We start from the raw sequence: 71815 nt of genomic DNA, 5'->3' as shown, positions 1-71815 counted from the left end.
GGAACGACTCAGACCGGGTGGGAGAGCTGGTTGCCTGCCTGAAAGGACCAGCTCTTGAGGTATTCACTCACCTATCGCCTGAGGATCAGATGCAGTATGGTCGTTTGGTGAGTGCTCTCGACCAGAGATTCGGGCAGACGAGCCAGCATCTGTGGTTCCGTTCTCAGTTTCGAAGGAGAGCCCGGAATCCAGGAGAATCGCTACCGTCGCTGGCCCAGGATATGGAGCGGTTAGCGGCCCTGGCGTATCCGGCGGCAGAGCAATCCTTGAAGGACTCTCTGGCATGTGAGCAGTTCTTGGATGGCCTGACTGACGTGGAATTGCAGATTGCCGTTCGTCAGTCGCGCCCCGTAAACTTACAGGAGGCGCTTACCACTGCCATTGAAATCGAGGCGATCCGAAAGTCTGCTGAGGCTGGTGCCGTTGGTGGATCGGGTTTCACAGCTCGGCAGGCTCGCACTGATGAGAAAGTTCTGAGTGATAACTCTGTTCCAAAGGCCAACAACACGGATGAGCTGCTGCAGGCCATCCTGCAGAGAATTCAAGCTCTAGAGGCATCGGTTGCCTCTCCCAATCCAGGACGGCGGCTCGGAGGACAGCGACGAACCTGGAGGAACTCAAATCAGTCAGATCCCGAGGGTTGCTGGCACTGTGGCAAAACGGGTCACATCCGGAGGTTCTGTCAGGAACGACGGACTCGAACACCAGGCAACTCGTACCAGAATCAGGGAAACTGAAAATGGCTGCCCGTGAGGGACAACGGTCAGCCGAACCGCAAAGCGAGTCCCCTCGTATTGTGTCCAGAGGAACAAGAGGCGCGGACAGCATCCAGGTAAATGGTTTTATCAATGGCAAGCCACAAGCTCTGGTAGTTGACTCTGGATCTAACTGCACACTCCTACGAGCTGATGTGTTGGAGAAGCCTGATCTGCCGGTGGTGAAAGAAGGCCTCTGTGACGTCACTGGTCGGCGCTCGCCACTCCGAGGTCCCACCACAATAGAGTTGGACATTGGTGGGCATCGCTTGCAGCAAGTGGTGTATGTAGCGGATGCAATTGAAGAACCCTGCATTCTCGGATTGGACTACCTGATAGAAAATCGATGCGAGCTCGACTTCAACAGCCGGACGCTGAAAGTCAGAAACACATTGGTGCCGCTTATCGTGGGTCCTCTGACGGCTGGCGGGCCACGAGCGTTCAGGGTCAGAGTAAAGGAGCCGTTGACACTCAACCCCAGTACGGAGATGATGGTGCCCTGCAAGCCGGAAGGCGAAGTGTTCGGTGCTCTTGGAATGGTGGACACACACGCCTCTCTTCCGAACGGAGTAATGACTGGCCGAACACTGATAGACACCACGCGGCCCTCATTCCACGTTTTGATGGCGAACCTGTCGGACAAGCCTGTGAAGCTTCACAGTGACACGTTAGTTGGGATGTGTGAGCCGGTGGAGGTTATTGAGGCTGATGTAGATGTGGTGAAAACGGAAACACCATCTCAGACTCGCCTTCCGGAACATCTCCAACCACTGCTGGATGGTGTCAGTCCTGACGTAACAGAAAGTGATCGAGAGCAAGTGCGAAAACTGCTCGAGGAATTCTCGGACGTATTCTCATCCAATGACGACGACCTGGGAAGGACAAACCTTGCAGTTCATCACATCAACACTGGCTCCCATCCCCCCATCAGAGTATCACCACGTCGCATCCCTGTGAACAAGCGGGAGGAGGCCACGAAGATGATTGAGGACATGGACAGACAGGGTCTCATCGAACGGTCAAACAGTCCATGGTCGTCCGCTCTCGTTCTCGTCAAAAAGAAGGACGGCACTCTGCGTTGTTGCGTGGATTATCGTGCACTGAATGAGGTCACAGTCAAAGACTCGTACCCACTGCCTCGTATCGATGACACATTGGATGCGTTAACTGGAGCCAGATGGTTTTCAACATTGGACTTGAAGTCAGGGTACCACCAAATAGGCATGGCAGAGGAAGACAAGGAAAAAACGGCGTTCTCCTGTGGAGGACTTTGGCAATGGAGGGTGATGCCGTTTGGATTATGCAACTCTCCTGCAACCTTCGAGCGGCTCATGGAAAAGGTCCTTTCGGGACTTCACTGGAAAACTCTGCTGGTCTATCTCGATGATGTGATCGTCTTCGGGAAGACACTGGACGAGGAGCTGCAACGCCTCCGCGAAGTCTTTCTGCGCATGCGTAAGGCAAATCTGAAGCTGAACGCAAAGAAGTGTCGATTGTTCAGGAAGGAGGTCGAATACCTCGGACACATTGTATCGCAGCATGGAGTCCAGACGGATCCAGAGAAGACTTCATCAGTTGCGAGCTGGCCCACACCGAGGAACAAGAAAGAACTTCGCAGTTTTCTGGGGCTCTGTTCATACTACAGGAAGTTTGTGCGGGACTTCGCTACCATCGCAGCCCCGCTACACGCTCTCACAAAGGAGAAGCAGATCTTCATGTGGGATGAGTCATGTGATCAGGCCTTCGAGAAGATGAAACAGGCACTCACAAGTACCCCCGTCTTGAGGTACCCAGATCCAGAGAGGGACTTCCTGCTGGATGCTGATGCCAGCAATCAAGGAATCGGAGCCGTCCTCTCGCAAGTCGAGGGGGGTCGAGAGCAGGTGGTAGCATATTACAGCAGAGCGTTAACTGCTTCGGAGAAAAACTACTGTGCAACCCGGAAAGAGCTCCTGGCTGTGGTGGATGCAGTACGTCATTTCCATCACTTTTTGTACGGCACCTCGTTCATCATCCGAACAGATCATTCTGCACTCCAGTGGCTGAAGAACCTGAAAGATCCTGAAGGTCAACTGGCCCGCTGGCTGGCAAGGATCGGCCAGTATGACTTCAAAATTCAGCACAGACCAGGCGCGAAACACCTGAATGCCGACAGCCTCAGCCGCCGACCATGCAGTCCTGACTGCACACACTATCGAAAAAGGGAGCCTGATCAGGTGGTCTGCCGAGTTGTGGGAGCTGCCGGGACGAAGGAGGCTTCTGACAAGGCGTCTGAAGACGACCTCATGACTAGGCAGCGGGCAGACCAGGACCTCGCCCCTATCATCAACTACAAGGAACAGGGACTGGATAAGCCCAACTGGGAGGAGATGTCGTCAGTGAGCAGTTGAGCACTGTTGCCAAGCGGCTCTGGGCTCAATGGGAAATGTTGCGTGTTCAGGATGGAGTTTTTCAGAGATACTGGGAATCAACAGATGGGAAACACAGGAAGTGGCTGGTAGTGGTACCCGCCAGCATGAGGGAAGGCGTGATGCAGGAGGCGCATGGATCTGTCACGGGTGGGCATTTCGGGAGCAAGAAAACACTGCAGCGCCTGAGAACCAGGTTCTACTGGGTTGGAATGAGGCGGGATGTTCAGGAGTGGTGCAGGGTCTGTGAAACGTGCACAGCAAAGAAGGGACCACAAAACGCACCACAGGCCCCGCTGCAAGTTCGAAATACAGGGGCCCCCATGGAAAGGATCGCTATCGACGTTGCCGGGCCACTGCCGACGTCGGCGTCTGGAAACCGCTACATTGTAGTAGTCATGGATTATTTCACCAAATGGCCAGAAGCATTTGCAGTACCAAATCAGGAGGCAACAACTGTGGCTCAGGTGCTCGTAGATGAGTTCTTTTGTCGATTCGGTATTCCATATGAACTTCATTCCGATCAGGGAAGAAATTTTGAAAGCAGAGTCTTCCAAGAATGCTGCAACCTGCTCGGTATACGAAAAACGAGAACAACGCCGCTGCATCCGGAGTCGGATGGAATGGTTGAAAGGTTCAACCGCACCATGGGCCAAGAGCTCGCCAAAAGGTGCAGAAATGGTCAGGAAGACTGGGACAAGCATCTGCCGACCATTTTGATGTCGTATCGCTCAGCGGAACATGAGAGTACCGGCTATACACCTGCGCAGCTGATGCTGGGAAGGGACCTGCGTCTCCCAATGGATCGACTCAGGGAGGCTCATGCCCGTGCACGATGTCAGCTAAGAATGACTTCTGAATCGATGAAGCTCCGAAAAGATATCAGAGCGACGACAGAGGCACTGGCTCCAGGTGACAAGGTGTGGCTGTTCAACCCGAAGCGCAAGAAAGGCCAAAGTCCTAAACTGATGTCTCCATGGGACGGTCCCTACGAGGTCGTTCAGAAGTTGTCTGCAGTGACATATCGGATCCAAAGGAAGAAGGGATCGGCCCTGAAGGTAGTACACCACAATCGGTTGTGGAAGGTACGAGGACCACCACATTTCAGCTGGCAGAACAGTGAGAAGACCAAGAGAACAGCGAGTGCTCCCCAGATGCCAAAGGAGCAGGAAGACCAGAGGCCTAAGACTGAAACCACGCAAAGCCCGCTGACGGCTTCAACGGCCCCAAGCAGCGTTTCTTCTGATAGACAGCAGGAGCACCAGGCCAGGGATCTGTTGAGAAGTGTGACTTCAGAGGATGTGGTTGAGCGGCCCGTTCATCGTCGAGAGCTTCGACGAGACCGTCGCCCTCCCGAACGGTTTGGGGATTACGTATGCCACATGGGTTTGGTGTAGATCTGGAGTTCAGTGGGAAAGTGGGAATGCCATTTAAAGTGATAGAGTTTCGGCAAAGCATAGCCCATGGGAATCCCCTGTTCGCGTAGGGGCTGGTGGTGCTGCACTGGGTGATATCTAGTCAGCCTAACTTTGGGAGCAGTTTTTTATCTTCGGTCGGTTTTCTCTATTGATGTTTTGCATAGTGAGTGCTGCGTCGGGTATGTTCTGACCAGCAGGTCACACCTCAGTGTGGTTCTGTCTCACTTCAGCTATTACTAGGCATGTCTGTCTCACCTGTTAAGAAGTGCTAGCCACGACGGGTAGTATCTGTCTGGCATTCCCACATATGTCCCCACACGAAGAGTACAGGTGTTTTTCCTTTCTGCCGCTCTCATTTTGTTCCAGGAGCTACAATGGGGGACGAAGGCGGTGAAGTTCTCAGCATCCTGAATGAGGAGGTCGAGGACTGGCGGGAGGAGCAAGGAGTCCGAGATGGGGAAATGCACGTCTTCCTCGGAGACTCTAACGGGCCCGGACTGGTGGACGCGGGTCTTGATGTTTCGCCCCCGGACATCATCATCAACCGCACTGAGTCAGGAAAGAAATGGACATCTCTGTCCATTATCGTTCGACGAGACATCAACTGGTGGCAGCTGGCGGCCCAGTCGTTCGGTTGCACGATGGGAGTGGCTGTCATCTGGCTGTCAGGTAACGACAGCTACCCGCACCCCAAGCGACCGCTGGAACCGCTTATCGGCTTGGATGCGCTGGAGGCCCACATTCTGCTGGTGTTGCGCACCCTGCGGGATGTCGCTAGACGCGTAATAATCGTGGGCCCCATCCCGCGTTTCCGCTTCGATCGCGGGCTCCCGTGGGAGCGCACCCCTGCGTATCAGGCGGAGCGGCTGATCGTGAAAATGTTACAGAGAGAAAATCTGACTCCGTCCTTCGCGGAAGTGTGCTGCGTGGGACGCTACTTCTCGGTGAGGGTGAGGTCCCGCCGCGTCGTTGGGGACAAATGTGCCCAACTGTTTGCAGATGACGGGATCCACCTCTCGTCGGCGGGCTATCGGCTCGTCCTGAGCAAGCTGCCCCGGTGGCTGCAGCCGGACGCTGGTGCCTAGACACACACACACAGTGATACTGATGTGAACGGACGCGATAGTGTGCTGGTCGTGAGGTTGTGTTTCGCATATGTTGCCGTCTGTTCCGAGGGCGGAACTTTTTGGGGGGAAGGGGGGTAGTGTAATGGACACTGAATGGGTGTCATACTGAAGTTTGGTGATTGGAGTGCGGCTACGTCCCATATATCCCCGATAGCCGAGTGGGTAGGGTGTCTGGACGTTTGGCCGGCGTGATCAGTCGGTGGTTGCCGGTTCGAATCCGGCCCGGTCCTTTGCTTTTGTACCGTGCGCCGAGTTTGTGTCCGTGCCGCGCTGTGATTGGTCGTGACATCTGACCCGAGGTCACGACCGGTGCGTGCCGGCGGTGGCGGTCAGTTTTGTGCGTGGCGGTGGCCGGGTAAGTGCGGGGACTCCTGTGAGGGGGACTGTTTGGGGAGGGCTCCTGTCCCGTCCGCTGACCGGTGCTGCTGCCTGGGTTGCTCCAGAGGTGCTGCCGGGCCCAGCCATCTTGCCGCTCTGCTGCCCGTGTGCTGTGCGACCTGGGGTAGCGGCTCAGACGTACATCGCCCGGGCTGTGGGGAGCGAGATTTGTGCCGCGGGTTGGGTTGTCGGAGGTGCCTCGGGTGTGGTCCGAGAGCCACCGGCGACTGATTCCGCCGTTCACCGTTCTTGCGTCGGCCGGCCTCGGGTAATTCCGGGACGTCCGACGTGGGAAATCCACGGCGGCTCTGTTTGGTGGGAACCAGTGGGTTTGGGGGGACTCGGGTTTATTCCGGGCCCCGGGTTAAGCGAAGGGACTGTCGGCCTGACTGGCATTAACGGGGCACAAATACAGGCACAAAGAGCGACACACTTTTTACTGCTGAGGCTGGACGGCGGGGTCGTCGGATTCTCCGACAAAGCGGAGCGACCGAGCACAACAATATTATTCTGAAAACATGTAAGATACTGGCCTAAATCCATCAGCAGGGGTAGGGGAGGATGGGAAAAGATGCCCAGGGGTTTTTATGTCATATATTTTTCGAAAATGACGCCCGGAAAGCAAAAACTTAGAATTTCAACGAAAGCCGACATCATTTTTCTCCACAAAATATCACACTTTCGTGCTTCAAACATGATAACGTCTTTGCTATTAATCGTTTTTCTGAAGTAGTGCAAGTGGGCATCCTACCCCAGAGGGTGGGAAAGACGGGTCCACGTCAAAACAGCTAGTGACTATTGAGCTAGTGACTTTTGAGCTAGTACAAAAGAGCTAGTGCTTCAAAACAGCTAGTGACAACACAGCTAGCGCCAAAATAGCTAGTAATGCAAAATAGCTAGTGCATTAAATCAGCTAGTGTCTAAACAGCTAGCGTCAATATAGCTAGTAGAGCAAAATAGCTAGTGCTTCATTATAGCTAGTCATAAGCGTAGGAACCATGGGTGCAGTGGGTGCAGTTGCACCCACAATAATTCTCCAGTGGGTGCAGACAATGTATTCTGCACCCACAATAATCTGGAACAAAAACCCCTTTTCTCATCAACACTACTTCCCATGCAGCACAACAAATTCAGGATATTTTGCCCACTTTCCACCTTTAGAAGCGTTTGCTACTGTGATGGTCTTCAAAACTTACATTTGCGCTCAAGTAAAAAAGGAAGCAACGGAACACATGTGATTGAACACATACCGATGACCCACTGTCAAAAGTTTTAGCCCGATACCTATCTTCGAAAATGGCTAAGTTAGCCGCATTTAGGTACTTTTTGCGGCAGTCAATATTGACATTATCAACGCTTCTAAATACACTTATCATCGGTAGGTACCTTTTCGACATGGTACACCCTCAACTCAAAGCTCACAAGGAGCCTCCGCTCGGGTGCCGCTCCCTACCCCCCCCCCCCCCGGCTTCACCGGCCATGGCTGGATTTCTGTACCCATGCACCCACAATGTTCCAGCCGTTCCTACGCCCATGTAGCTATAGAAATCGCTAGCGTCGACTAATAGCTAATAAGCAAAATAGCTTATTCGTAGAGCAGCTATTATAGATTCTTTCCCGACGAAGAGTCCCCACGGGTAGAAGGAGCAGAAGAGCACCGTAGTTTGACAAAATTATTTGGAATGCTAGGAGGGCAGAGGACGGGATCCCTAGGACAAACAACAAATTAGAAGCGGGGCACCGGGGAATTAAAAAGATGGCATATCGCGGGAAATACATATTTACAGTCATAGATATCGTGCATTTTTGAAGCGAAGTGAATGGGAAGGGAACAGAGGTCCAACGAAATTGCTATTTTGACGATAGCTATTTCGTCACTAGCTGTCTTGAGGCACTAGCTCTTTACGCTTCACTAGCTACTTTGACGCTAGCTGTTTTGTCACTAGCTGTTTCTAAGCACTAGCTATTTTGCTTCACTAGCTATTTTGACGCTAGCTGTTTTGTCACTAGCTGTTTTGAGGCACTAGCTGTTTTGTACTAGTTCAAAAGTCACTAGCTCAAATGTCACTAGCTATTCTGACGCCCCCTGGCGTTGGGGAAGATACCCCTCCTTAGTTTAACCCGCGCCCTGCTGGGGGTGTTTGAACACCCCCCCCCCTTGTGGTTTTTCGCGAATATCTCAAAAACGGCGGCGCGGAGCGCCGCCGTTTTTGGTACACCTTATCATACATCAATTCTACACATGTTGTAAGAATTTCAGACCAAGGTCATTCAAGATCAGGTCACCAGGTCACTTGAAGTGACCTCACCTCATAAAAACTTTCAATGTCTGTCATAGCTACACCGAGTGACCGATCGCTTTGAAATTTTCAGCGATTGCTAAGAGCAATAGCATGTACAAAATGTATATCTCAGAATTATGATATCGATGACCTAAGGTCAGGTCAATTTTGCGACCTCCCCATTAGGTATAAGTCAATGGGAGAAAATTGAAATTCGCCTCTTTGGATGAAAGACATTATAAACACTCCCAAACACTGAATTACAAGTGGTTTAGACACACTGAACATGAAAATGGTGTCCGTGACCCTTGTTTATGCCCTGAGGTCATCTTAGGTCACGAATGGTATCTAACAGTTTTTCGCAAATAACTTTTGATAGAGGCATGCTAGAGCGATGAAAACGCCTTAGATGTGTTCAGCTCGACGATACGGATCGACTGATATGCAACATGACCCTTTCCGGTCAGGTCATGACCTTGACCTGAGGTCAAATTTTCAAGTTGACCTTTCAAGGTCAAGTTATAGTTCATTCGATGCGTCTTGACGAGAGGAACACGATTCCGGTTAAAGTAAGCTCGTACAAGGCTTGGGTCAAAAGTTATTGCAGAAAAACTGTTTTCGAAAAAAAAATCGGCTATTTTTGCAGTATTTGCCCCCTGCAGGCAAAACCGTTGACGTTAGGTCAAATCTGAGAGAATTACCCAGAAAGGGCGTTAATAGGGCTATCGAATGCGCTTTTCCGCGGCGCTGTAGCTCTATTGGTTCCCGATTTATGCGTTGGCTTCTTGGAAATTTTCGACATTCGACCTGGAAATCGGCGAAATTTTGCCTTCAATGACCTCTGGTGACCTGACCTTTGACCTGACCAAAAAATTGACCGAAATGATTTCGTCATTATTTTTGACGCTCTTTCGAACGCCGCCTTCCGCGTATCGCTACGTGGCTCAGGAGCCGAGTTACAAGGGGGGGGGGGGTGTTCAAACACCCCCCCCCCCCCAGCAGGGCGTGGAAATCCAAGACCCCCAGCCGGGCGCGGGTTAAGTGACATAAATGGGCACGTGAATTGCCTGAACGAATCAATTTCCTTCTAGACTGTGGTAGACACTTCAACGCCATCGTAAGGGCCCTCCAAAGCCGTGAGGGGCTTCAGAGGTCATCGTGAGGGTCATCATAGTCTAGCGCGGCCAAACAAGTCTCCGTGGTGGCGTTCAAAGACCGTTGCGGGGCCCTTATAGGTCTTCATGAGGCTTGAGGGCCCTCAAGACCATCGTGGGGACATCAGATGCCAGCGCGGTCCGTGGAGCCAGCGTGGGAGCCCCCAAAGAATATATTGTGAGGGGTCTCGGAGCCAGTAGCCAGGAGCCTGCCACTAATAGGGTTAATGGGGCCCACAGAGGCCGTCGTGAGGGCTTTCAGGGTCAGATGCCGCACAAAAAGTCGCTGTGCCTGGGCCGAAAGACCGGCATGGCGAGCACCTGACCATATTGCGTTCTCGATAGTTCCAAATCGCCTTTAGTCTCTCACCTCAAGGATGTACGAAATGATTCGACAGTTTTTTTGAAGGGCAGGCTACGGATTTAGGGGGGCGTCTTTTTTCCATCGGGTCAGGGGACATCTTTCCCCAAGGTATCGAATTGACAATTAATCAGTACCTACAATTTGTTAGTACTAAAACTAAATCCTGAACCAAACTGGTTGGGACACAGTACTCGTACACGCATGTGAATGCATCACGACAATAGCAAAGTGCATAAAAATTATTTACCTTCTTTGATATTCATAATGTTTTGACACCAAAATATTTATCAGCAAATATCAAACATGCAGCCACCAGCCCACCGTTGCCCAACTGAGCTTTTCAATTTTGTGTGCAATAAACAATCAGTGGTTTCCGCATGCGATAGGATGAGCGATAAACGATAAACGATAATTATCGCTGTTAAGTAAATCGGTTATCGTTATCGTTTATCGCTAAATTTTCAAAATTATCGCTCATCCACTTATCGCAAGTTACAAAAATTATGAACGATAAACGATAAAGTGTAAAACGGGATGATGGAAAAATGGAAGACGATCGACAGTGTATGCCGCGCGACAGTATGTGTGCGCAACCTGTTGCCATCTGCTAAGTGTATAGATCTGCAAATAAACTTTAAGTACACTTATTTAAGCTGTATTTCTTATCGCTTTTGTTATCGCTGTTAAAAAACAATTATCGTTATCGTTGTATCGTTTATCGTTTCGTTATCGCTGTTAACAAAACCATTACCGTTATCGTTTTATCGTTTTATCGCTATCGCTGTTAATTTTTTGCAATTTTTTATCGTTTATCGTTTATCGTTATCGCAAGCCTTACTTATCGTTTTATCGTTATCGCAGGTCCGAAAATTAGTTATCGCGGAAAGCACTGTAAACAATGAAGGCTTCCGCTTTACGCTTTTCCAGGTTTTATTCTTTGTTTCGCCATTAGAGGGGATGGGGCGTCTTTCCCACCCTGGGTATCTTACCCCACTCTCCCCTACTGACCTAGTACCTACTACCTAGTACCTACTGATAGTTGATACCCAACCCAATACCCATGCACCGCGCTCCTACCACCTGCTCAGACGGCAGCGACTACTGCGTCATCTATAATAAATAGTAAGAACAGGTGGCGCTGTCTACGTCAGCTGGCCAGATATTAGGTTTTTTATTAGGTTTTATATTAGGATATGTTTTTTTTTTTGGCACTTCTGAACATCACATGTGAAAATAGATGGCAGCATCAGATTCCTGGGACAAAGCTCGTCTAGAAAAGTGCATTTTTATGTCAAAAACAAAAAAAATCGAAAAAGTAACCTTTTTAGCCCTGGCTTGGTGATGTATGGTATACACGATTTGTTATGCTTTAACACACACTGATGACCCGGACAGTGACATTGGGTCACATATAACCATGACCATCGGAGTCCGCGTGAAAAATACTCCATAAGACATGTGTCGCATGCCCACGTAGCAGAAAGTGACCTACCGTGACCTTTTGTGACCTGACCTGACCTTGACCCGTGCTTAGTATCACCCCTATACGCTGATGGTACCTTCATTTAGTCTTTGAAGTCATTTTCGGTGAGTTTCGAGCAGGAGCTATCGATTCCGCTGTCCGTAAGCGTCATCATGAAGAAGCCCCAAAATTTTACATTTGACCTGACCTTGACCCGAAAGTTGACCTCAATCTTAAACTATTAAGGTTGCTTTGGTAAGGTCTCACAGAGACCTTTCGAACGCCGCCTCACGGGGCTCGATACGACCATTGATTCTCGAGATAGCAGGGTCGGATCCGACCCCCCCCCCCCCAGGCTGTCGTGGGTACGGAAATAGCCCAGGCGGTGTCGGGTTAATTTGAAGCTATACCAAGTGTCAATTTCCTAGCTTATCAGACTTCAGATGTAGGGGATAGTGGGGTAAGGCGGTCAACGATATAACTTGAGACGTTAGAGTCATTCTTTCGAGGCTCTTCAAAAGTCACAGCGAGCGGTAACGTACTTTTTTAGACAGCTCACTTCTTATTGTCAGACGATGAGATTTGGAGCTGATGTAACAAGTTCATTGTAGCTTTTTTCTAAAACCATTGCAAAAAAAAAACGTGTTATCCCACACCAAAAGCCCATATTGTACAAGGCTGGTAATAAATGTCCCAGGCTGGCCGCATTGATGCATAATTTGGTGGTCTCAAGTGCTTCGGAAAGAGTTTATTCGTGCTTCGTGCAGTATACGTTTATTCGTTTATAGACGTTTTTTAGAAGCCTTGTATTTGTCTTTCTCTTTCATTTTTCTAGAACAAATTATACTTAGTAAATATTCGTAATATATTGAGATCCTCCAAAAAGAACACAGCTAAACAAAAATTGTTCCTTTTTTCCTATAAGGCATTTTAATATTTATGCCAAACAAAGACCCAGTGGATCATAATTGGCGTCCTACCCCAAACTCACCACCTGAAGTTCAGCTCCATTTTCTCCAAGGATCATTGGATGCAAGCAGACAAAGTACGGCAAATGAACACTGGTGGCATTTGTGTACACTGTAACCCACAGGGAATTGCGATTTCTAAGTCCATTGCACTGCACACAAAAACGTACACCATACACTCAATGTGTTTTCGATGAAGTGGATGTTTTTAAAGAAATGGCGAAATGAAAATTACTGGCTGAACACAAATTCGCCAGGCTTCAATGGTGTAGTATGTGGTGGAAAAGCCAGCTCCCATCCCAACTTTTCTTACTCGTAGTGCTATTGGTAAAAACTGCAGAGGGGTGACCGTCTTACCTACCCGGGAAGTCTTTTTTTATAAATTTAGTCCGAACCTTTTGATTGGAGGATTCACAAGAACAGAGCCCCCGCTAAGCGAAGCTTGTTGCGTTGGCCCTGCCCTCTACCCTCCGATCGCGCAATTCTGGTTCTATGGCAGAATTTAGAGTCCAAAGTTAAACGTGCGCACAAAGCCGCGCACGGCCGGTCCCCTCACTGACTTCTTGCCCCACTTTTCCCTATCACACAAACTGTTAAGGGGGTGGGGGTAACTTAATGCTCCCAGCGGCTCGTGGGTTTAAGTGACCATCCCACCGTAACATTTTACTCTTGAGTTGAGATAGCCAAATTGGGATCCCTGGCTTGCAATTACCGGTGTGGGCACTCACAATATCGAGAAATGATTTAATTCCAATACATTTAATTTCAAAGTCTGCAGTTTTCGGATTCTAAGGGGCTAATCCATTTGAATGCCCCCTTAGAATTTGTGACGCCAGCGCAGATCTAACGATTTTTAAATAATGTGCTAAATCCTTTGGTAAAACGTGGTGATATAGGCTGCTTTGCGCGCAACATTTGCCGCACTTTTAGAATGCCAAATTATTGCTTGCAAATGACGTCACAGGAACAGCGGAGGTCCCAACAAGTAAACAAAATTTAAAGTGTAATATCTTGAAAACCAATTAATATATTTCGGTGAAATTTGGTAGCCATTTGTTTTTGCTCTTTCCGAACCATCGTAATCACTTTTATGCCAATTCATTAACTTTTTTGAAGGTGGGAGGGTCACTTTAAGACTGTTCTACCTGACCGTCGCTAAGGACACTCGGGACGACGGCAGCTCTTCATCTGACACATGGAAAGTCTGTTCCAAAAGCAAGGCACGTCATTCCACCCGTCTGAGGTAATTTCCACACAGTCCTCATGTCCACCGCTACTACTCGGCTCCCCAGGCATCCACCAGGCTGTGGACACCGGCAGGGTCCCGACCAGACCGTCGGTCCCCACCCAGACGCCTTCAATCTTGTTCACGCCGAGCCAAGCCTGGCCTGCAGCTGACATGTCTACCATACACTGGTGCTCAGTCTCGGTACGGGGCACGGCCAGGTGGGCGCCCAACGCCGCGCAGGCCGCCTGACCCTCAGCGAAGGTTGTCTTTTGACTCAGGATGGACAGACAGCGGCCGGCGCAGCGGCTGAAGCCGGCCGGACAGGCGCACGAGTCAGTCGTGTTTCCTGAGAACGTGAGAAATTTTAGTAAACGTATGTTGATTTGTAGTTGTTTGATAACTCTATCGCGAAAATATAATTAACTGAAACTCTATGAAACTCTCACGGAAAACCGTTTTCTGTTTGCTAATATTCACGCTGAAACTGAATGAAATAATATAAAACGAAACCCTCGCTAAAGTTCTCTGAAAACTCACACTGAGAGGAGACGCTGAAACTATGTGATATGATTAGTGCTATAAATTATGTGCTATTACAGTTACGTCCATCAAAGATCTCAATGCATCTTAATAGCCGTTTTCACGACGGCCATCTGGCACACATTTGGTGCACATCTGGTGCAGATTAGGTGCAGATTTGGTCAAACTTAGGTTCAGTGTGTCTCTTAGTAGCTATCAGCTAGGGTTGTACTAATTGCTTATATGCATGCTTTGTCATATTATCAGAGAAGAGCATCATCGATTAAAACACTGAAAATAAATTCATAAAGTAAAGATATTTGCTGTAAAAGAGATTAGGTGCAGATTTGGTCAAATTAGGTGCACTCGCCGAATAGCCCGTCGTGAAAACGGCTATTAAAAGTTATTTCTACAGATTCATTGAAAACTTTCACTGAAACCCACGGAAACTCATTGTAACTAAAAAAAAATACCATATTTCACTGCATTAACAAAACTCATCAAACTAAAACAAAACTTAAAAATGTCCAACCAAATCTCAATAAAAATCACTGAATCTCACTTCAACTCACCGCAACTCTCTGAAACTCTCTTAGACTCACCGGGACATCCATCAAAGTCCTGGCGCTGGAAACCAGATACCTGGACAGCCACATCCGGCACTGGAGTGGCGCAGTTGGGACAGGCTGGCCGGCGACTTAAGTTGAAGAGATAGCAAAGGCCTTCGTGGTACGTGAAGCTACCGCACGCCCACAGTTTTTTGCTTGTGCAGAAGGCCGCGCAGGTCCTACGGGAGGCCTGTGCAACTGTGATGTCGGGAGGGAGGATGGATGTGTTGGTGCTGCGGTGGTACAAAAAGGCAGCGCCTTGAGCGGAAAGAACGCCAATCAGCAGTAACAGAGACAGGACCGCACTGGGGGCCGCCATGGCGGAGCGACGCGCAGTGGGACGGTCTCGTGCCGCTGAAGAGGGAACAGCGAGTGAGCGGTGGTTGGTTCAGTCGGGCTCAGAAACGCTGCATTTGCACCGTGCAATGCATCCAGGGCGCCGTTAATGTTTGCGCCATGAAACATTAGAGACTTGATCAATAAGCGGTGTGTCCACTTTGTGTCATATAATATTCATGTAATTAGGTACTAATATCGCAAGAATCTGGGTCCAAAGTGAAATATAGGTACCAAAATTTCAAACGGCTATCACCACATGTCTGTTTTAAAGACCTAGAAGCACAGGGGGATATGTAGATGTTCATACTTAGCACATGGAATACGACATGTGAAAATGTGTGTTCACCCCATTTTGGTGCTTAAATACTACATAAGCATGTGTAAAATGTGCATTGGACAGCCAGAAGCGGATGGATAAACTGGCCTCAGCAGGAAGCCTGGAACCATTTCCCTTTGAAGACTTATGGCCCCTTTGAAGGCTTGTCTTTTAGCATGACGCTTATCGCAGTACCTACATGCAAACTAGACGGGCAGGCGGGCCGATAGTTACGTAACGCCTACTCCCTACCAAGGTTTAAACAAATCCATTGAATAGTGCACGCAAAGAAATAAACACTCTACCACCAGCCGGTGATATTCCGCACTGGCGAATTCAGAAAGGCGGTCTTGAGCGCTGATGAGGGCCGAGGGGATATCCCCAAAAAAGTTCTCAAATTCCAAAAACTCGTCAAATTTTGATTCTTTACGCACTGCTCAGCAGTTTAGAAAAATACTTTACTAATAAATGTTCTTTAGTTTTCGTTTTATTCGTGAACACCCGCACATTTTTGTTGATTTCGGGCGCTGCAGGGGGGGGGGGGGAGGAGGGAGTTGCCCCAAATGCCCCTCCCCTGGATCCGCAAGTTGTTTTAACTATTCCGGTCTGATCTTCATTTCCGACTTTTTTTTAGTGATTTCAGTCCTTTCCGTTTCCACGCACCCCACCATATTCCGCTGGTGTTCGAGCCCCCATCGGCACCCAAATATTGTCCATCGATATTGACAAAGCCACAGACGTAGCACCACCAGGCACCTTGATACTCTTGGGCACAGCTGTCCTGCCAGCCATCTTGGTCCCGGTCGTGGGTGGAAAACCTGTGTTTAACACTGCTTTGGAGACAGACTATTACCGGCGTTTCCTGAGTAGTTGGATACACTGAGCCTGTATCCGTCCGACTCTGAAGAGACGCTGAAGCTGGTGTAAACGGCGAAAGCTTGGTCACCATCGAACGCGTCGAGGTCCACTCTCAGTATGTACTGCCGATCTGAAACGGAAGTCAAGTGCCAGACGTGTTCAAGTCCCTACCAGAACTCCCCAGTCAGTTCTCCGAAGCCTGTCTTGTAGTCGCTCCAGCTGCGGTAGAAGTTCTTTGCGCGGTCTGATGTCTGTGCGCTGCATGACCGTCCAGCCTCTTCCGAAGGCATTGCCTTCGGCACTGCACTGCTTTGCATTGAGCTGGTTCCGTGTTTTTTACATAATGACGTCACTTTCAGTGACTATGTAATCCCTGGACATTATGAACTCTGGCCCATGCAAGGCACTGGCCATTTTGAGCACTAGACACATCGTGCCCTGGACATTATGAACCCTGGCCATTTCGAACACTGGACACTTCGTGCCCTGGACATTATGAACCCTGACCATTTCGAACACTGGACACATCGTGCCCAGGACATTATGAACCCTGGCCTATTTGAATATACCCTATCTGCGGCCAGTTGGCCGCATTTGGACCATGCAATCCCTGGACATTTTTGCACACCGAATTATGATCAGTCTCATTCAACTGAATAACGTTTGAAAATAACTAGTTAAAGACTGGCCTGAGTCACCTTGAGTTATATCCCCCGAAAGAATGCTAGCAGGATATGTGCACATCCTGTACTTTATACCATAATCTACTTTACGGATACTACGCATTTTATAATATACTTTGCAGTTATACTATACACATGCAACCCGCACCGTGCTGGTGGCCTGAACTTGACGCCAAGTGCTGGGAGGGGGGGGGGGCGTTTTCACGCCCCTCCCCGTCTAACTCGGCTCCTGGGCCACGTAGCGACACGCGGTAAGCGCCAGCGGCAATCGAAAGAGCGTCAAAAATAAGAAAGAAAACACATTGCTCATTTTAAGGTCAGGTCAAAGATCAGGTCACCAGAGGTCATCAAAGGTCAAATTTGATCGATTTCAACAATTAATATGAAACACTCGACAGCTTGGTCGGGAAGCAATTGAGCTACAGCGCCGCGGAAAGCGCATTCGATAGTGCTTTTAACGTTCTTTCGCAATCGTGTCCTCAGATTTGACCTCAGATCAACGGTTTAGCCTCCGGAGTGCAAAACCCCTAAAAATAGCCCCTTTTCACGAACAATGTCTTTTGGTAATAACTTTTGCCTCAGGAGAGCCACGACATTACTTTTACCAGCATCGTGTTCACCTCGTCAAGACGCGTCAAATGAACTATACTATCGTCTTGAAAGGTCATTTTGAAAATTTGACCTCAGGTCAAGGTCATGACCTGACCGGAAAAATTCATGTTGCGTGTTGCTCGACGATACGGATCGATCAGTCGATCCATATCGTCGAGCTGAGCACATCGACGTGTTTTCACCGCTCTAGCACGTCTCTATCATAAGTTAAAATAAAAAAAAACTGCTAAAGACCTTTCATGACCTGAGATGACCTCAGGGGCACACAGAGGGGTCACAGGTGCAATTTTACGATTCAGTGGGTCATGTTTACCTGTGAACTGATGTTTGAGAGGGTTTAGAACGGTATTTGTCCAAAAGAGGCGCATTTGAATTTTCCCCCATTGACTTACATATACCTAATGGAGAAGTCGCAAAATTGACCTGGCCTTAGGTCCGAGATGTAAGAAATCCGAAATATAAATTTTTACATGCTGTTACCATGGATGAAATAATACTCATCCATGCCATGGTGTTATCTCATCCATGCTGCTACCCTAATCCATCCCCGAAAGTTTCAAAGTGATTCAAAGTGTAGGTATATTTCCTTGGGGCCCACCTACCCTGTAACTTTGGCGTTTCTAAAAGCCATAGAAGCCAATCGCCAGGGGGTCGTACCCCCTCCTAATGACGTCCGCGTTATGAAAAACGGCCCCGACTGGCGAAGGTTTTAGCGAAAAAAAAAAAACAGAAGATGGCATATTCGCCGAAACCTGCTTTTTATTCTGCATGGCATTTATGAAGCATAGTTACAATGCAAGGCCTTGGATCGGGCAAAGAATCGTTTCAGGCAAAGAAAAACGTCTGGCTGCCATAAACTTTACTATCATGGACTTGGACTACATGGACTTAATCGAAAACGCCATAATCGGAGCTGGAGTCGGAGTCGGAGTCGGAGTCACCCAAACATGCATCGACTCTGCAGCCCTGGACTAATGAGTACCTACGGATTACGTAACTTATAATAGCTGTATAATAGGCATCGCCTGCCCGTCCCACTTGCATATACCGCGATAAGCGCCATGCTTAAAATCAAGCCTTGAAATGGGCCATAGGTCCACAGGGAAATCGTCCCAGGATTCCTGCTGAGGCCAGTTTATCCATCCGCTTTTGGCTGTACAATAGGTACACATTATACCTACACGTGCTTATGTAGTCTTTAGGCATCAAACTGGGTGAACATACGTTTTCACATGTCGTCTTGCATATGCAAAGTATGAACATCTACATATCCACCTGTGCTTCCACGGTCTTTAAAACAGACATGTGGTGATAGCCTTTTTGGAATTTTAGTATATTTGACTTTGAACCCAGATTCTTGCGATATTAGTACCTAACCAGTATAACGCCTTTTGGGGCGACTAATGGAGCGAGCGAGAGGGTGGGCCTTGCACGTGCGAAATTTCGAGGGGGTACCTTCAACTGTCTTGTGCATGGCACCTTACTAACCGAACCGGTCTCTAGCGATGTGCCAAATTTGAGCACAATCGGCCCAGCCGTTCTCGAGATCTGGAAGCGGCACCATGCACGTGCACACGTGCAAAATAGGCCCCAATTGACTTGTGCACGGCACCCTACTAACTGGTCCCTAACTGTGTACCAAATTTGAGCGCCATCGGCCCAGCCGTTCTCGAGATCTGGAAACGTCCCCTGACCCCTGCACGTGCGCACGTGCAGCAGCACCCCAACTCTGGCACATGGATATTCAGTGCCTAGTGGGTGCCTACCTACATGCCAACTTTCAGCGCAATCGGCCAAGTAGTTACCGAGATATTGCAACAATTATGTACAAAACTGACACCTCTTCGTTTTGCACGTGGCACGTGCATAAGGGGTCACCCACATGCATCGGGAATAGTCCAATACTTGGTAGAAGGAATGAAGCTACCCTACAAAGATTACCGCATGCAAATCGGTCAAGTGGTTGCTGAGATATAAGCCTCGCAAAAGCGCCCGCACGGCCGGCCGGCCGGCCGCTCATACTCAGCAATTTCCGTTAATCTAAGGAGACTACGCTCGCTTCGCTCGCTCCGTAATTACATGAATATTATATGACAGAAAGTGGACGCACTGCTTATTGATCGAGTTTCTAACGTTTCATGGCGCAAACATTAACGGCGCCCTGGAGACATTGCGCGGCGCAGGTGCGGCGTTTCTGAGCCCGTCTGAACCAACCACTGCTCACTCGCTGTTCCCTCTTCAGCGGCACGAGGCCGTCCCACTGCGCGTCACTCCGCCATGGCGGCCCCCAGTGCGGTCCTGTCTCTGTCACTGCTGGTTGGCGTTCTTTCCGCTCACGGCGCTGCCTTTTTGTACCATCGCAGCACCAACACATCCATCCTCCCTCCCGACATCACAGTTGCACAGGCCTCCCGTAGGACCTGCGCGGGCTTCTGCACAAGCCAAAAACTGTGGGCGTGCGGTAGCTTCACGTACCACGAAGGCCTTTGCTATCTCTTCAACTTAAGTCGCCGGCCAGCCTGTCCCAACTGTGCCACTCCAGTGCCGGATGTGGCCGTCCCAGTGTCTGGTTTCCAGCGTCAGGACTTTGATGGCTGTCCCGGTGAGTCTAAGAGAGTTTCAGACAGTTGCAGTGAGTTGAAGTGAGATTCAGTGATTTTAAGTTAGATTTGGTTGGACATTTGTAAGTTTTGTTTTAGTTTGAAAAGTTTTGTTAAGTTGCAGTGAAATATTTTTTTTGTTACGATGAGTTTCGGTGGGTTTCAGTGAAAGTTTTCAATGAATCTGTAGAAATAACTTTTATTAAGATGCATTGAGAGCTTGGATGGACGTAACTCTGTAATAATAGCACATAATTTATAGCACTAATTATAGCACATATGTTTCAGCGTCTCCTCTCAGTGTGAGTTTTCAGAGAACTTTAGCGAGGGTTTCATTTTATATTATTTCATTCAGTTTCAGCGTGAATATTAGCAAATCGAAAACGGTTTTCAGTGAGAGTTTCATAGCGTTTCAGTCAATGACATTTTCGCGATAGAGTTATCAAACCACTAGAAGTCAACATACATTAACTAAAATTGTTCACTTTCTCAGGAAACACGACTGACTGGTGCGCCTGTCCGGCCGGCTTCAGCCGCTGTGCCGGCCGCTGTCTGTCCTTCCTGAGTCAAAAGACAACCTTCGCTGAGGGTCAGGCGGCCTGCGCGGCGTTGGGCGCCCACCTGGCCGTGCCCCGGACCGAGGCTGAGAACCAGTGCGTCACCGACCTGTCAGCTGCTGCAGCTAACGCTTATGCCTGGCTCGGCGTGCAGCTGGTTGAAGGCGTCTGGGTGGGGACCGACGGTCTGGTCGGGATCGTACCGGTGTCCACAGCCTGGTGGTGGCCTGGGGAGCCGAGTAACTTAACTGGTGATGAGTACTGTGTGGAGTTTACCCCTACCGGTTGGAATGACGTACCGTGCCATAGGCTCAAATTTTCCATGTGTCAGATAAAGAGCTGCCGTCGCCCTGAGTGTCTTTAGTTAGGGTTACAGAGCGCATACGGTAAAGCCCTATCCGCCTACATGTCCATTGCGGGTACGCTCCGTATGTGATGCGGTCTTTTGGCAAAAAATTCCGGCAGACGGCTATTTATCTGTTGGTAAAACTGGCCTCTAAACTCCACTGGGAAGTGACCTAAACCGTTCCTGATGGTCTTATAGCCAACACTATTGTGTTTGAAATGAAAAATTGGCAATAAAACATGCATTGCTCAGCCCTAGTAAAATAAGGTTCATGTGCTGACCCTTGGTGACCTGACCTCTGATCTGACCTGACCTGGTATAATCAGTGACCTCAAAAGCAACTACGTACTAGGCAACTGACGCCCTATTGCTGATTTTCGATAAAATGCGTTTTACTCGATGTTATAGCGCATTCCCCAGAGGACCAGTGAACGCCAAAACATTTTATTTTTGACCTGACCTGTGACGTCATCGGTGACCTTCAGGTCAATGAAATTTGATTTCCCTTGACATGTTTGACAGGGCTTTCGAACGCCGTTTGAATTTTGTGTATCCGTCCAGTAGTTTTGGATATATGAGGGGACGGGGCAAAAAATAGCCCCCCCTCCGCCACGTCGCGTTATAAACAGACCCCACCAGGGCGCGGGTTAACCCTCGCCCGTAAACGGTGTTTTGCCACCTTCGCCCATGCAGAGGGGGGGGGGGGTTGGTGCGACCCCCCCTGGCGTTTGAAAACGGAGCGTCGTAGAGCTTAGCGGAAAAGACCAACGGATTGCTCTCAACGAGATCTCGCGATTGGTGGTATATTTTTTGGTCCTAGGTCAACATTTGACCTACTTATGACCGGTCAAAGGTCAAATTTTCGGAAAAATCTAACTTTTTCAGATTTCCGCGCCGATTGCGGCAAAACGGTAAGCGATATCGACTTAAAACCTTCACTATCGTGATCCTTGATCAATTCTCTGTCGTTTGGTGTATATTTCGATGTCATAACTCTAAAAATGATGCGTTGGGAGCATCGGAAGTCTGCAAGGTCATTTGTGCATTGGGTCACGTCAGGCGTGTGACGTCACTGACCTGACCCTGACCCAAAATGAACTACAAGAAACAACCGACGATGCCTGAAATGGATAGCAAATTCGAATTCAGGGCATCAAAATACCCGATATGGGTTCCTTTCTTTTCCTTGCCACTCCTTCCTGTGACTGTTTACTTGGTGAAGGGAACCAACCAGGTAAGTAAACCAGGTAAGTAAACCCCGAAAAGGCATACAAGTGCAAGAAGCCATTACAGGTCAACCGAGGTCACTGACCTTACCTTGACCTTTAGTAACCTTCAAAATGTCAACGGACATTGTGCCAATGTCAAATCAGCCAGTTGTGATTCTAAAACAATCCATCAGTGTGTCAGGTCAGTCGGCATTTATACCAATGTGAAGCAATCTCCAATTTAGCGTAAATCTGGCCGGAGGTTGTTCCCTTTATGACGTCATAACTCCGTGACCTGACATGACCTTGACAAAAAAAAAATTACCAAAAGTTGCGCAAAGGATGCCCCAAAGGGTACTGAAAATTTGAGCAGGCTATCTGAAACGGTTCGGCGTGTAGCTAAGAAAAACCTCAGGGGGGGGGTTGCACCCCCCCCCCCTTCATGGGCGAGGGTTAATGACTGGGGCATTTTCCATAACACTGCTGACGGGGGAGGGGGGTCTACAGAGCCATCCGTCCTATCTCCAAAACAACTGGGCTGACTGTCAAAATTCAAACGCTGGCTACAGGCTAATAGCCCCGGACAAACCGCCACGTGAAACCTAATTTCATTGTCCTCGAGGTCATCAATGACGTTAAAGGTCAGGTCAAAGTAAAAACTATCAGAATTTTGGCTTGTTCACAATTTAGGCTCTGGTCGCCGGCTAACATATTCGATAAGCCTCATTTTCGGTTTGCGCACTCGTTGATATGTGCCGAAGATCCCTTAGGGTAACAAACTTGTTACCTCAATTTTTTCAGGTCAAGACCAAGTCACTGTAGGTCACGGAAATTTTATATCATGTATCGGTCACGTAACACATGTTTTATGGTTCATTTTACTCATAGATCTCAAAAACAGTAGCGTCTGAGTCATTTGAGGTCATTTTCAGCTGAATTTAGCTGAGGTCAAGTCACTTTCATGTAAAAAAAATCAGCTTTGGAAAAATGATAGTTGTCAACAAAAAGGTGTCTGCCAGATGCAGTTTAAGCTCCGGAACACGATTGTGCTATTCATATTACTGTTCGACGTCAAAAATGCACTGAAAATAAATGGAAACCTGGTCCCTATCCAATAAGACAAAAACCCGTGCTCCGGACAGCATCTGCCAAATAGCACAGTAAAAGTTTTGTTTTGTTTTGTTTTGGTTACGTCTTATATCACTAGAAGTGGCAGTGTATATGGATTGGCGCGCAAGAGGTGTGCACTGTGCACGGGACTGACCAAATAAATGCGGGTCGGTCCGGTGACGCCACTGCGGATTCAGCAGCCAGTGTTAACCGAGTACCGCCAGCCATGTCCCTCCCGTCTTAGGGGAAGTTTTCTCAGTGGAACTACCTAGGAATTCCTAGGTTTTCCTAGTGGGTAGTTTACTTAGGGATATTCTCACTTTTAAAACTGAAACAGACTCTTTCTGCAGCCAGGAAATTGCATGCGAGAACCCATCCAAATACATTAGATCACGCTCATTTCAATCAGTTACATATTTCTGTGCGAACAGTTGAGGCACGAGAAATTTAGTATACATTTGAATAGGCTCTTGTATGCCATTTCCTGACTGCGGGAAGGGTCCGTCTCAGTATTTACGTCAGCTATATACGCTGACGTCACACTACATTGGTCGCAAGTTACCACACAAGCTAAAATAATTCTCCTGTCGTATAGTCTTGCTCATCGAGCAAAGTGCGTTACTAACGCTGTGAACTTCCCTTTATTCAATAAATGCATACTACATTGGCAAAAAACTTTGTTTTGGTTACCCATAAATCGGGCAGCTGATCCTTATAATAGTCACGCATTCTTCGATATGTTCGGCTGGCAATGAAAACGTAGTTCTCAGGCACATCAAGAAGTCGCGTGATTCGGTGACTTGCCACGCTGTTTCGTGCAAACTATTGAAGAAGACCAAAAACACTTAAATGCTTATTTTTCGTTTGGTCTTGTTAAGGCCTGGCTACACTATGCGTTTTCTCGTGCGTTTTTGGGGGGTTTGCGTGTTTTTCGTAATATCCTTCTAGAAAAAAAAAATGATATAACATTTTTAATAAGTTTTTGTATTAAATTTTGGCTAATATAAGTTATATTAACTTTTGTATATAACTATTATAAAAGTTATATCATTTATAACTTGCTTCTAGAACGATATTACGCAAAAAACGCAAACCCTAAAAAACGGACGCAGAAAACGCATAGTGTAGCGGTAGCCAGGCCTTCAGCCACCTGGGAGATTCACTAACCTGAATGGCTATATCTATCAAATGACTGAAAATGGTTGGGAAATCGGTATTTTTCACGAAGTCAGGTAGTTGATACCAGGCATAGCAGCATGGCTATGGAATGGTAATCGTACACTACTTACAAGTTCATTCGCGATCATTAAAAATTAGGCAGGTAATAGATAATTGAAGCATCGTCAAATACAGTTAGACGTGGTATATCATCCACAATAAGTTAGCGAAACTACGTGTTGTAGTTTTCTACAGTATCAAAACTATGACGGTGTTGGAAAAATGATGATCGTCCTAGTTATACCTACATACATATACTCGCGACATTAGCAGCGTATCTGTTTATGATTAAATCACTGATGAATTTTATGAATTATTGCATATGCTTTATGAATATTTGCATGTCAGTTAAGTCGCTTTGACCCCCCCCCCCTTCCCCGGCCTCACATGCATTGGGTTAGCTCACCATGGGAAAAGCAGCAAGTGATATTTTTCGTATATTTTCTCTCAACTGCCAGGCGATCAACGTTAACAACAGCTGCCGCACACTGACATTTCACACAAGACATTGCCAGCACTATAACAAATAAATAACAGACAATACGATGAGCTACAAAGCAGGCAAAACTGCGAAAAGCATGATTATCTAGTCATCACGATTTATCTACCACATTAGCACTTGATTTATTATGTTCTTTCTCTGACGCTTATTAGATACTACGATGTTTTATTGACAGGTAAGTACGCATTCGTGTAAAACAAGTTTTTGAATTCTTCTTGAGGCAGATGGAGAGCCTTATAAATAGGGATGACTTGATTACTTTGCCCTTCGTCGAAACCAGTTACTTCCACACATTATTGAGATAAAGCTATCTGCAGAAAAAAGAAGCTGTTTATACTTTTATGAAGAACAAGCATTGCATCTCGATTTTTGAGTATTAGACATAGATCACTTTTACCTTTTGTTTCTGATCAGCTCAGTCTTTCGTAAATAATGACATATCTGAAGCAAATTCGCAGCTTCTGGCCACAGCAGCACAACACAGTTGGTAAACGCTATACACTGTACATTACTCACGCAAGCAAAAGCACGATGCTTCACACGCACGAAGCTTGCCATGAAATCAACGCTAGCTTAGCACTAGACTCGTCAAATGCTTATGCTATAACACACGCGTAGTCTCCACAAAATCAACACTGGTTTAGCACTGGGTTTGTCTAGATACGCGAGGGTGGCGCACATTACACAGTAGTATATAACGACTGCACCATTGTTGCTACCATATCGCGACCATGGCGTAGCGTGGCGTATACCATAGCGTATACGCATAGGTAGGTACTCGCCGTGGTCAAAAGGCGCCTTCATAAGAACAGCGCGATTATCAGCAAAACGCACAACTCTCCATCTATTCATGTAAATACAGCAGTATGTCCTGTTCGGGCCACACTTTATTCTCTTTAGTGAACACCTGTTCCGTACAAACTTAAGGTCAGCTATGTAAAAAACTTATTCAACTGAACACTGCAGAAGCGTGCACAAAAGCCACCAATGCACAAGTCTTCAGCTGTGCAATGTGCACAAGTTTTACTTTACTTCATGTAACATGTGACATCCGCACATGTCCTTTGCTTCGGGTCGGTTTTTGATTGATCATATTACCATATTACCAGCAGAAGACGACAAATACAATGCAATATTATGTTCACGATGCGTTGTTTCTTCATCGTGTCAGTGTGCAAACCTGTCAAAAGCAAACAAAGCGTGTTAGTATGTTTATACCTCTAACACCTAACGGAATCCAAACCAGTCATGGTTTTCAGCTCAGATGGATTTGAGACAGATGGATAATAGTAATGAGATGGTCAAGCTAAGAGGCTTGGAATGGAGCCTTGAACTTTGGAAGATGCGATGAAGGTGCAGACATGTGTCATGGCGAGTTTTGCGACAGCATTAAATTTAGGATTTGGGCCCTTTCCCTCCGTTCGTCAAGTGTAGACTGTAGGTAGAAACATTCGGCAATTTAAAATGAATGTAGCCAGGACGCAAAAATATTCGACAAGCACCTCAGTAACAAGGATGGAGCCGGAAAAGGTCACCAGGCCTACATTTCCTCAGGAGGTAGTGCACAGAAAGCCATTCGCTGCCCATCTTTTACCCAGGACCGTCTGAATGTTTCACTGCCGCTAATATCGGGACAGCACAATAGTTCTCCTGTCAGATGATAGGTATTAGGTTATCATGATTAAAAGCTTCTCGCCTAAATTCAGCCGGAATGGGTTCTCACCTGCCCGGGAGCCATTGTGACCAGAAGGCGTCCCTCTTCCGCGTCTGTTTCTCCTGCCGCTCACTAGATGACAGCACTGAGCCACCGGCACCAGCGGACGCCAACAGGGTGGCCGCAGACGAGTCGTCTGCTTGGTCAGATGAGCTGGAAGGCGGATCGTCATAGATTAGAGACGGATTAGTTACGTCTAGCGAGTCGAATTTAGACGCGTCTTCAAAATCCAGCGTCGACATGTCGAAGGAGGAAAAGTCGTCGTAGTTGTCTGAGTCACCAAGAGATGTCGCTGTGTTTGCATCACCCTGAACATTTGAGGAATCAGCACGAGACTGGTCTTGGTCGATGAAGCTCTCGACACTGGATATTCGTCCATTGTTCTGGAGGTTTCCCAGGTCGAATTCGGCCACAGAGGAGCGAAGGTTTCCCTGGATAGGTGCCTCAACTAGTTCGAGCGTAAATACGCCGTTTTCATCGAAGGTCATGCCGTCAACGATGAATTGTCCACCATTTGTGACGTCATCAAAGGCAGCTGTGGCGTCAGAAGTGCTGGTTATGACGTCACTGCTGGAAGGACCAGTGAGGTCCGGTTCGACAGAGGAAAAGTCAGCAGAATCAAGGAGTGAAAACAGGCCCTCGTCAAAAACGCTGCTCTGAGACCTTGTGCTAGTGACGTCGCTGCTCCCTGTGACGTCATTGAAGTCATCGAAGGAGTCGCCATTCGTGGTTTCTCCATTTACATCTGTGTTGAAATCTGATGATGTGCCGCTATCCAGAGTTCCAGAGATGAGGTTGGTTGAATCATCCGAACCGACGTTATTGAGATCGTCGCTGATAATGCTGATGAATTCATCATTTATAGCGGCTTCGCCGTTGCTGGTGATCAAGTTGTCTGAGTTCACGCTGACGAAGTTGTTTGAGTTGCCGCCAACGTCACTGCTCGTGCTGATTGCGCTGACGGTACTCCCGCCATTGAAACCATTCCCGCTAGCATTGTCTATTGCGGTGGGAGCTGTCTGTGTAAAAGCTGGCGTGATGTTGGATCCTGTCGGCTGTAGAAGACCGTCCGCACTTCCAACTGTTCGAATATCAATTACGCCCGATATCTGGTCATCCGAGGTAGATGACGCCACCTGTCCGTTGTTTGTTATAGAGGACGCTGCTGTCGTTGTTTGAAGGGAAGGCGAGAGACCAGCGTCTGGGTATCGGTATCCCTGTTGGCCATTTGAAGTGGTCAGCAGGCTGCCGCTGCTCAGAATGTTGTTGTTGGTCTGGACAGAGTTGGTTCCGGTATTGCCTAGCTGAGTAACGCCGAGAAGAGGCTGCTGATATTGGCTGCTTGATAGAACGTTGACGAGCCTGTTGGCAGTGACGACGTTCTCCTGCTGGTTCGTGTTTACAACGTTGCCTTGCTGGAAGCCATTGTTGATGAGGTTTGCATTCTGCTGATTGACTCCTGTTGTAAACCCACTTTGCTGCTGGCTTACTGGATTGATGAACGTGTTTCCCTGTTGAAGCCCACCATTGACAAAACCGTTTTGTGAGAAGCCTCCATTGTTCACATTGGCTTGCTGGACGCTGCTTCCAAATACAGTGCCCTGCTGGAAGCCGTTGTTGATGAATCTTGTCTGCTGATTCCCTGTGATGATGTTGCTCCCTAGCTGAGAGGATGTGCCTAAGGAGTTTCCCTGGGCAGGGAAGACTTGTCGCACGGGTCCCAAACTGGAGGACACTCCACCATTGGTCAGAGGCCCTACCTGGACAGTCTGGAGTCCAGACGACGGCGTCACAAACTGCTGAGAGTTTTGGATACCGTTAAACGTGTTCTGATTTGAGAGCGTTCTCAGTGGAAGTCTGCTCTGTCCACTGGAGTTTTCAATCGCGTTCGTCGTTAGTGCGTTTACCCGATTCTGGTTTGAGAACCCCTGAGAGTTGACCTTGACCGGAGCGCGGGAGAGACTAGCGACACCTATATTACCAGTGGCGCCACCTTTAGCCACACTCTGCTGTGTGTTGCTAAGCGGTAGTGGTCTAAACTGGTTACTGGGCGTCGCCTGTGAAAACACTGGCCTCAGCGTAGTCACAACTTGTGGCTGAATTGGCCGCCTTTGAATCGTAATTTGACCGCTGTGTGCGCCACCTGCCGGCCGTTGAATTCCATTATAGGTGGCGCCAGTTGTCTGCGACGACGGTTGCACGGACGGTCGCGATATAGGTCTGGAAGAGGCCGTAACCGGTTGCGCCTGCGAGTACCCCAAACTGTTCTGAATCTGTCTCACGCGAGATGGAGCCATGGGCTGGAAGGAGTTGAACGTTGGCTGGGGAGCAGCAAAGTTGGCAGCTTGTTGTGGACGACTGGACGTCCCACTATAAGCATTTGATCCCGTGTTGACGCTGTTGAAGCGGTTGCCGGAAGAACTGGCGTGTCCCTGACCGGAGGCACCTCCGAATGAGTGACCTCCAGAGGTCTGAGCTCCGGAGGAGTAGCCAGAGTGGTCTGCCGAATGGCTCGGTGATGGGCCCGAGTGGAAGTCGCCGGATGAGGACCCTCCAGAGTATCCTCCGGAGCTGGAGGATCCTCCGGAGTATCCTCCGGAACTGGAGGAGAAGCCGGAGTCGTAGTCGTTAGTCCACTCCTCCTCCTCCTCCCAATCTGACTCCCAGCCGGAGTCTGAGTAATCTGAAAAACAAATAATAACACCCATCAATGACCCAATCATACGCATATACGTGTACACTTATAACATTACGATTCGATTAGTCGTGCACCGTTCATCGGTTTCAACTAACAAAATTGACTTGCTTTTAAATTGCGATTAAGAACGGCTTAGTTCGAAAACAATAAAGCTTTGCTCGCTCAATTAAAATGTTCTGGGAAATATTGAAAGCTAAATGTGTAACACAAATGAGCAGCCTCATTTAGACAAGCTTTGAAATCTGTCTAAGAACAGCCAAAGTTCGGTAAAGCACGGACTAACTAGACGTTTGGACATCCCACGTCATAAATCACGAGACCTAAACAACCCAACGACAGATCATTTTCCTCGTCACAAACCTTCTTTTCATCATCGACAAACTGTTCCTTCTATCTCTCCCCTCCCAATTCTGTGCCGCACTGCCGATCAAAAGGTACTCTTCTTCAAACACATTGCGAAATAGCCGCACATCCATGGCTCCTCAGCCTCTATTTATCAGTCTACCTGGAAGCAATCGTCACTCCTACAAGCTGTGGTGTGGTGACGCGCGTTGCCATTACGCTGTAGTGATATTTCATCGGAGCGGCGCCTTGGGCTGGCCGGTTTCACCTCCCTCCCCCCTCCTCTCCCTCCCCTCGCCTCCCCAGCGCTCAGCACATGGTCCGTTGTGGGGCTATTGTTCTGCGTTGCGGTGCGTTTTCTGCGAGAATGCGCACGGTGCCGTGACAGGCAAGGGAAACCGACGAAGATAGACTGGCTCATAAATACGAGAGCTCCAATTGATCGTTGTATGATTTGTATCGTGTAATGTCATGCCCTTGTAGATGCGCCCACAAAAAAGTATAGCTGTAGGTAATAGATTAGTGCCTACGACTGATTATACGCTCAGCTTAGCACACCTCATCTTGATTTTTGATCATTTTTTCCCAATTTCGGGGTGTCAGAGACATTCAAGCAGCTTGAACTTTGGGGAAAGTGATTGGGAAAATGCATCCATTCATGAGGATGAGGCACAATCTGGTTTTGAGCAATAATTTCTCCGAGAATCAATAGCGCAACGGCAGACTGTCGAATCGCAACTGGCACGATATCGACCCTGATCGAATCGAAACTGACACGAGCTATCGAGCATGTCTATCTAAGATCAGATCTACTGGCGCACGTGTATGAAATTACGGCTGTAGGTATTATAACAGCGAGCAACGGACATGATCTTTTATCTCCGAGAAGACCTCTCCCACCCCAGGCATAACCTTTGGTCACGCGACTTTTAACTGCTCACACGCAATGCTACGCAGTATGCCTCACGTGTAACCGCATAATATCGTCATCAGTTTTGATTAGTGGGGGAATTGGCTAGTCTTCATCTGAAGTCGCCTCTAGTCGTGGCTGATAACGACTCCATCACCACGTTCCATCAACGCTTAACTTATAACTCAACTCGTAACTCCCCACCTAACCCACGACGACCGCTGCCCCCTATCACCTATCGAGACGACCTTCGTGACGTCACTGGCGACCACTGTGACGTCATCAGCGGAAGTTACGAGCGAAAGTGAGTCTGTGTTCGTCTCCCACCCGGGGTTACGGCGCCGCCCGCACCGAGGTCAAAGGTCAGGTTTCGGTGGGCCGAAGGGCGGGTTGGAACGGGCAGAGTCGGACGGCCAAGATGGACGGGAGCACGGCTGGGAGGTGGAGCAGGTGCTTGGAAAATATTTATGTAGCTTTGGGAACACTCGTAAGTACCGTGACTAGAGATGTCAATCGGATACCAACTTTTTGGTATACCGATACCAAACCGATACCAACTCGGTATTTGGTATTTCAATCCTAATGTGTTTGGTATTTTGTTGGTATCATGAACCCTCGCTAATTAGCGAGGGTTCATGATACCAACAAAATGTTTAAACATTAATGTTTAAGAGGCTAAGAAATCGGTAAAAAGTTGGTATTTATCTTATGTTCCCAAGTTGGTTTGGTTTCGGTATTTCTCCACGGTTTTGGTTGGTATTTGGTTTGGTATCGGTATTCCGATTTTCCGTAATTGACATCACTAACCGTGACATTGTGTATGATGCTGTGGAAGAGGTAGGCGGAGGGTTCACGTCGGCCTATGGAATGTTGTTATTTGTGAATGGCAGTAATGCCAAGTGGTATATCTTCTAGAATAGCAAGTAGGTATGCTAAAAACGAAAAAGAAAGAAAATACAGTTTTATTTCTCATGGCTGCAAAATATTTTTCAAAACTGTATTGCGCGACTATATGTAGTCTGTTGTTCCATATCAAGCTTGTGGCCGGAGTTCCTTCAGCAGTTAGCGCCTCCGTTTAATAATTTACGTCTTTAAATGCAGAAGCTGTATGTACAGAAACCATGCACTGCAGGGCACTTCAGCCGCAAGCGTGACATAAAACAGAGTATAGTGAAGGCATCATTGAAAGTTTTATGAACCTATTCTATGAAATGTTTTAACCCTCGCCCGCACATGCCATTTTCCCATCCTAGAACGCACATGGGGGAGGGGGTTGCCACCCCCGCCCCGCGCCATTTCGTTCCTGTTGGAGATAGAGCTTCGCGGCAAAGACCAAAAAGATTTTTGGGAAGAGATGAATCCAATGATACCCAGTTTTACCTTCTCAGGTCAGTCATTGACCTTCCAGGTCAGGTTAAACTAAAAAATGTTGCTGTTTTGTGTCACCGTTGGATATCAAGTGCGAGCTGCTTATCATATACCGATGACGATGCCGTTTTCTGGTGCCAAGCCAGCTAGAACCTCTTTGTCACACTACCCGACCAGGTTTTTGCTGCTGAGGTCATTTCAGGTCAAGTTAGGTCAAGGTCAATGATATGTGTTTGTATGTCTGTGTGCGTCTGTGTGCATACGGATGTGTGCACCGATTGTTTATGTGTCCATATTACAAGAAATCATGATCTGAGAAGCTTTTACCAAAAATGCAGTTAAAAAAAACTTCACGAAAAGTAAATTCAGCTTGCCTAAAACGCAATTATTTTACATGACCTAGGTTGACCTTGACCCTGACCTTGACATCTGTACATCGTTGAACAACATGTTCCACGATAGGTGGGAGGTAAGACTGGCAAAAAAGGCCGAAATCAAGGCGTCAAAAGCTCACAAGGCCCATAGCCAACGCAAGATGTTGAGAATTGGTTTCTTTAGAACATCTGAAGTTGAACATACCTACAACTGAGACTGCAGAAACAAATAGCTTGCACCTTCGGCCCTTCAAGAATGTTTGCTGCCGGAGTACGTGAGTACCTAAAGTATTAATGTCATCGATTTACCTTCGTAACCGCCACCCCTGTCATAGCCGCCGTCGTAGCCTCCACCGAAGCCCCCGTCGTAGCCTCCACCGAAGCCTCCATCATATCCTCCATAGCCTCCATAGCCACCGTGGTTGTGCTTTGTTGTGATCTCATTCGCGAGATCTATCAGTTTGTAGCCTTTCTGCGTCAGCAAGTGGCCTGCCAGAGGAGAAAACGCGTCATTTTAGGGTCGTCAGGATGTAAATCAGATATGCTTATGTAAGAATAAGGACAATATGCTGCTTATGGGCACATCTAATTGCAAGCATTAAGTTCTTTGTTAAAAAAAAATACCAGAAAAGCAGCATTATATGGCAGAACATAATCAATTTGTTAGAAAAGAGAACTTATTCCGTGTAAATTTCAGCCTTACTTATTGATAATTAAGCAATATGTTTTCGTCAACTCCTGTTACTTTTTTATTTCAAGAAGCAACTTTGAAACACGAGGATTTGTAAAGAAAATAGTTATAAGTCGTATCAAACAAAGTCTTGTTTCGGGCAAGAAATCTTGATCTCCATGTAAGGCATCCCATGCGACACGCTTCATATTTTATATGAATTTCTTGCTTCGACTTACCTCCTTTTCGCAGGAGCTCTCCTTTTATCCGTATGAATGGCTCTTTCACTTTTGTTATTATCTTCCCAAGCTTATGCTTGAGATTATACAAGAAATTCTTCTTTTTGGAGAAAATGGCGCCGAAGTCGAAGCCCTTGCCGCCGCCATAGCCGTGCTGGCCGCCTCCATAGCTGCTATAGCCTCCCTGCAAGAAAAGAAAACATCTCAGGTTATACATAAGCAAACTAAGCAAGTCGCATGTTGAGATCCTGTAGTCAATTATCATGTGTCGTTCTTGACCCCCAGGAGGACCAGCCTCCCGGATAATCGCGATCCCAGGTGAGAAGTTCTGGTGAGTCTAATTCCGCCGAGGTGTCAGCCCAGTTGGGTGGCTCTTTCCTCGAAACTATCTCACACTTACTGCCCAATACTGCAATGTTTTGCTACCCAGTACTGCAATGTTTGATTATAGCTGTCACGTTTACGCTGCTCGTTGCGACGCGGAATTAGGAAAAGCTCCCCAATCGTGTTTGAATGACCCGTGCCCGAACAAAACCGGACCAAAGGTCTGACCGTGACAGGACTCGAACCTGCAATCTCCTGATCCGAAGTCAGGCGCCTTATCCATTAGGCCACACGGCCACGGAAAACGTTGAGGAGTTCCCTTGATATATGAATAGCTATAACTTACTGAATGGTAGTGATCTGCTGACGTCAAGACGACGAAGACCGTTGTTAGCAACAAGAACCGTAGCATCTGAAACATAGAAACAAAATACCAATAATCAGTGACATTAGACCTAACAGCGAGAGGAGGCAGGCTTTGAGCGTTTCCTGTCCGCACGTTTTCATTTCTCAATCCCGAAAATAGCAATCCAATAACAGTAAAATGGAAAAACCATCCTTTCACTTCATTATGTAATGCGTTGCGAAATATCAATCAGTGAAGATCTCACGAAGACCTCATGCGTCTCGAATCATTGAGACAGCACTGCATGGTTATCCAGACATCTGACAAGCCAGCCACCTTACGACGCCATCCCGATCCCGGGGCGTGGGCAGTGGGCCCCAGAGGTCATGCTCAGGTCACAGAGGTCATCCAGGTCACGGGGTCAGGTACCGACACTAGAACGTCCGGTGAGTCTGCCTCGGCAGGTATCAAGAAAAGCGACAGTGGAACAGTGGGTGTGGTAGGAGGGGAGGGGCGGCAGCGGATAATAGGACGTAAAGAAAACCGAATGACATCCCGTGCCAGCCCGGGTAGTGGTGGGGGACCATGGGAAGCAGCCTGTAAGACAGATGGTCGTCTGGTGAGGAGTCGGAGGTAAAGCACGGACCACACCAGGCATTGTTTGGACTGGTCTGAAAGGGAAAGCTACCCGGGTGGTAGGATCGCTGGTTTGTTTGAGTTGATTGATTGGAGCGCCTTGTGTGGATGGAATGTGGTATAAGATAGAAGTTCAGGAAAGGAAGAGGATGGCAGTAAGAGGAGATAGCGATACTCCGATTGCATTGTTGACGTAAAGTGTAATGGTTTCCCGATGTATGTAAATGACTCTTAGAGGAAATGATGGACAAGTTATTTGCAAACGTAACCCTAAACCCATGATATGATTAAATGACTAGTTTTAAAATGAAACTATTTTACGATCAGTTGGATCTGACTTGAACTCAAAAATCTTAAAAAATCTTACCTATTTCTATGGAATAACACGTTACTATTATGAAGCGACGTTAAACGCTGACCCATCGATCAATGTACCACCCTGCGTTTTCAATTCCACTAGGGCTAGTTCCCAGGAGAAAGTTGAGCAAATGGTCATATGATGCAGATCAGTGGTAAAATTATTAGCCGAGAAACACCGCATGGTGTTTGAAGACGGCAAATGACCTCAGCTAATGGTTATAATAGGGGCCTCGCCAAAAGTTAATCGTTGATGATTTCAGCGTCCATGGACTATAAGGAATTAAGAGTACCTAATTTTTATCAAAGCCCAGGGAAGGGGAGTTGTGCTTTTAGCGATTACCTGTTGAACCTCTAGTATCAGTATACCGGGGAATAGTTATTTGTCCAGACTTATTATCTTATATTGCTTGTTATTTGCGAGCCAGGGTGTGTAATATAGTCTTGTAAATTGAAAATGTGGGTGGTTGTGGGGGCGCTCAGGGACAAATTCGATGTTACATCTGTTTGCTTGCCTGTAGGTTTGTCTGTCCTTGTCTGTCTGTCTGTCTGTCTGTCTGTCTGTCTGTCTGTCTGTCTGTCTGTCTGTCTGTTTGTTGTCTGTTTGTCTGTCTGTCTGTTGTCTGTCTGTCTTTCTTTCTTTCTTTCTTTCTTTCTTCTTGCCATGTTCGTCTGTCAGTCTGCCTGTCTGTTGTCTGTCTGTCTTCCTTCTTGCCATGCTTGTCTGTCATTTTGTTTTCAAATGTTAACAAAGGTCTGTCCGTGTGTCTGTCTGTCGTCCATCTCTTCATCCATTCGTCCATCTATTCATCCCGTTCATCTATCCATCTCGTTCGTCCTTGAAGCCTCGCTCGGGCCCTGCCTCCGATGAATTGAGGCGCTGTTTTCACTGCTCACGCCTGCCGCCGGCCACCAGCCTAGTGACGCCAGCTGGCGCGCGCAGCGGCGAAACCGGCGCACTAGTCACAGCTGCGCCGCGGCGCGACCGCCGCATGCAGGCGGCTCGATTGTCTCAGCATGCGACAAACAGTTCAGCTTGTAAGCGTCAGCGAGCTAGGAACGGCAAATGAGTCGGTATGGCCAGTGGTATGCGGGTGTTGCAAGTAGAAACACGCCCTACGAATATGTGTATAAATTGGAGAAAATGAGGTTATTTGCTATGACGAATGCAGATGGAGCGCCGAACAAGGTCACAAGACAAAAGTAGTAATTGACTTGTCGTCCGTATAGTCTTGGGCGCCGTTTCTTTCCTATCAATTTCTGGTATTCATATTTCATAATATTTTATATTAAATCCACCCAACGTCCTTTTGCGATTTCTGTCTCTTGTAGTCTGGAACACCCAATCGAGCATATGTTCGACATCAATCGAATTCGATTGGTTTGTAATTACGGGTTATTACGAGTTTGTGGTGACGTCGACTTTCTATACCGTATAATTTCAGTATTTCGTCCGGTAGTTACCGTGAAGCTTAAGCAGAAATCACAAGTATTGATGCTTATCACAGTTTGGTTTTATAAGTTGGTATTGTCCATGTCATGGAGCTGACGTTGATTGTGATAAAAAAGAAAAACGAACAGTTTGAAGCATCAATTCTAGCTATAACCACTGCGCCATGCTTTGGCTTACTTGAAACACATAAGGACTACGCATAACTTATCACTCATATTGGTGTAAGATTTATGTTACTTTCCATCGAAGCAGCATGCCGGTTGCCGGCCTATGTATTTCGGATATTCATACTCTTCACTGTATGTCGTAACTAACCAGTAACCATGGTGCCAAATGCCAATCGACTATCATCGAACTGCCCAAATGCAAATAACGGCGCTGCCTTTGATTACTAAACGGACCATGCCAGGTAATGACAGCCATTTTAGATTTATTCCGCAAAACGCGTGTTTGACAGAAGTTTCATTTGCCGCTTTCACCTACTAAGAAAACCACGCTGAGACTCATGAATTCGCAGCGTATGTTAATTGGTGTTAACGTCAACACGGTTACACATACCGGGAAACGGAGCCTGTCAGGGAACACATAACTGTGTGACCTTTGACCCTGTGACGTCACCAATGTGTCAGCCAATGACGAAACAGGGTCAGGTGGCGCCTGACCCGTGCGTTGTGAGAACTGGTGTTCAGCGATAGGTGTAAGGAAGTAGTTGTGGTCTCAGCTGCTTCAGCTGCTGCCTGCTGCACTGAAGCTAGTTGGAATTTTGGAAGGAACATGGTTTAAAGATGAATGGCATTTCAGGCTGTCGGGGGGGGGGGGGGAGTGAATACGGTAGAAATGGAAAGAATGCAGGTTGTGTGTTTGGATGGATAATATTTTTAGTAAAGGCACTATTTTTAATTGGAACGAGACTATAAAAAATGAATGCATCTCTCTGCGAATTCGAAAAGCTACCTTCAGGATCTTTTTCAGAAATATTCATAAGATTAGAAATGGTTGGCAATTTGTGGCAATCTTATGAGGATAGGTTTCAGCGTGAAGCCGGGCAGAGAATATGCCACCCCTCCCTCCACCCCAGCAGGTCACGTTCGGCTGAATACCCCAGCAGGGTGCAGGTTAAAGGTAGTGTGCCAGCTTTCTTGGACCGTATGGAGTTAATGGCCCAGATAAGGAGAACCGGATTTTTAGAACTTATCCATACCTTCAAAACTCATGGAAACGTCTTAAATTCTTCAAATTTTGAGTACCCCAGTGCAAAATTCGCCCCGACGGGTTGTCGGTCGTACCCCAACCACATTTCACACCACTATGAACAATAAATGCACACACTGAAATCGCTATTACCGATATGCTCATCCAATCAAGTTTCGATAAACCCGTTCATCATCATCTCCTGCGGTTTCGAACACGCCTGTTAGGTGGCTTCTGATGCTCGTCGAGGTCGGAATTTCCAAATACGCGTGGTGCGTCGAGCCGCGCGCTCTGACTTCGGCCAAGAAAAATGCGTCAGCTGATCATTGTCATTTCTGCCACTTGCGTGTGGTGAAATGGGGTCATAACTTATAAGACGGCTTTTTCATATCAATTATTTTACATAAAATCATATTTCAAACCATAAATAATGTTCGACAGCCAAATAAAAGAAACAATACCAATACGGGCTTACAGTTTAAGGCTCGACATTGTGTTGTCTACGATTAGACAGCTGATAACTCATTCCCGTACGTCGTATGGTCGTAACACTATAATGACCTTTGCTTATTGTCACAAGTGCGCCGCATTCGCGATTGTTGCCCGACGCCTGTTTGCAGGTGAGCCCACTACAGTTGTTATACATATCTAAAAACCGAAAAACTTTTAGGCGAAAAAGGCACTATTCCAGGCCCATTTTTGATTTTTTTGCGATATTAGGTAAAAACAGAAGCTTCTTATCCTAGGAAAAATAAAATGGGAAATCTTTCAAAGGTGGCACACTACCTTTAAGGCTCGACATTGTGTTGTCTACGATTAGACAGCTGATAACTCATTCCCGTACGTCGTATGGTCGTAACACTATAATGACCTTTGCTTATTGTCACAAGTGCGCCGCATTCGCGATTGTTGCCCGACGCCTGTTTGCAGGTGAGCCCACTACAGTTGTTATACATATCTAAAAACCGAAAAACTTTTAGGCGAAAAAGGCACTATTCCAGGCCCATTTTTGAATTTTTTTTTTGCGATATTAGGTAAAAACAGAAGCTTCTTATCCTAGGAAAAATAAAATGGGAAATCTTTCAAAGGTGGCACACTACTTTTAAGCTAATCCGACAAAATATTACACTCAGCTGTATTTCTATTTGACTTTTAGATTTAGCATGCCTGGGTTTTGTTCCTTTACCTAACTCAAACTCCACGGAAGCGTTTAGCAAGGCACCGGTAATGCTACACGCCTCCAGTGACGTAATACCCGGCTGTGCGCAGCTGTGCCCCGCTCCCGCCCGCCCTCATGACCCCCAAACCCTCAGTGGCAGAGGTCAGGACACCGGCACGATGAGAAGATTGTCTCAACCGCGCCATTAATAGAGCGGCGGCGTACGCGACGCGCTGTTACTCCAATAGCGGCCAACGCGACGCACTTTCACTACCGTTGTCAGCTATTAGCAAGTGCGATGCGCAGGAGGCATTGTCATAGGAAGATTGCGGAGTAGCTGTCAGCGCAAATTGTACGCTAATTTGGCTGGAGAACACGCGTAAGTTAGGTCACGGGTGACCCAAAGCGAACAATGTGGGCATGTGGAACATGATTTGGTCTGAGAAAGGCACAAAATAGGGCGAAAAAGTCTGGTGTAGTGACTAATGATGCAAATTGTAGCCCGCTGAGACGCTGAACCAACAAAGATCTGATCAGGCAAGGCAGGTAAAAGCTACCACAAATATTTGGACTTCAGGCCTCTTCCGAAGAATAGCCGGGTATTTGATAGTATGCGAACACCAGCTAAATTCTTACAGGCCTAATTTGGATTAATCGACTATTGTGGGGGCATGGGCGGATTCAAATTGGACAGCCGGTTAGCCTGCGATATGTTTTGTAACCGACAACTATCATTATCAGCGGAAGCATCGTGTTCTTTTCTTTCTGCGGAAGATGCCGACAACAAAGGTATCTGGTTACCTCCACTATCTCATGAGATGGATATGTGTGTGGAGGTGGACTGTCCCACCGCGACAATACTGAGATCGCAATACAATGCTACAATACAATGTTAGGTTACAATCTTACAATGATACAATGCTACAACAGAAATGAACGTAAATTCGCCCGGCCAAAACTGCGTAATTCGCGTGCGGTTGGTTGCAACTGCACCTGAGACGTCCGGAAGGCCCGACCCGAGCGATCACGTGACCCCTGACCCGTGTCATGACCCCGGGGGTTCCGTCCCTGACATTGCGAAATGGCCACTCTTTAGATCCCACACGCGACTGGAGTTTTGCATAGTTAGATGGAAATTGACCATTGAGACTCATTGCACAAGATCACCCACGCGCAACATGCACTTTCTCCAATCAGATATCATGGGTCATATTTTCAGTAACACCACGTTTGGAAATGATCAGTCCGATCTAACTTGCTCTTCCTTCTCCATACCTCTGTTCCGTTTCCGCCATGTCACAACTAATACAGACAAACACAGTGAGTAAACGGCTATCCATTCTGACACAGGTCACAGGTCACAGGTCACGGGTCACAGGTCACAGGTCACAGGTCACGGGTCACAGGTCTCAGAGCCATGGGAACAGGGCTGATCGATTGGTGGGGGTTAAGGAGCAGACAAAACGATGCCACCGATACTCGCACGCATATAACGGTGAAAGAAAGCTACCTTCCAGCACATATAACTTAGGTGTGATATAGGAACTAGAGCTAAATGTGATATTTTCACTGACAATATTATTATATTGGTCATACTATCTGATGAATGATTAAATAAATTATTTATGCATTTAGCAGTCAGTATTCCGCTATAAAAAAAAGAAAAACAGCCGGGTAAAATAAAGTATCTCTTAGGTAGGCACGCGGTCGTCAAGTCAGGCGCGCTGCTTTCGTTTTCCGTGGCATCCGTAACTCGGCCATCTGTTGGACTGACTCACCGCAGGTTACGACGACAGCGGTAGAGGGAGGGAGAGAGAGAGAGAGAGAGAGAGAGAGAGAGAGAGAGAGAGAGAGAGAGAGAGAGAGAGAGAGAGAGAGAGACACAGACAGAGACAGAGATAGAGACAGAGACAGAGAGAGAGAGAGAGAGAGAGAGAGGGAGAGAGAGAGAGAGAGAGAGAGAGAGAGAGAGAGAGAGAGAGAGAGAGAGAGAGAGAGAGAGAGAGAGAGAGAGAGGAGGGAGAGGTAAGATACGCCACACAGTACATACCACTACATATGTTTGATTTTTTTTTAGTGGCATTGTACAAATGTACACCATCTAAGATATGAGAAAAGCCATCGTGACGATTTTGAGTGCAACGAAAGAGCATAACATTTTTAATATGCTGCAAAATGGAAATCAACGTGAGGGATCTTGTAAATTTTCGGTGAACCGTCGCTAATATCCAGGCGATAACTCACTTTGATCACTTATTTTCTCATCCTATCGTGATGAATCGAAGAGACCACCCAATGATTTCCAGTGATTGAGATGGATCTTCTTCGAGGTGAGGAAGCATTTCATTGGAGGCCCCACAAAGCGAATTCCTTTGAAGTTCACCGACGGAGCGCTAAAAATCGGTAGTCATTCCATGATGTGAGGACATACCGAGTTGCAAGGACTGTCACCGCCGCTGGGCTGACAACAGATGGTCTTCTGTCGTATTATGACGTCATAAGACCAAAACGTGCTGCCGAACTGTCGCGTCACACTTGAGATGCTGCGGGTGGCTCTACCTATAGGACAGAGAACTGTGGGACATTCCAATTTAGTGGCAGATTGCTTCATGACACCAGTTGGAACGTTATTGACGAAGTGATGAAATTGGAAGACGTACCTCCTTCATGGAACATTTATCACAGATGTACGTTGTGGCCTTGAAGGTAAGATAATGTGCGAATTTAACCAACCTACGATGGAATCCGTCATTAGGACGCTGATCGAAGCTACCAAAAACGTGTATGGCTAATGATTTGTGCGATAAGCTAGCTTCTATGAGCCAGGAGCTATTAACTGCCAATGTTTTTGCAACCCACCAGGCCATTGATTGGCTGAGCAGCTTGAAACACATTTGCTTTTTGGCAAGCGTCACTGATTCGTTTTCCGACTCAAATGTCCTGATCATACGGGCATGATACGGGTAACACGCCCAGTTCAAAGTCCCCATTGGAAATTATACATATGATACGTATGATCATAGACTACTGTAGTCTGTATTAGTAATAGACATAGAAGAAGTCTTATGCCCTTATGCGTGGAAACCGTCAGGTACTCCATATTCCCTCATTTAAATGCCTTTTTGACACAAGTATGTCTTTCATCATTGCTCCGATTTTCTTTAAAGGGACACTCCCACCTTAACCCTCGCCCGTATTGGTGTTTTTCCAGCCGCGAACGTATAAGGGGGGGGGGGGTCCGTTGGACCCCCCCTTGCCGTTTCGCCCCTGATCAAGCTAGAGCTTCGCAGAAAAAACGAGCGTGTTGCCCGTGACGAGAGGAAGCCGATGATACCCAATTTTAAGGTCCTAGGTCATTGGTTGACCTTGCAGGTCAGGTCAATGACCCCAAAGGCGGGAAAATCGGGACCTGTTAGAACGTCGTAAAGTGTGGCTGCTATGGGGTTTTTCGGGGTGCAGATCACGAATATCATGTTAGTTTTGATCACCGATGATGTCTTCATGTATTTAGGCCAGGTCGGGTCAGGTCAGGTCAGGTCAACCAGTAAGGGTATTCGTAGTAGGTGGCAACCGCCTCTGACAGCTTCGTAACATGTTACGAAGGCATCAAAACTACTTCGTAAATGTTCATATGGTTGCTAAATTCGAATTCAGCTCCAAAAACTGGCCTAGAAACATGTAAAACTCGAAAAAGTGAACCGAGGTCACCAAAGGTCAATGACCTGACCTGACCTTCAGGTGACCTTGACACCCACCCTAATGCATGGGGGCAACATCATATCACATGTTTGAACGCTTGAAACCACGAAAAGACTGCAAACGCGCGGCTAATGCGAGCCGACATACGCCGAATCGCGATTCCAGCCAAACATGGTCTCGAAAAGTAGGTCACAGGTCAAAGGTCATTTGGGTCAGGGTCATGAAATTTTTAGGGTAGGTGTGAAATTGATGAACGCGAGGGTACTGAAAGTTTCGTCGCGATCGGCCGCTTTTTACGCGAGTTATTCGCGAAAAACCATGGGGGGGTCCGTTCGACCCCCCCCCCCTATACGGGCGAGGGTTAACATTAGTTTTGAGTTGAGATAGCCAAATTGGTGGCCATGGCCTGCAAATACCGATTTGGGCACTCACAACATCGAAAAATACTTTAATTCGAAGATATGGAATTTCAAACTTGCAGTTTTCGGATTCTAAGGGGCTAATGCATTGGAATGCCCCCTTAGAATTTGTGACGTCAGCGGAGATCTAACGATTTTAAAATCTTAGACTAAAACCATCGTTAGCACGTGGTGGTATACGCTGCTTTGCGCGCAACGTCTGCCGCACTTTAAGGCTGCCAAATTATTGCTTCCAAATAAAGTCGCTAGTAACAGGGGAGATCCCAAAAAGTAAACAAAAGTAAAAGCCTAATATCTTGAAAACCAGTGAATATTTTTCGGTGAAATTTGGTAGATATTCGTTTTCGCTCTTTCTGAACCAAGGGACATCACTTTCATGCCAATTCATTAACTTTTTTGAAGGTGGGAGGGTCCCTAATGAAGTCCCTATGAAGCTCCTAACCCGTTTATAAAGAACAATGATAACTACTACCAGTAAAACGCCTTTTAGGGCGACTAACGGAGCGAGCGAGAGGGTGGGCCTTGCACGTGCGAAATTTCGAGGAGTACGGGGACCCGCAGTTGCTTCTGTACACGAACCCCAACTCTAGCCGTCTGTCCTGTCCAGTAACAACCGATAACATTGATATCGACTGCCGGTCCCTGTACAACAGCAGCTGAGGTTTTCTGTGCGTACCCTCTGACAGCTTATCGTTGTTCGCTGTGAGGGTGCTGGGACAATTTACTCAGGGTCGCTGAACAGTAGCAACTGCGGGTCCCCGTACCTCCAACTGAATTGAGCACGGCACCCTACTAACCGGTCTCTAGCAATATGCCAAATTTGAGCACAATCGGCCCAGCCGTTCTCGAGATCTGGAAGCGGCACCCTGCACGTGCGCACGTGCAAAATGGGTCCCCACTGACTTGTGCACGGCACCCTACTAACTGGTCCCTAACCGTGTACCAAATTTGAGCACCATCGGTCCAGCCGTTCTCGAGATCTGGAAACGGCCCCTGCACGTGCGCACGTGCAGCAGCACCCCAACTCTGGCACATGGATATGCAGTGCCTAGTGGGTGCCTACCTATATGCCAACTTTCAGCACAATCGGCCAAGTAGTTACCGAGATATTGCAACAATTACAAAACGGACACCTCTTCGTTTTGCATGTGGCACGTGCATAAGGGGTCACCCACATGCATCGGGAATAGTCCAATACTTGGTAGAAGGAATGAAGCTATCGCACAAAAATTACCGCGTGTAAATCGGTCAAGTGGTTGCTGAGATATAAGCCTCGCAAAAGCGTCCGCACGGCCGGCCGGCCGGCCGCTCATACTCAGAAATTTCCGTTAATCTAAGGAAAGACTACGCTCGCTTCGCTCGCTCCGTAATAATCACACAGTATGTAAAATTAAAGGCCGGGCTCCACTACGCGTTTTTTCCGTGCGTTTTATCCGAGACATCGGTTTTTGCGTGAAATCGTTCCCGAAAAAAAGTTCGCATCATTGCTCAACATTGGGCAAGCTACACTGGGAACGATGTCACGCAAAACACGACAACTTGCAAATTCCGTACCGATTTTAAGGAAATCTCGGTAAAACGCATGACGATGTCGCGCAAACTCGGAAATCTCGTACCTATAAAAAGTTCAATTATTTGAACTTTTCATCGTTTTTTGCGTGATCTCGGCCGGGAGACATGACTTGTGCGCTGCGGCAAACAATGTGAATGTACTTTTGTGTTTGTTTTTGACGTTGTTATTTTTTTTTTGTGCTGAAGCTAGGAAATTTTTGTAGAAGTTTTTTTATTGTAAAGAGGATGAGTGAAGGTAGCATAGCAATTAGCAACCCTACATATTTCATTTTGCGCTTAAAGCAGTGTCAATGCAGGGGAAAATGGTTTTAATTCAAATAGAAATTGGCGGAGTGGTGATAGATGAGTGGTCGGTAGAATGATATGCACAGTGCACACGCGCTTTATGTAAAAGTGGATTATTTCGGCACAAATAGGCGCCCAACTTTCATGGTAAGTGATACAGAAATTTCAGCTCAAAATTGCTTGTGACGAGTTTCGGCGTATGAGGGTCTCACGGGCGTCCAGCCAGTGTGTGGATGTATTCCAGTCTGGTGCATTGCCATAGGTAGGCGGAATGTTAAGAATAAAAAATCCCTTGCCCTCTTCAGCCACCAGTGGCTAGCTATGAAACAAGTTATGTATTTAAGCAAGTTTATCATAGGTGCAAGGCTAGCAACATGTGCAAGACAGTATTTTATAAAAGTTTGGCTTACTTTTTATTAAATGTTCCTACTTGCAAAACACCTTCTTTATAGGCTCAAAATAAACAAAGTGTGATTTTCCGCGTAGTGGAGCCTGGGTTTAATGACAACAATAATGTCACGTGCTTCAGGATGACAAGCAAAAAACGATATCACGCAAAAACCGACAAATTGCAAAACCGATTTCACGCAAAAACCGATGTCTCGGATAAAACGCGCGTAAAAAAACGCGTAGTGGAGCCCGGCCTTTAGTCATTCGTGCGATTACGATTTCTATTTACCTACTCATTTCTCCAACAACCACTTGCACCAAATTTCATTCAGACCTCCCTGCACTACCGTCTGCCACCCTGCAATCAAACACTTTGAGACCAGCTGCAACCGGCCCTGCTACCATCCATACACCGGCACACGGAGGGTCTGTGGAGACTGAAAGTGGCGCCGACTCGACTGTCAGCTCGCGTCAGGCCATATGGCGTGCATGTGTGTGCGTGTGTGTGTGTGTGTGTGCCGCGGTGGGGCTGGACTGGAAGGCAGCGGGTAGGTACGGTTGGGCGAGCGTGAGGAGGTGTAGGTTGGTGTTGAGCTTGAAGGGTGGCGGCGAGTTTTAGCGGTGGAAAGAAGGTTGGTGGGAATTTAGAACCTTCTAGTGGTCGAAACTGGACTTGGGATAATAGAGTTCTGAGGGAACAAAATGGGCTCCAGCTGTTGCAACTTATATGCGGTATCAACTTGAACTTTCAGGTCTTGAATTTTCATGTCTCAGCTCCAAACTAGCCTAATCGGTAAGCATCCAGTATTCAACAATTCAGCGTTCTCAAGTCTCATCAGCATGATATGCCATCCGGCATCCAAGCTAGCATCCTTAACAATTGAATGGTGACTGGTGAGGCACCGGAGAATCAAATGAAATTTGCTATTCATTTGCTATGATAAGCAGCAGATGAACTTCAGTGAGTGGTCTGTGGACAAGCATATTCTACATATTCTGAGCCAGGCGAAGATAGGTCCCATAAAGACCTAATTTCATTATTTTCATGTATAGGGCACGGAAATATTGGCAGTAACTTTCAATAATACTCAACAAAACACCTTCTTGAAAGGCAATTGACCAGTGACTGCGATTGTTTCATTAACAAAGAAAAGAAAATCCTCATAACAATATCTCGCATCCAGCTATGATATACTACGATCAGTGGGGAACTTTAGTGAGGAGCAACATCCTAAAGACCGCCTTGTCAACTCTGATTCGTGTATCTCTGTCACTTCTACGTCAACAGAAAATATAGGTACGCGTCCCACCCCTACCTTATGTCCCATCCCCTCCACCTGCTCATTATCCCTCGCCCACCTCGCATCGCTTACTTGTCGAGCCCACGAGTTTTGACGCCGAGGCTCAGAGTCTGACAGAGGCTCCATTTCGTGACCCAGGGGTCACGGGCCGGTTTCCCTCATGTATTAAATATGACCTGCCACTGGCGATAAGTCTCCATCGAAACGGAAAGTAATCGCCCCGGGGGATGGCGGGGAAGAATGATTGGTTTACATTGGTGGTCTGATTCGGACGTATGTCGGGTAAGGGGAGGTGAGGGCAGGTGAGGAAGGGGTGTCCTTGGGTGGAAGACGGTAAAGGTGGTAGAAAAAAGAACGGAAGAATAAAGGGATGATAGTTGATTAGGCATTCGGAGCTGAGTAAGTTTATCTAGGAGGTTGGTTGTTTATAGGATAGGACAAGCGGCTGCGCCACTTGCTTTGCTGCGTGGTAGGAAAAATTGCGGCACCAGCCAATTTGCTTTCGAATGGTGTTTGATTCATGTCGTTGTGTCGTCTAGAAGCATAGATATGGACGGAAATGTGAAGAGAATTTAAAAAAGAACTATTCTGAGGGCGTTGTTGGATGAAATTTGGGTGATACGGGGTCAAGACGGGTCAAAGGGGTCAGCCCCGGTCACTTTGGGTCAGGCCAGGTCACATAGGTCACCTCTCGTCCGCTGGGATCAGCCCGGGCCACTGTTCTGCTTTTGTCTCCACCACTACCCCTACCCCTACCACTACCCCTACCACTACCCCTACCCTACCACTACCCCTACCCCTACCACTACCCCTACCACTACCCCTACCACTACCCCTACCACTACCACTACCACTACCCCTACCCTACCACTACCCCTACCCCTACCACTACCCCTACCACTACCCCTACCCCTACCCCTACCCCTACCCCTACCCCTACCCCTACCCCTACCCCTACCACTACATCTACCCCTACCACTACTACTACCCATACTCCTACCCCTACCACTACCCCTACCACTACCCCTACCACTACCCCTACTAACACCGCTGGGTCATGTCAGGTCACAGAATAATTCGTGCCATTCCATTGCCCTTACTCGATTTTGTCGGAAATGGCGCTTTGTGGCAAATGTGGCGCATTGCGGCAAATGCGGCGCATCTCTACCTGTTGTTTGAGCATGCATCCTGGCACCAAATTGCACCCATATCGGACTATATTTGACAAAACTATGCGATTTGCGGCAAAAATGGCGCCTTGTCACTAAAGTGGCGCATTGCGGCAAACACGGTGCATTTGTATACTCGTATCACAAACTGTTTCCATCGAACGAAAATCTACACAATCTCTCGCCACTATTTATTCAAATTAAAACTTGCCGATCCGCCAATGCGAGGCACCCGCCACCGATCGGCATGCATTTAGCTCACAAAGTTTGTCGACCCCGGCTCTAAATGAAGATCTACGAACCGATCAAAATTTCATTGGCGTTCTTCCGGCGCGCTCCACGCGCGAACCGTGCACCCCAGCGAGTCGGAACCTAGAAAAGGCGCTGACCCGTTACGTCACCTAGAAGGTGTGCAAATTTCAACCCCCTACGATATACCGTCTGCCCTGTAGGCCGGCTAAATTGGGCCCACTACACGACGTGGCGGACAGACAGACAAACAGATGGATCCTGTTCAAATAGTAAGTTAGACTAGTGGATCCTGGCTTGCTTCGCGGCGCAAAAGGACATAAAATTTGGGATCGAATGGTGTGGAATTGAGAAATTGTTGGCAAAATTGGCCAGTTCGAGTGATGTTAATTTCGAGTAATTGTGACATCTAGAAGTCTAGATATGTGCTAAATGGTGTTTTAGTGGTTAATTTGAGCTCAAAGGGGTCATTTGAGGTCACAGGGGTCAAATAAGGTCACTTTGGGTCAGGTCAGGTCACGATAGGTCACCCCAGGTCACGATAGGTCAGTTCAGGTCACGAAAGGTCACCTCAGGTCACGATAGGTCACCCCAGGTCACGAAAGGTCAGGTCAGGTCACGATAGGTCATGCCAGGTCACAGGGGTTGCTTAGGTCACAACAGGTCACCCCAGGTCACGATAGGTCACGTCAGGTCACCATTGGTCATGCCAGGTCACGATGGGTCAGGTCAGGTCTCCGGTTAACTCGGATCATGCAAGGTCACAGGGGTCGCTTAGGTCACAACAGGTCACCACAGGTCACGGGTCACGATGGGTCAGGCCAGGTCACAGGTCACCTTAGGTCATGATAGGTAAATGCAGGTCAAACTGGTCACATTAGGTTAGGGCAGGTCAATTAGGTCACGATGGGCCAGGTCAGGTCACTGGGTTGACCTCAGGTCACGGTGGGTCAGGCCATGGCACAGAGGTCACCTAGGGTCACGATAGGTCAAGTCCAGATCAAGCTGGTCACGTTAGGCACGGTCAGGCCATTTGGGTCATATGAGGTCACGATGGGTCATGGTAGGTCACAAAGGTTTCATGAGTTGGGCATTGAATCTGGAATCCAGCACTGTTTGTTCCAGGCCGATCTGACGTTCTGAAGTTGAGATATTGGAGAAACACCGCATAAGTACTTGGTAGGTACTTTGTATAAGTACTTGGTAATTGTCAGAGTACTTGGTACTTGGAACTTGGCAGGACATAAGATTTGGAATCGATTAGTGTTGGTCCCGTGTAAATCGGACTTTTGTGTCCCCGCCCGCTGCTTACAAACTCAGGCCAGCCTCCAATGACGTCACTCGAAGCCGCTGGACAAACCGCCTATGGAGATTCGTGGCGTTACGCTGTGCAGCAATTAAAACAAATCAAAGAGTCAATATGCGCTGAAAATAAGCCTAACTCGCTACTTTATCTTTTCAATTCAAGAAAACATAAGTTGCTACCACAGGCCCACAGCACTCTTGCTAATCGCACACAAATCTTAAAAACTTTGTCCTAACCACCTGTCTAGTACTCGCGCCACTTACTGCTAAGTAGGTGCCTAACCATGCTGAGAAATGAATTCAGATTCCATTCAGCTTATTTCAGCACAATTGCTTCGTCTTCGTCTTCGTCTTCGTCTTCGTCTTCGTCTTCGTCTTCGTCTTCGTCTTCGTCTTCGTCTTCGTCTTCGTCTTCGGCTTCGGCTTCGGCTTCGGCTTCGGCTTCGGCTTCGGCTTCGGCTTCGGCTTCGGCTTCGGCTTCGGCTTCGGCTTCGGCTTCGGCTTCGGCTTCGGCTTCGGCTTCGGCTTCGGCTTCGGCTTCGGCTTCGGCTTCGGCTTCGGCTTCGGCTTCGGCTTCGTCTTCGTCTTCGTCTTCGTCTTCGTCTTCGTCTTCGTCTTCGTCTTCGTCTTCGTCTTCGTCTTCGTCTTCGTCTTCGTCTTCGTCTTCGTCTTCGTCTCGGCTCGGCTCGGATTTCTACAATTATATTTATATAAATTTATACGTATATATAGACAATTTTGAGCTTACCCCGAAAAAATGATGTAGGTATCCATTTAATAGCATTTCAGAACAATAAGCTTCTCAGTTTGGAATGTTTTATAACCAAGCTCAATTTAGCATCATTTTATGATAATATTTTCGAAAATCTTGCCCACATACCTTTCTATATTCATGTGCAACAATATTTGAAAACTTGGGAACACCGGCGCTTGATTTTCTACTTAAATACTCTACCCCGGAATGCTGGCACGACATCAAATTTTGATCACCCTGGCAAAACGCGTTACACATCTTGGCTATACCAGGAGAAACTTTCAAAATATTTTGATGAAACATACAGAACCTACCCTTAAACCATTTCAGAAAAAAGCTTTCAATGTTTTCCACCAGTGAAATTAACATTGCTCACCATAAATAAGTCTAGGTTCCCTCAATTGCTTTGCTCAAACATCCCACCTAATCATTGCCTATCAAATTGTATATACATTCTATATAATGGATGACGTCACCGGAGGAAGAAAATCCAGCACCTGATTGGCTGCCGGCGGCTGCTTAACGTAACGTGACGTCACCGGTGGGCACCGGACGTCGCCTTTTTGCAAGATACTTTTTCGCCTGGTTACCAACGCTCAATGCCGCCAGTTAAATGAGGAAATAAATTGCTTTCCGGTGTAGAAAGCGCCCAATCGGTCACTTTAAACTTGATTAAATAATTAACAGATAATTATAAACCACCCTTCAGCTCCTAATCGCACACAAATATTGAAATCCCTCTCTCACCCTCTCAGCACGTCGCTCGCCATGGCCGCCGGCAGAACAGCGCTGTCTTACCAACGAATTTCTGTCAATTTCAACGAACCGATTCTCACGAAAACTATTCCACAGCATTCACGACACTCACTTTTACGTCGTGGATTACTTTTCTGGACACTTGCACTTGATTTTCTATTTATTTGCGAATTTTCAAAATCGCGTATCTTCCGCTGCATTCGCCGGCCGAGAGCAACTGAGAGAATGGTGGCCGGCCGTGCACTTCCTCCATCACATCGAAATGATTACTTTACTGCACAAATCGGCCTGGCCCGTTAATTTAAACTTGATAATTTAATTAGAGGAATGTTTTAAACTACATTTAACGTGGTTGCAAGCGTGAAAAGTATTAATTTCGTTCACATCTAGTGTCGATGCCTATAATGGCGGCCGTTTCGGACGTGGATGGCCGGCGAGGAGCCGCGCCGAGCGGGGATCTAGTCACAACTAACGGCCTTGGGATGAATTCTGGTATGGATTTTGCTAAATTGAAAAGAATCATGTATCGCGTCATTTCTTCTTTACAGATGTTTTAGAATTAATTTGTTGGTTTGAATAAAAGAGTTGTGCTAGGCAAAATATTTGTTTTTATCGTACTTATTTTCGCAACCTAGTATATACCAACGTTGGTAGCTACCAAATCGAGACAGGGGGAGAAGAGGGAGATTTGAATTTTTCGTTTTTTCGACGGTGGCAAACAACTTGTAAAAATCGTCTCGTTTGATTCCATCACATCGGACATGGTCATACGGCTTTATTTCAGCCACACTCGTTTCTACTAACCTGCGTACGTCTGGTCGTTTCTGCGCCGCTGACGGTGCCCCAGTCGATTCCGCACGTGCCGTAAGGCGTCTGTAACGCTAATGCAAAGTGAATGCGTCTGTCACGTCCTATCTCGCAAGCCCCAAGAGAAAAACCTCGCTTGAAAAACTGAGCCCTTCAAAAAACCCGCAATCCTACTCAAATAGTAAGTAAACAAGATATCTTGGCTCGCTCCGCGTCGCGTTGGCCATAAAATGATTAAGGAGAAAATTTGGGACCGATTGGTGTTCGTCCCGTGTTGATCGGACGTCTAGAAGCTTAGATATTTGCGAAAAACTTGTTGAACTTTCAGCTTGCTGTATCACCTGCTACTTGGTAATGTACTGAAAACTTGCTAATGTACTGAAAACCTGCCAAAGGTATTTACTTGCCTAAATACCGCAAAGAACTTGTTCTAAAATACTTGGTATTTACTTGCCTAAATACCGCAAAGAACTTGATTCTTTCCGACGTTTAAAGCAGACGGCCCGCTTGCCGCACGGGCCTGGCGGCCGCCAGTGGAACTACTGCGCAGATGGCAGCACCTGCCCGTGGAGAAGCGGCTGGCAATCGGCCGCCCCACTCCCCACCCCGCCCCCACCCAGCTGGCCGCCAGACCGTGGGAACGACTCGGCTCAGCACTGCCGCACGCGCATTCAGCGGCGGTTTGTCGATTTTTCGAGTGTCGGCTGCCGATCTTCCGAGAGCCGGCCACCTGTCAGCCGCCGCTCGGCTCTGTGTTAAGCATATGGGGACGGCGAATTTCTCCCGGAGGGAAGCACCTCGCTCACTAAAGCACGTGAATCAGCCGCATTCCTGTGTGGCGCGCAATGCTGAAGAGATATGTGTTTCCGCGGGTATCTCGCAAGCCCTAACAGGAAAAGCTCGCTGCAAAAACTGAGCGTTTCAAAAAACCCGAAATCCTACTCAAATGCCAACGAATTTCTGTCAATTTCAACGAACCGATTCTCACGAAAACTATTCCACAGCATTCACGACACTCACTTTTACGTCGTGGATTACTTTTCTGGACACTTGCACTTGATTTTCTATTTATTTGCGAATTTTCAAAATCGCGTATCTTCCGCTGCATTCGCCGGCCGAGAGCAACTGAGAGAATGGTGGCCGGCCGTGCACTTCCTCCATCACATCGAAATGATTACTTTACTGCACAAATCGGCCTGGCCCGTTAATTTAAACTTGATAATTTAATTAGAGGAATGTTTTAAACTACATTTAACGTGGTTGCAAGCGTGAAAAGTATTAATTTCGTTCACATCTAGTGTCGATGCCTATAATGGCGGCCGTTTCGGACGTGGATGGCCGGCGAGGAGCCGCGCCGAGCGGGGATCTAGTCACAACTAACGGCCTTGGGATGAATTCTGGTATGGATTTTGCTAAATTGAAAAGAATCATGTATCGCGTCATTTCTTCTTTACAGATGTTTTAGAATTAATTTGTTGGTTTGAATAAAAGAGTTGTGCTAGGCAAAATATTTGTTTTTATCGTACTTATTTTCGCAACCTAGTATATACCAACGTTGGTAGCTACCAAATCGAGACAGGGGGAGAAGAGGGAGATTTGAATTTTTCGTTTTTTCGACGGTGGCAAACAACTTGTAAAAATCGTCTCGTTTGATTCCATCACATCGGACATGGTCATACGGCTTTATTTCAGCCACACTCGTTTCTACTAACCTGCGTACGTCTGGTCGTTTCTGCGCCGCTGACGGTGCCCCAGTCGATTCCGCACGTGCCGTAAGGCGTCTGTAACGCTAATGCAAAGTGAATGCGTCTGTCACGTCCTATCTCGCAAGCCCCAAGAGAAAAACCTCGCTTGAAAAACTGAGCCCTTCAAAAAACCCGCAATCCTACTCAAATAGTAAGTAAACAAGATATCTTGGCTCGCTCCGCGTCGCGTTGGCCATAAAATGATTAAGGAGAAAATTTGGGACCGATTGGTGTTCGTCCCGTGTTGATCGGACGTCTAGAAGCTTAGATATTTGCGAAAAACTTGTTGAACTTTCAGCTTGCTGTATCACCTGCTACTTGGTAATGTACTGAAAACTTGCTAATGTACTGAAAACCTGCCAAAGGTATTTACTTGCCTAAATACCGCAAAGAACTTGTTCTAAAATACTTGGTATTTACTTGCCTAAATACCGCAAAGAACTTGATTCTTTCCGACGTTTAAAGCAGACGGCCCGCTTGCCGCACGGGCCTGGCGGCCGCCAGTGGAACTACTGCGCAGATGGCAGCACCTGCCCGTGGAGAAGCGGCTGGCAATCGGCCGCCCCACTCCCCACCCCGCCCCCACCCAGCTGGCCGCCAGACCGTGGGAACGACTCGGCTCAGCACTGCCGCACGCGCATTCAGCGGCGGTTTGTCGATTTTTCGAGTGTCGGCTGCCGATCTTCCGAGAGCCGGCCACCTGTCAGCCGCCGCTCGGCTCTGTGTTAAGCATATGGGGACGGCGAATTTCTCCCGGAGGGAAGCACCTCGCTCACTAAAGCACGTGAATCAGCCGCATTCCTGTGTGGCGCGCAATGCTGAAGAGATATGTGTTTCCGCGGGTATCTCGCAAGCCCTAACAGGAAAAGCTCGCTGCAAAAACTGAGCGTTTCAAAAAACCCGAAATCCTACTCAAATGGATATTTAAACAAGATATCTTGGCTCGCTCCGCGTCGCGTTGGCCATAAAATGATTAAGGAGAAAATTTGGGACCGATTGGTGTTCGTCCCGTGTTGATCGGACGTCTAGAAGCTTAGATATTTGCGAAAAACTTGTTGAACTTTCAGCTTGCTGTATCACCTGCTACTTGGTAATGTACTGAAAACTTGCTAATGTACTGAAAACCTGCCAAAGGTATTTACTTGCCTAAATACCGCAAAGAACTTGTTCTAAAATACTTGGTATTTACTTGCCTAAATACCGCAAAGAACTTGATTCTTTCCGACGTTTAAAGCAGACGGCCCGCTTGCCGCACGGGCCTGGCGGCCGCCAGTGGAACTACTGCGCAGATGGCAGCACCTGCCCGTGGAGAAGCGGCTGGCAATCGGCCGCCCCACTCCCCACCCCGCCCCCACCCAGCTGGCCGCCAGACCGTGGGAACGACTCGGCTCAGCACTGCCGCACGCGCATTCAGCGGCGGTTTGTCGATTTTTCGAGTGTCGGCTGCCGATCTTCCGAGAGCCGGCCACCTGTCAGCCGCCGCTCGGCTCTGTGTTAAGCATATGGGGACGGCGAATTTCTCCCGGAGGGAAGCACCTCGCTCACTAAAGCACGTGAATCAGCCGCATTCCTGTGTGGCGCGCAATGCTGAAGAGATATGTGTTTCCGCGGGTATCTCGCAAGCCCTAACAGGAAAAGCTCGCTGCAAAAACTGAGCGTTTCAAAAAACCCGAAATCCTACTCAAATGCCAACGAATTTCTGTCAATTTCAACGAACCGATTCTCACGAAAACTATTCCACAGCATTCACGACACTCACTTTTACGTCGTGGATTACTTTTCTGGACACTTGCACTTGATTTTCTATTTATTTGCGAATTTTCAAAATCGCGTATCTTCCGCTGCATTCGCCGGCCGAGAGCAACTGAGAGAATGGTGGCCGGCCGTGCACTTCCTCCATCACATCGAAATGATTACTTTACTGCACAAATCGGCCTGGCCCGTTAATTTAAACTTGATAATTTAATTAGAGGAATGTTTTAAACTACATTTAACGTGGTTGCAAGCGTGAAAAGTATTAATTTCGTTCACATCTAGTGTCGATGCCTATAATGGCGGCCGTTTCGGACGTGGATGGCCGGCGAGGAGCCGCGCCGAGCGGGGATCTAGTCACAACTAACGGCCTTGGGATGAATTCTGGTATGGATTTTGCTAAATTGAAAAGAATCATGTATCGCGTCATTTCTTCTTTACAGATGTTTTAGAATTAATTTGTTGGTTTGAATAAAAGAGTTGTGCTAGGCAAAATATTTGTTTTTATCGTACTTATTTTCGCAACCTAGTATATACCAACGTTGGTAGCTACCAAATCGAGACAGGGGGAGAAGAGGGAGATTTGAATTTTTCGTTTTTTCGACGGTGGCAAACAACTTGTAAAAATCGTCTCGTTTGATTCCATCACATCGGACATGGTCATACGGCTTTATTTCAGCCACACTCGTTTCTACTAACCTGCGTACGTCTGGTCGTTTCTGCGCCGCTGACGGTGCCCCAGTCGATTCCGCACGTGCCGTAAGGCGTCTGTAACGCTAATGCAAAGTGAATGCGTCTGTCACGTCCTATCTCGCAAGCCCCAAGAGAAAAACCTCGCTTGAAAAACTGAGCCCTTCAAAAAACCCGCAATCCTACTCAAATAGTAAGTAAACAAGATATCTTGGCTCGCTCCGCGTCGCGTTGGCCATAAAATGATTAAGGAGAAAATTTGGGACCGATTGGTGTTCGTCCCGTGTTGATCGGACGTCTAGAAGCTTAGATATTTGCGAAAAACTTGTTGAACTTTCAGCTTGCTGTATCACCTGCTACTTGGTAATGTACTGAAAACTTGCTAATGTACTGAAAACCTGCCAAAGGTATTTACTTGCCTAAATACCGCAAAGAACTTGTTCTAAAATACTTGGTATTTACTTGCCTAAATACCGCAAAGAACTTGATTCTTTCCGACGTTTAAAGCAGACGGCCCGCTTGCCGCACGGGCCTGGCGGCCGCCAGTGGAACTACTGCGCAGATGGCAGCACCTGCCCGTGGAGAAGCGGCTGGCAATCGGCCGCCCCACTCCCCACCCCGCCCCCACCCAGCTGGCCGCCAGACCGTGGGAACGACTCGGCTCAGCACTGCCGCACGCGCATTCAGCGGCGGTTTGTCGATTTTTCGAGTGTCGGCTGCCGATCTTCCGAGAGCCGGCCACCTGTCAGCCGCCGCTCGGCTCTGTGTTAAGCATATGGGGACGGCGAATTTCTCCCGGAGGGAAGCACCTCGCTCACTAAAGCACGTGAATCAGCCGCATTCCTGTGTGGCGCGCAATGCTGAAGAGATATGTGTTTCCGCGGGTATCTCGCAAGCCCTAACAGGAAAAGCTCGCTGCAAAAACTGAGCGTTTCAAAAAACCCGAAATCCTACTCAAATGGATATTTAAACAAGCGGCTGCGCCACTTGCTTTGCTGCGTGGTAGGAAAAAATTGCGGCACCAGCCAATTTGTTTTCGAATGGTGTTCGATTCAAATCGATGTGTCGTCTAGAAGCATAGATATGGACGGAAATGTGAAGAGATTTAAAAAAGAACTGTTCTGAGGGCTTTGTTGGATGAAATTTGGCTGATACGGGGTCAAGACGGGTCAAGGGGTCAGCCCCAGTCACTTTGGGTCAGGCCAGGTCACATACAGGGTGTCTCACAAGTTCGTTCACACATTATATTTGCATGTGAAACAGAGTACATTACGTCTTGATATATTTGTGACCCCTCAATGTGCTCCCCATTTAATAGGCAAACACATGAACACATGCTGCGGCATGCCAACCGGCATGTTTGGCTGCATAGCAGGCTCAAAGTTAATCCAGACTGACTTGACATGCGTCGTGAGCTCCTCGAGGCTGGAACAGCGCTACGTTTCGACGAGCCTAAATTTCAGCATAACCAACAAATTTTTATGAAATTTTGATCCGATGAGGTGCCTGGCATGTGGTCTTGCCACAAACGCCTGTCACAGTCTCCTTGCACCGCTTTTAAGCTTTGCTTGACCTGTGCACTGATGCACTGTCTTGCCTGAAGATGGGCCTACGACCTCTCGGATGCCATTTTCTCCTCTGTAAATGTGTTCATACTCGCGGTTCGAGTTAAGCTTGAGGGTTGAAACTCCTCCTAGCTGTTCTTGGAAAAGCATTATGCTTCCCAAAGCTGTTTCTGGGACATCATTCGCAACCTGGTCAGCTCCTGGACGCCTATAACCCCACAATACCGTGACCTTGGCCTTTCGCATAGGAACATAACGGGACGAAACGGAGGCCTCCTCCTTCGCCCTTATGGGGTTGTTTTCGGGTTTGGACGGGTGTTTCATCTCGAACGTGGACTAGTTAGTCCAGATGACCTGGTTGATGTCCTCAGCCCTTTAGTTTTTTAGCCTCAGGCATAACGAAACTCATGTTTGACCATTTTAAGACGTTTTTGACTGTTTTGAGCCCTCCGGTAAGCAAAGCTTAAGTCACCTTGAGTTATTCACCCCGAAAGAACACTCTTAGACAGCTGGTAATCCATCCTGAAAAGTCTGTTTACCAACTTTCTAACCCTTTGACCTTTTTGATGGCCACTTTGGCGCCACACAGTTTTGGCCACATGGCTCACTCCTGAGAGCTGACAAAAAAAGAGGATAAACTTACAATGATTGACTCCCGACAAATCATCGGTGTCACTTGCTGACTGTGCGTCCAGTTAGCGATGGACATTGTCTACAGACTGGTAAGCCTCAATCACCCTCAATCGTCGCGAATGGTCACGTGCTGACAAAATACCGAGACGTACCCGTATTGGAGACCTCTATGTTGCGGCGTTAGCCGTCTGTGTAGGAAACGGGCTCTCTAGCAAAAATTATTTTGTCTACAGAAATTAGTTACTGTGGGGCATATTTCTACTAGCCATGGCAACCACGTAAGCCCAGTAACGAACCAATTTCAGCGTGCCTTTAAGCAAGAGAGCCTAAAAACGTAAAATTTAGGTGAGAACAAACTTATGGGACACCCTGTAGGTCACCTCTCGTCCGATGGGATCAGCACGGGCCACTATTCTACTTTTGCCTCCACTACTACCCCTACCGTAAAGTAATCTTGCCCCTACCCCTACCACTACCCCTACCACTACCACTACCCCTACCCCTACCCCTACCACTACCCCTACCTACCACTACCCCTACCACTACCCCTACCACTACCCCTACCACTACCACTACCCCTACCCCTACCACTACATCTACCCCTACCCCTATCACTACTACTACCCATACTCCTACCCCTACCACTACCCCTACCACTACCCCTACTACTACCCCTACTACTACCCCTACCACTACTACTACCCCTACTACTACCATCCTACCACTACCCCTACCCCTACCACTACCCCTACCACTACCCCTACCCCTACCCCTACCAACACCGCCGGGTCATGTCAGGTCACAGAATAATTGGATCCAATCAGTACTAAAATATGAGACTTTAAGTGTTCCCAGCCCTGCCCCTATTCGTGCCATTCCATTACGCTTAATCGTATTTGTCGGAAATGGCGCTTTGTGGCATATGTGGCGCACTACGACAAACGCGGCGCATTTTCACCCGGCGATTGAGCATGCATCTTGACACCAAATTGCACCCATATCGGACTATATTTGGCAAAACTGTGCGAGTTGCGGCAAAAATGACGCCCTGAGATAATTGTGGCGCCTGGCGGCAAACCCGGTGCATTTGTATACTCGTATCATAAATTGTTCCCATTGAATGAAAATCAACACATTTTTCGCCACTTTTTATTCAAATTAAAACTTGCCCATCCGCCAATGCGAGGCACTCGCCGCCGATCGGCATGCATTTAGTCCACAAAGTTTGTCGACCCCGGCTCTCAATGAAGATCTACGAACCGATCAAAATTTCATCGGCGTTCTTCCAGCGCGCCCCACGCGCGAACCGTGCACCCCAGCGAGCCGAAACCTAGAAAAGGCGCTGATCCGTTCTGTCACCTAGAAGGTGTGCAAATTTCAACCCCCTACGATATACCGTCTGCTCTGTAGGCCGGCTAAATTGAACCCACTACACGGCGTGGCGGACAGACAAACAGACAGATGGATCCTGTTCAAATAGTAAGATAGAAGAAACTTCCAGAACGGACGGTTACAGTGACTGGAAAAGTTACTGTTTAGCTTTGATATTAATGATTTTTTCATGATGCGATTCCTCGCACTTGGCAACTTGTCTTTATATAACACCAGCATTCCACAGAAATAGCAGTGGTAGCGCATTCCACGAAATACCGCACAATTGTTTTAACCTTAAATATAGATTCTCATTAATAAAAGCTAGGTACAGATATAATCGCTAGTCAACATTAAACGAAGGTAGCGAGAAATTAATCACCAGACATTTTGTCGCATGCTTCAGCTATATTAAAAAAATGTCATGTACCCAATGCACTATTCTGAAAATGTGTGCGACGTCCGTCCCACGTGCTTTGGCAGTATCCAAGCCTCTTAAAAATAGTAACGTCCATAGTATCTCCCCTACCCTCTTCACACCAACAGCGGGAAAACAATAGGGTCGTTTTTGTGCCGCCCAGAGCGGAACTGAGGTGGTGGTAGCGTGGAGAGGGCGGCGGAAAAGCGGGATATGGTGCATCCGGCAGACTGCTGCCATTTGTTTGCCTCCATGTATTATTGTTGTTATGCGATATCGATAGATAGCTATGCGTAGAGGAATGGCTACTTAGCCACAGAGCAGCTAAACAGATGTGATTTTTTTTTAGATAGAAGCTGGAATATTTTGTAGAATATTTAGCTCCGAACTATTAATGCAAGCAACTTTTTATAAAGCAAGTCGTAGATATTTACAGAGTTGGACTTCCTCGACCAGGTGAAATTTAAGCTATTCTAAATAAATTAAAATTTTGAGATCGAAACTGTTTTCTTTTTACATTTTGCACACTGCCTCTTGAGCAAGGACGAAGGCCAATCATGACTCCGTTGTACCCCGATAGCCCACTTTGGCGCGCGGCACGTGCCAAAGCCTCGTGCACCACGCGGCACTGGCAGCCGGACCCACCTTGACGCGGCTCCACCGGTCTCGGGCAGTACCACTTCACAACTGGTGTGCCCAGAGCAAAGATGAGCCACTTTTCCCCGCGCCATGTGTTGCGCGTGCCGGCGACCGGCCCGACATCTACTGGTCGAAGAGAGAAACTATGCGGTGTCTTATGGCAATGAAGCAGCTGAGTTAGAATAATTTATTCTGTGACTTAATGTCATGGATGTTGCGGGAAAGTTTGAACACTTTGTATTGCTCGTCCCTCAGCTTAGACCTAGAAAGACAGCTTTCTAAATTAAAGGTCCCTTGCAATGATGTTGTCCGGTGCAGGGACAGAGCTTCCTATACAGTTCGTGGAGCGGCTGCCCCACCAACTTGCCATTTTTCCCCACCGATAAACGTTTTACCCCACCAACTTAAGCTGATTTGTAGGACTTTGTTGTTGATTTGCAGATCAATCTTTTTCACATTGAGGAGCTTTGTAATGTCTGTGTAATGCAAAACGTTACATCTGTAGGGTAGCCTGGGGCAAGACGCCCCAGATAATTTATTTTGCTACATAACTTTTGTCCCACATCACCTGGAAGGCCAAATTTGTGCTCAATGCGTTCTTTGGACATTTTACTTTAAATTCCACCCGTCAAATTCATTCACTTATGATCGAACTCCCAGCTAGGAAGTGATTTGTGAAGCAACTGAAAATGGGGCATTTTGCCCCAGCCCCAGGGCAAAACGCCCCACGGCCTGGGGCAAGAAGCCCCATACTCTAGATTAAAGATTAAACATGCTAGTTGACTAAATCTTATATGAGAGGCCCGTTAGACCTTGGGAGGCACGGCTCTGAAGTTAGCACATTCCATCCTGTCAGTTGTTCAGCTATGACACTATTGTATGAGCAGGTTTTTCACCTGGCTCATAAGGCCAAATAATAAATTATTGCAATGCAAATGTTAACAAAATACTTCCTTTGCCATTAATTTGCTGAGAAAAGCACATAAAATAGCATAGAAACTTACTGTTCGCCAGTTACCGAACATTAGGAAGTGGGTATTCGGAACAACACATGAGGTAAAACGCCCCATGGGGCTTTTTGCCCCGCGACCTACTGGGGCGTTTTACCCCATTACGTAGTTCGGTCAGAGAACAACGCCTTGCACTCCAGCAAGAGATAATTTAAAACGGACCAACCCATTATTATAAGCGTTAGACACTAGTTGTTCAAAATACATAAAAGTCGTTAACCTGATGTGGACAATAAAAGAACGCCATGATGCATAATCTGACTGCAAAACATAAAAATCACTCCAAAAACAAATTTTTGGCTATATCTCCCTAAAGAGTTATCAAAATTTCTTTCCAGTTTGCTCATATAATGATCATATAGTGCACGTTTTATAGAAGATATGATGTTTCCCCAGAACCTTGCCAGTTCCGAGAAACATCGGTGAGGCGTTTTACCTCGCCGGGGCGACTTGCCCCGGTCTACCCTAATGATGGATTGATTCAGTGTTCATTTTATTCAACTTCATAATCAGACTTTGTGGGTTTGATGACTTCTTCGCCCACTAACTTCCCGTAAAAGCTTCACCCAGGCCATGGTCCGGTCGTCTCATATATTTGATGTCATTTCTTTCGCTTGTCAGAAGTCTCACCGGGCGGACATGCAAACAAAAAAGACCAATTACGAATTCATTTGTAGGTCGCTCGAATTCTGGGAACATTAAAGCTCTTTTCGATGCGTGGAAACTCGAGGACGGCTTAACTCGCGTCCTGGTGGGGGGGGGGGTGCTATTTTTGCCCCCCTCCAGACTTTTCGATATATCTCCAAAACTGCTGCGCCGATCGTCACCAAACTTTCAGTACCCTCCCGGACACCAATTTTACACATTGTGACCAAAAATGTTTCCAAAGGCTATGATAGGTTGGCCGGAAATGACGTCAGAGTGACGTCATGTTCTGCCGTTTTCGACCCCAAAAAAAAGGTTTCGCGGGAAGAGCTGTCAGGCAGGGCTGCGGAGTCGATGGATTTTCGGCGACTCCGACTCCGACTCCGACTCCGGCTTTCAAAAACCAGCTCCAACTCCGACTCCGACTCCGGGCAGAATTGTCGACTCCGACCGACTCCAACTCCCGACTCCGACTCCGCAGACCTAGCAGGGCTGCGGAGTCGACAGATTTTCGGTGACTCCGACTCCGATCCGGCTCGGGTTTCTAAAATCGACTCCGACTCCGACTCCGACTCCGGTCACAACTGTCGACACCGACCGACTCCGACTCCGACTCCGACTCCGACTCCGCAGCCCTGCAGTGTCAGGCCTATACCTTTTCAAATACAGAAAAAATGATAACGACATAAAAGCTGTAGATTTGACGGGCTACAAAACTGCTATCTCGGATTTTTGAAATTTTTGGATTTTGACCCCCAAAAATCAAAAAATAGATTTTTTGGATATAATAGCCAAAAAATCCCAAAAGTTTTTTGAATTTCGCAAAAAACGGAATATATTTGATAGTCCTTACCGCCTTCCATCCAAGTTATAGCGAAAAAACTGTTCAAAATTGATGACGTCAAATTTTCAAACTCAATTTTTTGCAATTATAGACCCTGTAGCGCAAAACAAAGACCACCATTAGACTCCCCGTGACGAGCTGCATCGAATCAATACCCATTTTATGCAAAAATATCAACTTGAAAATTTGACCTTTTTTACCTGACCTTGACCTGACCTTGACCTGACCTTCACCAGGACCTAAGCCGTACCTGATAGTCTTATAACCAACACCATTGAGTTGGAAATGACAAATTGGCCATAAAACATGCATCGCACAACCTTAGTAAAGTTATGTTCATGTGACCTGACCTGTGACCCTTGGTGACCTGACCTGTGACCTGACCTTGTATTGTCAGTGACCTCTAATAGCAACATATGTACTAGGCAACTGACGCCCTATCGCTGATTCTCGACAAAATGCGTTTTCCTCGGTGTTATAGCGCATTCCCTAGAAGACCCGTGAACGGTGAAACATTTCATCTTTGACCTGACCTGTGACGTCATCGGTGACCCCGAGGTCAATGAAATTTGGTTTCTCTTAACAAATTTGACAGTCCTTTCGATCGCCGCTTGAGTTTTGCGGATCCGCCCAGTAGTTTCGAAGATTCGAGGGGGGGGGGGCAAAAAATAACCCCCCCAGCAGGTCGCGTTATAAACAGACCCCACCAGGGCGCAGGTTAAGGGCACGAAAGTTTTCGGTGACATTTCGCTAAAGCATTCGTTCTTTTATTCATATGTCACAGTTGCATAACAGCTCGCTGTTCCCAGCTATCCTCATGGGGCTTGGGAATTTGGTAGCGTGTTTATTGATTCACCTTAATTGAACGAACACTGTAGTGTTTGCTGTAAATAGTTCGCAAAATTTATTAGGCACTGTAGCAATTAGCATCGCAGCTAATTAGTGCCTACTATTGTGTTGCAGCTCTATATACGTGTAGTGATATCAACGAGTTATGTTACGAGCTTGGTTCGCTCATCAGTTAAATTTAACACTCCGCATGGTCGGATAATTTCGTGATATATTCTTACTACTAATTCGGCCGTAAATTTTCCATATCCTGTCCAATGACATGAATTATAATATTTATTTTAACTTATGGTCTTGTTTTTACATTATGTTATTCTTCTTTATTCCATGAACTGCTTATTTTTTAAATAAGGAATTTAACTCGCGCACCGAAATTCGGTATGACTATTCTCTCATCAATTTTACACATGATGTGCAAGTTTGAACCTCCTAACTTTTAACCCGCGCCGGGCCGGTGCTCTGAGATTCCACGCCGGGCCGCGGGGGGTGTCTGAACACCCCCCCCCCTTCTAACTCGGCTCCTCGGCCACGTAGCGACACGCGGTAAGCGGCAATCGAAAGCACGTCAAAAATAAGGACGAAAACACTCAGTCATTTTTTGGGTCAGGTCAAAGGTCAGGTCACCAGAGGTCACCAAAGGTAAAATGTTGACTATTTCAACATTTTGGAAACTGCCAACGGCTATCTCGGGAACCGATAGAGCTACAGCGCCGCAAAAAAGCGCATTCGATAGCCCTTTTACAGACCTCTCTGATTAATGTTCTCAGATTTGACCTCAGGTCAACGGTTTAGCCTACAGGGTGTCTCAAAAGTTCGCTTACACATTTCCCATGTCAATAAAGCATATAAGAACCGGCCAAAAATCTAAGGTTTTGGTGTCCGTGTGTACACTAGACAAATATGCATGCTTTGACAACTGATTCGGAAGGTTTGAAACCAAACCCTTTGCTGTATCTCCAAAAATATTTGCCCATACCGATTTTCGTCACTCCGTCAGCTGCCGGAGGCTGATAAAAGGTTACCAGCTTTCAAGCTCTTGTAGGGGAATCCCCCGCAGTTTCTGCGTCGGATTTAGGTTTGACGAGCTCCCCGGCAACATCCGCTTCTCCCTGAAAGCCGATAGCTTGCATCGACACCATCCGTGAGTATTTTGTAGGTCTTCTCTGGCGCTAACTCCTTCATGAATGACTGGCGCCGACCTCCCAAGCACCATTTTCCTTTTCAAAACAACCCCATTCCTGAACAAATGGGAAGTGCCAGGGGCAAATTTTTCGCAGCATATCGTAGCAGAATGTGTCGGCCGTCTGTTTCTTAGACACATTTTGCAAAATTTGCAAATCCCGAACGCTCGTCATTCCCAATGCCAAGACCTTCGCTGGGTTCCGGAGTGTTTTCCTCAGGAGAGGTTCTGCTTCGTAAACGGCCAAAACCTGTCCATCGTGCGGTTTTGTCCGGATTTTGTGTGTAAAAGAAAGCTATTTGCTCCAGATCTGCCTCTTGAAACTTCGTTAGATAAAACTTTACATTAATTGACACTTTTGGAGGGTCACTTGTCCTCGGCATTGACGATTTTCGCATTATTTTCCCTCAAAATTTAGCGTTATAGATATTATAAACAATTTTAAATGATATTTTGTCTTTACTTTATGATGACCTGCAATTTTTGAAACTGGGTAACCTCTGTCTGTGAGCTTCTAGTCAGTTTTCAATAGTTAGGACTGCATTTTCAGCTGCTTTCCGGAGCACGAGTCTGCTGCGGTACAAGGGTCGTTCAAAGCGCTGTTAGTCTCGCATGGTTTTGTCCTTCAAAAATTTTAGCCACCGTTTTTATTAGATGACCATCATGTTGTACTCATCCTCGCCGACACTTTGCCATGTGTCATTTCCGACCTAACCATTCCCATTACTCGTGAAGCAGAGAGTTTCTCAGCCGACCCGAGTATGCGACCTCCATTTTCATGCCTGATCCATGGTCAGTGGTGAACCCTTTTTGTGTGCTCATGAAGGGTCGAATGCGCTTGAAAACAATTAAGCTGCTTGAGGAAGGTTGTTACCAATGCCCATGCAAAATTTCGACTGTTAATTTCATGTTGATTCAGAATTATTGACCAAAAAGCATGGCTGGTACCTGTAAGCGAACTTTTGAGACACCCTGTACAGAGGGCAAAAACTCCAAAAATAGCCGTTTTTACGAAAAACGTTTTTTCGGCAATAGCTTTTGACTCAAAAGAGCTATGACATTACTTTTGCCAGCATCGTATTCCTCTCGTCAAGACGCGTCGAATGAACTATAATTTGACCTTGAAAGGTCAACTTGAAAATTTGACCTCAGGTCAAGGTCATGACCTGACCGGAAAAGGTCATGTTGCATATCAGTCGATCCGCAACGTCGAGCCGAACACATCTAAGGCGTTTTCAGCGCTCTAGCACGCCTCTATCAGAAGTTATCATCGAAAAACTGTTAGATTCTGTTCGTGACCTGAGATGACCTCGGGGACATAACGAGGGGTCACAGTTGCCATTTTCTGGTTCAGTGTGTCTATTTTACCTACATCTCGATGTTTGAGAGTGTCTAGAATAGCGTTCGTGCAAAACAGACGCTTTTGAATTTTCTCCCATTGACTTATAATGGAGAGGCCGCAAAATTGACCTGACCTTAGGTCACTGATATCAAAATTCCGAGATATACATTTTATAGATAGTGTTGCTCTAATCAATCGCTGAAAGTTTCAAGGCAATCGTTCAGTCGGTGTAGCTATGACGAGCATTCTTATTTTTTCTGAGGTGAGGTCACTTGGCGTGACCTGGTGACCTGACCTAAGGTGACCTGGGTCTGAAATTTTCACAACATGTGCGGAAAAGATGCACGAACAGGTGTGCCAAAAACGGCGGCGCGGAGCGCCGCCGTTTTTGAGCTATCTGCGAAAAACCGCAAGGGGGGGTGTTCAAACACCCCCCGGCCCGGCGCGGGGTCAGGTCATCAGGTCACTTTGAATGACCCAACCTCAAGTCACTTTTTTGCAACTTTGTCACCGTGTCAGAAGAGCTACAGTAAATGACGGAGTACTTTGAAAGTCGGAGGATGCTATTAAGTCATTAGTTGCTACAATTTGTATATCTCGGAATTTTGCTATCGATGACCTAAGGTCAGGTCAATTTCTCGACCTCCCCATTTTAAGTCAATGGGGGAAAATCAACTCCCTGTTTTTTCCACTAAAACGGGTCAGAATTGCCCCATATACCATACATGGCTTAATATACGATCAATCTTCACTACCTTGAGGCCTGTTTTGCTGTTGGGCAGCTGTTAGGTCATGTGACGTCATCAAAGGTCACTAAAGGATTTTTGCCAATAAATCCTTACAGGAACAAGATACAGCCGCGCGGATGGTTTCATTGTGCTCAGCTCGTCAAGGCGCATCGAATGATATACATGATGACCTCGAGGTCACGTGACCTGAGGTCAACCTTGACTTCTCGAGGTCAACATATTATGGTTCCATGCAGTTTGTCTGGTGCGTAAGGTGCTGTGAGTCGCTGGGCTTAGGGTGGGGGCACTCATGGTCACCTAATAATGGGTGGCGGAGCAGTTCGAAAAAAAAATATGCAGTTGAATGCTCAAACCACCCCACTAAAAGCACGCATCATTTTCGCAGCGTCCAGCCTGCTCCCGAGTTTGTCTAGCCATTAGCCATTAGCCAAGACCCGCGCGGTGCCTGGGGCGAAAACGACTCGTTCCTCGCACGCCATTGGTCGAGAGCAGAATCACGTGACACAGCGGCCGCCTGAGCATGCGGATATGCTAGGTGCCAAGGAATGGCAAAACAGGGGAACGTCAACATGCGTTGTCGTCACCTCTCACCAGTTAATCCTATCTTAAGAATGAAGAAGCAAAGATGGTGAAGAAGGAACGGCACGTCAACATCCATCGAGGCTACGTCGGAGAGGACCTTCGGCTGTGGTAAGTGTTACGGCTTCAGGCTTCATGTTTGCTAATGTTTGATTTATGTAGATTGGATGATTTTTTTAAATGTCTACACTGGGCTGTTAATTTCAAACTCTCTAACTTGCTTTATCGTCACGCATTAAATTCGTGATGCATAGTTAAAATTATAATAATGGAAATATGAAGGCATAAAATGTGCTTATCATACATTAGGGCTCCTTCAGGACATGAATTTTTATGTAATGCCTATGTCATTGCCTTGCCGTTTTGTTGGTTACATCCCCTCACCCCCACCCCCATCCCCACCCCTCAACCCATTCCACATCGTCCAGGACTGGCAGGCGCTTGTGTCTCTTCCTATGTTGTGCTGTGCCATGAGTTTTACCTACAGCAGGCCTTAAAAGGTCAAAGCACTGTGTAGGGAAGTTTCAGATAGACCTGACCTGAAGATGAACCGCACCAAAAAAAGTATCTAGTGAGATGCTGTAAGGTGCATGACGGTTACCGCCATCACCAAACAGCCAGGTAAAATTATTCTCTTAGGTAGGGTAACTGTGGGGAAAACGCACCCTTGGGTTAAACGCCTCCCCTAAAAAATCGTATTTCTTATCGACGGATAGGTGTTTTATCCTGTCTTTTAGAACAGTCAGCTGCTTGTTTACCTACGTAGATCTCTATTTCCGGTTCTGCGTCTGGAGGAGCAGCGTGGGTAGGTGCTGATGTTGATTTTGGGTGTTGTTTTTTTTGTTTTTACAGAAGATTCCTAATATTTTGATGCCCTTTTTACATCACAAAACTTGGTATTGTGCACATCAATAAAAACTGCGTTTTATTGTCATTCTGTGGAATTTATTATGCTGCGGCGTTAGTGGCGCGTTTTTTGTCAATATTTTGTTGACCGGAAATGGAGTGGATGGGGAAAGACGCCTAATCGATGCATGGGGCAAGACGCCCCCAGTTTTCTTAAAGAGGGCGTTTTGCACGGTGGTGAGAGTGCAGCTAGGGTAGCGCCCTGTAGGTCGAGGCCGAAAAGGCCTTTCCCTGTCCTTTTTTGCTGATATATCCTAAACGACTGCAGATATCGTCATCAAACTTTCAGGACTCCTCCGGGCATCCATTTTACATTGCACCAAATTTTATTCCAAAGGCTATGATAGGTTGACCACAAATGACGTCAGAATGACGTCAATTCTGCCATGTTCATCATGTTCTGTTGATGGATGGGGTGGGGGCGCTTTGCACATGGGTGTGGGCGTATTACCCAGGGTGTGGGGTAAAACGCCCTTTTGATAAGGGTATGCGAAAACCTTTTGGGAGGGGGGGGGGGTTAAATACAACATGCACATGCAGGTGTCTTTTCTTGGTCTCAAAGCGTAGTAAAAAGAATGAGCTACATGATGGTGCCCAAAGGTTTGAGTAATCTGTGTTGGGTTGAGTGTCAGAAGGTTTTTGCGCTTAAGGGGGGGGGGCGTTTTTGACCTATTCCCCCTAGTTTTTGCTGCTGTTTTTGCTCGCTAAATTAAGTGGTAAGAAACGATCGGGCCGTCGGGGCACGATTGTTCTAATCTTAGCTTTAATAAGGGCTGCAGAGTCAGAATCGGAGTCAGAGTTGGTAGGAGTCGAAAGTTTTGCTGGAAGTTTGAGTGGGAGCCTGAGTTAACGAAAATTCATCGACTCACAGACCTGCCAGGGCTACGCAGTTGCAGTTTGAATCGGAGTCAGTCAGAGTCGATTCCATCCCATTCAGAATCTAATTTGGAGTCAGAGTCGATTTTTGGAAATGGGAAGCCAAAATCAGAGTCGGAGTCGCCGAAAATCCATCGACTCCCTAGCCATGGCTCCGGCTGTTCTGTTCTTCCTGTTCTTCGTGGGAAAGTGAAAGCGACAGCAGCGCCTCTACATTAGTTATATTGTAGATGTCGCGGCAGTCGCGATGCGGCCCGTCTCCGTCCCATGCCTGCTCGCTAATCCACGGATCACGCTTGAGGCATAAATAATTGTTCCGTAGTGTTGCTGCATACAATACACAATGCTTATATAAATTTGTTTGCTGAGCTTTGCGGTGCTAGCCGTTTGTGAGACGCTCTTACCAACTCTGCTAGCACTTTTTTAACGGACACCAACGTAAGTCTCCACGTAAGAAGCCTTACTGTAACTAAACAACGGTAAATGGTGCTATAGCGCATTACATACGCTTCAATACATTTACAAATCCCTGGGTGCCTCTGCATCCTAAATCCCACCATTCGCTGCAGGCCGCAAATGGAAGCCCCAATCTCGCATTCCAGTAATAAAATCATATCTGGCCTCATGCATCTCGCAAACGAGTCTCATCTGCATAAGTGACAATCAATGCCTGCGCGATAACCACGGCACTGTGTGTGATACCGAAAATCCAGGAATATTCGTCGACTAAACGCAGAAAATAGTCTGACGATGCCATACGGGTACTACATCAGTTGAATATAGTTTATTTTTCAGCTCAAGATTAGCTCCTTGCTCAAAATCTGTTCAAGACAGGTCAGGGAGAATGGGACATGCATTTTAAGTAACCACGGGATTTATCGATGGCAATGTTTTTTTGCATCTAGAAAACGCGGCAGTTGATACAATATAAGGTATTTTGATGTTATTAGCCGTTTTCACAACGGGCTCTCTGGCGAATGCATCTAATTTGACCAAACCTATGTACCAAATCTCTTTTTATGAATTCATTTTAGTGTTTTAGTTGATGATAAGGTCTAAAAGTACGATAAAGAAGGCACATAAGCAATTAGCGTAACTAGCTAATAGCTACGCGAAGAAAGACACTGAACCTAATTTGACGAAGTCTGCACCAAATCTGACCAAGTGTGTACCAGATGGTTGTCGTGAAAACGGCTATTGTTATTGGTGCCTATGATCCATTTCTAAAAGTATCTTATGCGCAGCAACAAATAAACGCCATATAGTTTCTCCTAACAAAATAAGACCTTCCTCAGTCGACTGCTTAGTTGACTGAAGCAAATCGTGGTCTGGCAAAAATCACGTCTGTAGCGTATAGCTATCCTGCAACTATTTTTGTGAACAGAGCTGCCACTTTTCGTAGTAAATCAAACCGGCTGGATGATTTTCGTCCCGTAAATCACTGAGCATTGGGGTGACGCAGCCCGCGGGTGGTGAATTTATGCGTCGTGCTCTGCAGGACAGATCAGATGTGAAGATAGCTGCTGTGACTGTGTCCCTTCGGATGTGACAAGTCATATTCCCTTGAACTGTTCATAATGGCCTGAATCGTTCATATTTGTATAACAATTTGAGCTATCAATTACGTTGGTTTATAGAATATATATGAAATTTTGTGATTTATGCAAAGCTTTTTGCGATGAGCTAATTTTGTATAGGTACAAGTCGGTGTTTCATCTCATATTTGTATGTAGAAGATTCGCCATTTATGCATCAATCATGAATGGTAAATGGCGTATTAACAACAAGCTACTACAGGTGGTTCATTTGGAAATAAGCTCGACTTGCAAGTGCTCTTGGCCTCACGAATGTCTTTGCAGTCTCATCAAACACAAATACCAATTGAACTCATCCGCATCTTCCCATCATTGACACTATTTTCCAGCTTCTTGTGTTTCAAACAACAACAACAAAAACAACAACAGCAACAACAACAACAGATGACACATCTCCATCCACCTTCCCCCGATGTGGATCCAAACCCTGTCTCCCCTCCCCCACCCCCCGTTTCGACGATGGGAGAGTGCACTCAGGGGAATTGGTTCCGGCATCCCGTCAAACGACCTGCCTTATGTTGTGCCCCTCTCACAGTGGACAAAATACGGGCGCTGCTACTCGCTGGAGTGAAGTGAAGGGTTTGGTACGGTTTTCGGCCCGTTTAGTTCGGTTTTGTTCTGCTTTGTAGTGGACCTGGCGGACACGGCTGATTGAGTGAATTTAAGATGGTGTTTGGTTGCCTATATCAGCAGTTTTTTTCCGGCGCGCGGGCAAAGGAAAAAATTATGCTAGTTTCGCGCTAACAAGCTTCCGAGATTCGTCAATGATTGTCTCGTGTGAAATACAAAGTAAAACTATTCTTGGGGATTATCTAAAGGCAACCTTCCAATCTGAAACCACGCACGTCTTTCCATTGTCCATCGATTCCAGTTCCTACTAACCATTTTTCTACATACATATTGCCATCCGCCATAACCTA

At 47.1% G+C, this 71815-nt stretch overlaps 3 protein-coding genes and 1 non-coding gene across 4 annotated transcripts in view; 2 read left to right on the top strand and 2 right to left on the bottom strand.

Annotated features, from left to right (window-relative positions):
• Window positions 1-6523, top strand: part of LOC122372304 — a 12359-nt gene extending 5836 nt beyond the window's left edge. The window contains exon 2 of the mRNA XM_043349356.1: window positions 4948-6523. Coding sequence (XP_043205291.1) covers window positions 4956-5666 — 711 coding nt within the window. The 5' untranslated portion in view covers window positions 4948-4955 and the 3' untranslated portion in view covers window positions 5667-6523. The remainder of the gene's footprint in view (window positions 1-4947) is intronic.
• A 7300-nt stretch (window positions 6524-13823) lies between these two features.
• Window positions 13824-23346, top strand: LOC122372300. The gene is made up of 5 exons (XM_043349350.1): window positions 13824-13898; window positions 19722-19769; window positions 20057-20081; window positions 20573-20821; window positions 23333-23346. The coding sequence occupies exons 1-5, from the start codon at window positions 13824-13826 to the stop codon at window positions 23344-23346; spliced, it is 411 nt and encodes a 136-aa protein (XP_043205285.1).
• A 1596-nt stretch (window positions 23347-24942) lies between these two features.
• On the bottom strand, window positions 24943-52533 carry LOC122372303 (uncharacterized transmembrane protein DDB_G0289901-like). The gene is made up of 6 exons (XM_043349355.1): window positions 52528-52533; window positions 34006-34071; window positions 33336-33519; window positions 32736-32915; window positions 26744-29417; window positions 24943-26200 (listed from the first exon to the last, which is right to left on the bottom strand). The coding sequence occupies exons 2-6, from the start codon at window positions 34069-34071 to the stop codon at window positions 26188-26190; spliced, it is 3117 nt and encodes a 1038-aa protein (XP_043205290.1). The 5' UTR covers window positions 52528-52533; the 3' UTR covers window positions 24943-26187.
• Trnar-ucg lies at window positions 33884-33956 on the bottom strand. The gene has a single exon. It is a non-coding gene; the product is annotated as a tRNA-Arg (tRNA).
• Window positions 52534-71815: the final 19282 nt, after the last annotated feature.

This window comes from Amphibalanus amphitrite, unplaced genomic scaffold (genome assembly GCF_019059575.1).
Source record: "Amphibalanus amphitrite isolate SeventyFive unplaced genomic scaffold, NRLGWU_Aamphi_draft 001342F_arrow, whole genome shotgun sequence".
NCBI lineage: Eukaryota > Metazoa > Arthropoda > Thecostraca > Balanomorpha > Balanidae > Amphibalanus > Amphibalanus amphitrite.
Note: the sequence above shows the minus strand (reverse complement) of the source record. Positions and strands in the feature narration are given on the sequence as shown.

Excerpts from the sequence above, each read along its gene's own strand:
- LOC122372303 (XM_043349355.1), bottom strand. The coding sequence starts at position 34,071 with ATGCTACGGTTCTTGTTGCTAACAACGGTCTTCGTCGTCTTGACGTCA. Across the intron at positions 33,520-34,005 it reads CAGCAGATCACTACCATTCA|GGAGGCTATAGCAGCTATGG; the intron begins GTAAGTTATAGC and ends CTTTTCTTGCAG. Across the intron at positions 29,418-32,735 it reads CAGGGGTGGCGGTTACGAAG|ATTACTCAGACTCCGGCTGG; the intron begins GTAAATCGATGA and ends TTTGTTTTTCAG.
- LOC122372300 (XM_043349350.1), top strand. The coding sequence starts at position 13,824 with ATGGACAGACAGCGGCCGGCGCAGCGGCTGAAGCCGGCCGGACAGGCG. Across the intron at positions 13,899-19,721 it reads CAGTCGTGTTTCCTGAGAAC|CGGCACGAGGCCGTCCCACT; the intron begins GTGAGAAATTTT and ends TTCCCTCTTCAG. Across the intron at positions 20,082-20,572 it reads GGACTTTGATGGCTGTCCCG|GAAACACGACTGACTGGTGC; the intron begins GTGAGTCTAAGA and ends TCACTTTCTCAG.